General features: G+C 40.7%; 2 protein-coding genes across 2 annotated transcripts; both read left to right on the forward strand.

The window, feature by feature from the left end:
* Window positions 1–4,335: 4,335 nt before the first annotated feature.
* LOC129041572 (histone-lysine N-methyltransferase 2C-like) lies at window positions 4,336–59,301 on the forward strand. The gene is given in 29 exon segments (XM_063668431.1): window positions 4,336–5,259; window positions 5,844–6,133; window positions 7,922–9,736; window positions 11,689–11,800; window positions 15,173–15,236; window positions 17,062–17,148; window positions 17,151–17,293; window positions 20,329–22,047; window positions 25,926–26,141; window positions 27,072–27,233; window positions 28,668–28,809; window positions 28,957–28,986; window positions 28,989–29,103; window positions 30,568–30,746; window positions 30,867–31,003; window positions 32,065–32,314; window positions 33,856–33,995; window positions 34,430–34,537; window positions 36,274–36,873; window positions 36,875–37,394; window positions 38,691–38,827; window positions 40,117–40,259; window positions 40,532–40,700; window positions 45,742–45,858; window positions 46,629–48,814; window positions 49,124–49,456; window positions 49,848–49,959; window positions 50,359–50,422; window positions 58,595–59,301. Coding segments are annotated over 20 exon segments (5,082 nt in total). The 5' UTR covers window positions 4,336–5,259; window positions 5,844–6,133; window positions 7,922–9,736; window positions 11,689–11,800; window positions 15,173–15,236; window positions 17,062–17,120; the 3' UTR covers window positions 46,656–48,814; window positions 49,124–49,456; window positions 49,848–49,959; window positions 50,359–50,422; window positions 58,595–59,301.
* A 2,013-nt stretch (window positions 59,302–61,314) lies between these two features.
* LOC129040840 (small ubiquitin-related modifier 2-like) lies at window positions 61,315–61,972 on the forward strand. The gene has a single exon (XM_054495666.2). The coding sequence runs from the start codon at window positions 61,685–61,687 to the stop codon at window positions 61,970–61,972; it is 288 nt and encodes a 95-aa protein (XP_054351641.1). The 5' UTR covers window positions 61,315–61,684.
* Window positions 61,973–72,089: the final 10,117 nt, after the last annotated feature.

Raw genomic sequence — 72,089 nt, forward strand, 5'->3', positions numbered from 1 at the left:
TGTTTGGTTTTTTGTTCTTGCGATAGTTTACTGAGAATGATGATTTCCAATTTCATCCATGTCCCTACAAAGGACATGAACTCATCCTTTTTTATGGCTGCATAGTATTCCATGGTGTATATGTGCCACATTTTCTTAATCCAGTCTATCATTGTTGGACATTTGGGTTGGTTCCAAGTCTTTGCTATTGTGAATAATGCCGCAATAAACATACGTGTGCATGTGTCTTTATAGCAGCATGATTTATAGTCCTTTGGGTATATACCCAGTAATGGGATGGCTGGGTCGAAAAAATACATGAAAAAATGCTCACCATTACTGGCCATCACAGAAATGCAAATCAAAACCACAATGAGATACCATCTCACACCAGTTAGAATGGCAATCATTAAAAAGTCAGGAAACAACAGGTGCTGGAGAGGATGTGGAGAAATAGGAACACTTTTACACTGTTGGTGGGACTGTAAACTAGTTCAACCCTTGTGGAAGTCAGTGTGGCGATTCCTCAGGGATCTAGAACTAGAAATTCCATTCGACCCAGCAACTTTGTTTTTACAGTGATTTTCTAACTCCTTATGTCTTAATAGAGAGTGTGACATTTTTATAAGCAAGTTAACAGAACCAAAATGTTGAAGATTGAAAATCAGCTATTTTAGGGGGGAAGGAGTAATTCATTTCACTTTAAAATTGTTTTATCTCTTTCAGCAGAGGTACAGTTGGCAGTCTGTATCCATGAGTTCTGTATCTGTGGATTCAACCAACCATGGATCAAAAATATTTTGGAAAAACATCTATACTGAACTTGTACAGACTCTTTTCCTTGTCATTGTTTTTAAAACAATATAACAATGATTTACATAGCATTTATATTGTGTTAAGTATTACAAGTAATCTAAAGATGACTTAAAGTATACAGGAGGGGCCAGGCACAGTGGCCCACACCTGTAATCCCAGCAGTTTGAGAGGCCAAGGTGGGCAGATAGCTTGAGCCCAGGAGTTCAAGACCAGCCTGGGCAACAGAGCCAAAACCTCATCTCTATAAAAAATGAAAAAATTAGTTGGGTATGATGGCGCATGCCTGTAGTCTCAGCTACTTGAGAGACTTGAGGGGTTGAGGCTTCAGTGAGCCAAAATTGTACCACTGCATTCCAGCCTAGGTGACACAGCAAGGCCCTGCTGGGTCAAAAAATAAAAAGGGAGAAAGTATACAGGAGGATATGTGTAGGTTATATGCAAATACTGTGACATTTTCTATAAGGGACTTGAGCATCTGTGAATTTTGGTATCTGCAGGGGATCCTGGAACCAATACCCCATGGATACAGAGGGACAACTGTACTAAATTTGGAGACTGGATTGGCATGTCTCAGTGTCTTCTACAGTCACCTCTTTTCTTGTTAGGTTTCATAGAGAATCTTTGTGCATCTTGAAAGAGAAATATTTAGACATCTTTAAAGAGTTTTTGACACATGATCTTTGCCATGAACTATTAGGTAATTTTATAAGATTCGCAGTTCATATGGTAAATTATTTTCTCCCAAAGAGCCAAATTAAGATTGTCAGCTGGAACCAAATCCTTGCTTTCATTTTAAAGCATATTAAATCTGTATTATTGTTGGAAAATATATATATTTTCCAGCTTGTTCCCCAGTGCACATATTTTCAGTTACAGTGATTATTTTGGATAGAGCATATATGTGTGTATATGCTCTATCACATATATATAGATGTATTGATATGCTGTGTTTTATCTTGACTTGAATTAGGTAATGACAGAATTTTTAAAATTTTTAAGTGATTTCTTTAATGATACATTTCAAATATCCAGTTTTTTTTTTTAAAAAGACTGATTGGATATTTTTCCTTTTTTCTAAAATTTTTTTTTTTTTTTTTTTTTTGAGATGGAGCTTCACAGTTGTTGCCCAGGCTGGAGTGCAATGGTGCGATCTCGGCTCACTGCAACCTCTGCCTTCCAGATTCAAGCGATTCTCCTGCCTCAGCCTCCCAAGTAGCTGGGATTACCGGCATGTGCCACCATGCCTGGCTGATTTTTCTTTTTCTTTTTTTTTTTTGAGACAGAGTTTTGCCCTTGTTGCCCAGGCTGGAGTGCAACGGCGTGATCTTGGCTCACCACAACTTCCGCCTCCCAGGTTCAAGTGATTCTCCTGCCTCAGCCTCCAGAGTAGCTGGGATTACAGGCATGTGCTACCACACCTGGCTAATTTTGTATTTTTAGTAGAGATGGGGTGTCTCCATGTTGGTCAGGCTGGTGTCGAACTCCCGACCTCAGGTGATCCGTCTGCCTCAGCCTCCCAAAGTACTGGGATTACAGGTGTGAGCCACTGCGCCCGGCCTAATTTTGTATTTTTAGTAGAGGTGGGGTTTCACCATGTTGGTCAGGCTGATCTCGAACACCTGACCTCAGGTGATCCACCTGCCTTGGCCTCCCGAAGTGCTGGGATTACGAGCATAAGCCACCATGCCTGGCCCCAGCCCCTTCTTTCTAAATTGAAGGAGACATAATTTCTAAGGATGTGTTAAGAAAACTAGGAGCTAAAATATTAAATCACACCTAGGATCTTTAAGCTTAATTCAAATACATAGAAATATATCCTCAACTGATAGGTACTGTGCACTGTAAAGAGAGAAGATGAGTTAGTGTCCAGATCCTTTTCTGGGAGGTGCCGTAAGTATTTCAGCTATTTTACCTGACTTTTTTTTTCTTTTATTTGAGACAGTTCATGATAGTTTTATTTTATTCCATAAAACATTTAACATAATCTGGGAAATTTTTTTTCTTCTTTTGTCAAAGCAAAAAGCCAGAGATAACAGAGCTGCTTTACGCATTAATAAAGTACAGATGTCAAATGATTCCACGAAAAGGCAGCAACAGCAAGAAAGCATTGATCCCAGCTCTCGTGTTGATTTGGAGCTTTTTAAAGATCCTTTAAAGCAAAGAGAATCAGAACATGAACAGGAATGGAAATTTAGACAGGTATGGAATTTTTGGATAATCTACTTTTTGAAGTTGCATTTTTGTTTTGAGAAGGGAGGTCTTTGCATTATTATTTTAGAATATAGTTCTTAGACCATGAAAATTTGATTTAGGATAGACTTGTTTTTCTTTTCAGTAAAATATATTTAAATTGATTTGGGAAGTTTATCGAAATATTATAAACAATATACTGCCCTAGGCACAAATGGAACATACCATGATGAGTAATTTCTCTTCTTCAGGAATTCATAATCTAATATGGGAGCAATCTGGTAGCTGCTGACATCAAACAAATTAACTTTCTGTTGCTTTTTTCCCCCATGATGGTAGTTTTCTTCCTTAACCTAAATATGATTGCTTTTTCTTTTCTATTTTAATAGCAAATGCGTCAGAAAAGTAAACAGCAAGCTAAAATTGAAGCCACACAGAAACTTGAACAGGTGAAAAATGAGCAGCAGCAGCCGCAACAACAGCAGTTTGGTTCTCAGCATCTTCTGGCGCAGTCTGGTTCAGATACACCAAGTAGTGGGATACAGAGTCCTTTGACACCTCAGCCTGGCAATGGAAATATGTCTCCTGCACAGTCGTTCCATAAAGAACTGTTTACAAAACAGCCACCCAGTAACCCCACGTCTACATCTTCAGATGATGTGTTTGTAAAACCACAAGCTCCACCTCCTCCTCCAGCCCCATCCCGGATTCCCATCCAGGATAGTCTTTCTCAGGCTCAGACTTCTCAGCCACCTTCACCACCAGTGTTTTCACCTGGGTCCTCTAACTCACGACCACCATCTCCAATGGATCCATATGCAAAAATGGTTGGTACCCCTCGACCACCTCCTGTGGGCCATAGTTTTTCCAGAAGAAATTCTGCTGCACCAGTGGAAAACTGTACACCTTTATCATCGGTATCTAGGCCCCTTCAAATGAATGATACAACAGGAAATAGGCCATCCCCAGTCAGAGATTTATGTTCTTCCTCCACGACAAATAATGATCCCTATGCAAAACCTCCAGACACACCTAGGCCTGTGATGACAGATCAATTTCCCAAATCCTTGGGCCTATCCCAGTCTCCTGTAGTTTCAGAACAAACTGCAAAAGGCCCTGTAGCAGCTGGAACCAATGATCACTTTACTAAACCATCTCCTAGGGCAGATGTGTTTCAAAGACAAAGGATACCTGACTCATATGCACGACCCTTGTTGACACCTGCACCTCTTGATAGTGGTCTTGGACCTTTTAAGACTCCAATGCAACCTCCTCCATCCTCTCAGGATCCTTATGGATCAGTGTCACAGGCATCAAGGTGATTGTCTGTTGACCCTTATGAAAGGCCTGCTTTGACACCAAGACCTGTAGATAATTTTTCTCATAATCAGTCAAATGATCCATATAGTCAGCCTCCCCTAACCCCATATCCAGCAATGAATGAATCTTTTGCCCATCCTTCAAGGGCTTTTTCCCAGCCTGAAACCATATCAAGGCCAACATCCCAGGACCCATACTCCCAACCCCCAGGAACTCCACGACCTGTTGTAGATTCTTATTCCCAATCTTCAGGAACAGCTAGGTCCAATACAGACCCTTACTCTCAACCTCCTGGAACTCCCCGGCCTACTACTGTTGACCCATATAGTCAGCAGCCCCAAACCCCAAGACCATCTACACAAACTGACTTGTTTGTTACACCTGTAACTAATCAGAGGCATTCTGATCCATATGCTCATCCTCCTGGAACACCAAGACCTGGAATTTCTGTCCCTTACTCTCAGCCACCAGCAACACCAAGGCCAAGGATTTCAGAGGGTTTTACTAGGTCCTAAATGACAAGACCAGTCCTCATGCCAAATCAGGATCCTTTCCTGCAAGCAGCACAAAACCGAGGACCAGCTTTACCTGGCCCATTGGTAAGGCCACCTGATACATGTTCCCAGACACCTAGGCCCCCTGGACCTGGTCTTTCAGACACATTTAGCCGTGTTTCCCCAACTGCTGCCCGTGATCCCAATGATCAGCCTCCAATGACTCCAAGATCTCAGTCTGACTCTTTTGGAACAAGTCAAACTGCCCATGATGTTGCTGATCAGCCAAGGCCTGGATCAGAGGGGAGCTTCTGTGCATCTTCAAACTCTCCAATGCACTCCCAAGGCCAGCAGTTCTTTGGTGTCTCCCAACTTCCTGGACCTGTGCCAACTTCAGGAGTAACTGATACACAGAATAACTGTAAATATGGCCCAAGCAGATACAGAGAAATTGAGACAGGTAAACACATTGTATGTTCTCAGTTTTAAATGTATTATTTGAGGAAGCTGTTCATTTCATCAAACTGAGTAATTTCTACACAGGAGTTAATTTTTTATTTTTTTTATTCTGTAGAGTTTGTCATACTGCAAAAAAGAAAAATGAAATTGATGAAATTAACACCAGTTTAATTTATTCTGTATCTGATTTCAGTCTTCACGAATTCGCAGGGGAATCCTTAAATATTAAAGCTTTGTTTTGTGATAGTTGTCTGGCAAGGAAAAGGACCCAAATCATCAAATTATTTTTCCTAATATATTGAATAGTTAAATGTAACTGGTATTTCATCAAACTTTGAAACATTACCATAGCCACATAATGAAAGTATCAGGATTTAAAAAGCCACTAACCTGTCAGGCATGGTGGCGCATGCTTGTAATCCCAGCTACTTGAGAGGCTGAGACAGGAGGATCGCTTGAGTCCAGGGATTTGAGGCCAGCCTGGGCAACATAGCAAGATCCCACATCTAAAAATAAAAAGCCAGTAACCTTTAAAAAGCCATTAATTACCACAAATCCCAGTGATTTTTGTTTCTTCCCATTTAGCGGCAGAATTTATGTGAAATCATTCTCCAGCAGCAACAGCAGAAGATTGCAGGTCGACAGGAGAAGGGGTCACAGGACTCACCTGCAGTGCCTCATCCAGGGCCTTTTCAACACTGGCAACCAGAGAATGTTAACCAGGCTTTCACCAGACCCCCACCTCCCTATCCTGGGAACATTGGGTCTCCTGTTGCCCCTCCTTTAGGACCTAGATATGCTGTTTCCCCAAAAGATCAGCGTGGACCCTATCCTCCTGATGTTGCTAGCATGGGGATGAGACCTCATGGATTTAGGTAATGCTTTTAATTTCCTGCCGAATTTAAATTGCTATTAGAAGAGGGAAACAGAGCTGGGTGTGGTGGCTTGTGCCTGTAATCCTAGCTACTGGCTGAGGCAGGAGGATTGCTTGAGGCTAGGAGTTTGAGACCAGCCTGGGCAATATAGTGAGACTCCCCCACCCCACCTCTTAAACAAATTTAAAAATTTTTTAAAAGAAATAGACAAATGAAGTTAGTATTAATCAGGAAGCTGTTACTGCTTTCTACTTCTTTCTCCCCTTTGAAATATATATAATCAACTATTTAGTGCTAATGAGAGGTCATAGACATTTTTTTCCCCTCTAAGAACTCTACAGACTCTGAAAAGTATTAACTGTGTTAGCATTACCTTGCACCCTTAATGATGTAGTTTATCATATGACATCCTCAAAATGTAGCTATTCTGTGTAGGCAAAGCCTCCTGCAATGTGATGAGACTTGTCCTCTCTCCAAATTTCTACCTTTTAACTTTACATTCTAAATTAATTTTAGGCTGGGCGCAGTGGCTCAGGCCTGTAATCCCAATACTTTGGGAGGCCGAGGTGGGCGGATCACTTGAGGTCAGGAGTTCGAGACCAACCTGGCCAACATGGTAAAACCCTGCCTCTAGTAAAAATACAAAAATTGGCCGGCCATGGCGGCATGCACCGCACCTGTATTCGCAGCTACTCAGGAGGCTGAGACAAAAGGATCGCTTGAACCCAGGAAGCGGAGGTTGCAGTGAGCCGAGGTCATGCCACTGTACTCCAGCCTGGGAGACAGAACGAGACTCTGTCTCAATTTAAAAAATAATAATAATAAATTTTAGAGATTTCCAAACTGAAAGGACTTTCCCTTTAGGAACTTTCCATGGTGAGATAGGGTTGTAAGTTAGTGGTGATGAATCATAAGAATGTTTCCTTTTTCAAAGTGGCTAAAGTCAAAGCCAAACCTATGCCCTAATTATAATAAGGAAATAGTTCTTCAAGATATGCTTTTTAGTTTTATGTCTTTTAGTCTTATATCTACCTCCATGTTATATTCTTTGTTTCCTTTTCTCCTACCTTAGTTGTAATTTATGCCTCTTGCTACATTTTATATTCTGTGTAAGTTGCCTGTAATCTTACTCTTAATTTCCCTTTTTTCTTCCACCTTGTTATAATTTATGCCTCTTGCTATGCTTTGTATTCTGTGTAAGTTGCCTGTAATCCTGTCTAGAAGGAAGTACAATATAAAATAGTCCAACAATTTATTCATTTACTTAATCTTTATAGATGAGGCCTACTCGTCTTTTTCTCTAAGTTTAGTCTATCCCATCATCAAACCTGTGCCTTTGTAGTCTCATGTACTGAGGGCTTTAAGTCCCTCAACAGGTATGAAGACCTATCTTCATTCAAACATCCTCCCCAAATCAGCTTCCTCCATCGAACCTCCCTAAATATAGATAAGAGAAACTCTTCCTGAAAAAGTCCAATAGTATTGTTCTTATCTCTGAATAATTGATTTCATCTGCTTGGTTGTTGTTCCTTCGTCTTCATTTTTGTTATCTGTTAAATCTTAAGCCTTTAGAGCTCAGATATGGTGTTCATTATAGGATTCTTAGCAAAATCTTACTTGCATATGAATACCTGTAAATACTTTTGAATGGTGATAGCTTTGCTTTTGTAAGTCATTGTATTTGGCAACATTTTGTATGTACAGTTTAATTGAAGACTTTTCTTTTTTTCAACTTAACTCTAAATTTAACATAATACCTATTTGCTTTTTTTTTTTTTTAAAAAAAAGATTTGGATTTCCAGGAGGTAGTCATGGTACCATGTCGAGTCAAGAGCGCTTCCTTGTGCCTCCTCAACAAATACAGGGATCTGGAGTTTCTCCACAGCTAAGAAGATCAATATCTGTAGATATGCCTAGGCCATTAAATAACTCACAGATGAATAATCCAGTTGGACTTCCTCAGCATTTTTCACCACAGAGCTTGCCAGTTCAGCAGCACAACATACTGGGCCAAGCATATATTGAACTGAGACATAGGGCTCCTGACGGAAGGCAACGGCTGCCTTTCAGTGCTGCACCTGGCAGTGTTGTAGAGGCATCTTCTAATCTGAGACATGGAAACTTCATTCCCCGGCCAGACTTTCCGGGCCCTAGACACACAGAGCCCATGAGACGACCTCCCCAGGGTCTACCTAATCAGCTACCTGTGCACCCAGATTTGGAACAAGTGCCACCATCTCAACAAGAGCAAGGTCATTCTGTCCATTCATCTTCTATGGTCATGAGGACTCTGAACCATCCACTAGGTGGTGAATTTTCAGAAGCTCCTTTGTCAACATCTGTACCATCTGAAACAACGTCTGATAATTTACAGATAGCCACCCAACCTTCTGATGGTCTAGAAAAAAAACTCCATTCTGATGACCCTTCTGTGAAAGAACTGGATGTTAAAGACCTTGAGGGGGTTGAAGTCAAAGACTTAGATGATGAAGATCTTGAAAACTTAAATTTAGATACAGAGGATGGCAAGGTAGTTGAATTGGATACTTTAGATAATTTGGAAACTAATGATCCCAACCTGGATGACCTCTTAAGGTCAGGAGAGTTTGATATCATTGCATATACAGATCCAGAACTTGACATGGGAGATAAGAAAAGCATGTTTAATGAGGAACTAGACCTTCCAATTGATGATAAGTTAGATAATCAGTGTGTATCTGTTGAACCAAAAAAAAGGAACAGGAAGACAAAACTCTGGTTCTCTCTGATAAACATTCACCACAGAAAAAAATCCACTGTTACCAATGAGGTAAAAACGGAAGTACTGTCTCCAAATTCTAAGGTGGAATCCAAATGTGAAATTGAAAAAAGTGATGAGAATAAAGATAATGTTGACACTCCTTGCTCACAGGCTTCTGCTCACTCAGACCTAAATGATGGAGAAAAGACTTCTTTGCATCCTTGTGATCCAGATCTATTTGAGAAAAGAACCAATCGAAACTGCTGGCCCCGGTGCAAATGTCATTCAAGCATCCACTCAACTACCTGCTCAAGAGGTAATAAACTCTTGTGGCATAACTGGATCAACTCCAGTTCTCTCAAGTTTACTTGCTAATGAGAAATCTGATAATTCAGACATTAGGCCATTGGGGTCTCCACCACCAACTCTGCCGGCCTCACCATCCAATCATGTGTCAAGTTTGCCTCCTTTAATAGCACCGCCTGGCCATGTTTTGGATAATACCATGAATTCTAATGTAACAATAGTGTCTAGGGTAAACCATGTTTTTTCTCAGGGTGTGCAGGTAAATCCAGGATTCATTCCAGGTCAATCAACAGTTAACCAGAATCTGGGGACAGGAAAACCTACAACTCAAACTGGGCCTCTAACAAGTCAGTCTGGTACCAGTAGCATGTCTGGACCCCAACAGCTAATAATTCCTCAAACATTAGCACAGCAGAATAGAGAGAGGCCCCTTCTTCTAGAAGAACAGCCTCTACTTCTACAGGATCTTTTGGATCAAGAAAGGCAAGAACAGCAGCAGCAAAGACAGATGCAAGCCATGATTCGTCAGCGATCAGAACCATTCTTCCCTAATATTGGTGAGAGTTTTCTTGAGTCTCAACATATATTACTATGGGTATTAGAGTGGCATGCGATATGCATATAAGATTTTATTATTAGAATTACAGTTGGAATAGAGCACTGAGTTTTTCTATTCCTCCTTGAGGGTTTTTTTTTGTTTTGTTTGAGACGGAGTCTCACTGTGTCACCCAAGATGGAGTGCAGTGGCGCAATCTTGGCTCACTGCAACCTCCACCTCCTGGGTTCAAGTGATTGTCCTGCCTCAGCCTCCCGAGTAGCTGGGACTACAGACACGCGCCACCATGCCTAGCTAATTTTTGTATTTTTAGTAGAGGTGTGGGGTTTCACCATGTTGGCCAGGCTGGTCTCAAACTCCTGATCTCAGGTGATCCGCCTGCTTTGGCCTCCCAAAGTGCTGGGATTACAGGCGTGAGCCACCCTGCCTGGCCCTCCTTGAGCTTTAGAATGAAAGCAGTTGGCTGGGCACAGTGGCTCACGCCTGTAATCCTAGCGCTTTGGGAGGCCGAGGCAGACAGATTGCCTCAGCTCAGGAGTTCCAGACCAGCCTGGGCAACACAGGACATGGATGAAGCTGGAAACCATCATTCTCATCAAACTAATGCAGGAACAGAAAACCATACACTGCATGTTCTCACTCATAAGTGGGAGTTGAGCAATGAGAACACATGGACACAGGGAGGGGAACATCACACACCAGAACGTGTCGGGGGGTGGGGGGCTAGGGGACGGATAGCATTAGGAGAAATACCTAATGTAGATGACGGGTTGATGGGTGCAGCAAACCACCATGGCATGTGTATACCTATGTAACAAACCAGCACATTCTGCACAAGTATCCCAGAATTTAAAGCATAATAATTTAAAAAAAAAAAACAAAAAATTAGCTGGGCATAGCGGCGTGCGCCTGTAGTCCCAGTTATTCGGGAGACAGAGGCAGGAGAATGGTGTGAACCCAGGAGGCGGAAGTTGCAGTGAGGCGAGATCGCGCCATTGCACTCCAGCCTGGGGGACAGAGCGAGACTCTGTCTCAAAAAAAAAAATGAAAGCAATGAAGAGTTTTAGATTCTTTCCAGGTAAATTAAGAGATTCAAAACTGAGTTACAAACTTCCCTCAATTCTATTATTTATGGAATTGTTTAATAGAAACTAGTTGTCTTCTTAGTTCCTACATTCCAACCATTGTTGCCATATGTTGTCAGTCATGGAAGGATGAATTTAAGAAAATTATGATGGAAATAAAGCTTCTTACTGTCCTTTTGTGTATGACAAATGCTTGGTGATTTTTTGCTATATAAACCTCTTTAACTTGTTTCTAATGGTTTACTGATTCTAAAAACAGCAAAATCAATGCAGTCAAAATGCCTCAGTGCCTCTAAGAATAAGAATTAGCAATCAAAGGGCACATGTCTAAGCAGTGTGCCTTATTCTAAATAATAAAATTGACATTCCATTTTATATATCCCCAATTTCATCATTTTGCTCCCTTTTTTTCGTTTAGATGCAAATAGGTTTTTTCTTAGTAGCTTCTTATTGAGAGGGTATACCCTTAAGAAATTGGTGCATTTTTCTTTTAAGAGTGGTAACTAATTTAGCAGAATTCCTTAGTATTGCGAATTCTCATTTGTGATGTTATATTTACTAAAGAAGCCATTCTGATTAGCATTGCAAAAGTTTGGATGAAAGGGAATTAATTGCATTGCTTTAGATTATTGCTTATAATCTCCCTTAAACTTGACTTTTTGTTTTAATTCCTGCAGGACTAAGGTATTAAAGCATGATGCAATTAAGGACTACTGAGATGCGATTAAACCCAGGATAAGGTTGCCATCTCAGAAATCTGTAATGATTATTAAATAATAAAGTTTAAGAGCTTGTAATATTTGAATTACTTCTTAGTGTACCTTGAACTAATTACTATGAAATAAGTAACTTTATATTTCTTTTCTAGATTTTGATGCAAGTACAGATCCTATAATGAAAGCCAAAATGGTGGCCCTTAAAGGCATAAATAAAGTGATGGTACAAAACAATCTGGGCATGCCACCAATGGTGATGAGCAGGTAGGTGGAGTGGCTGCTTGTTTTTACTGGGCATCTAGACATTCATGAAATCATTACTAGTTTTTAGAAAAAACATACAGAAAATGGAAAGCCCTTGTTCTAGGAATGAACAATACTATTTAAGTTGTCATGGCATCAGCTCGATATAATCAGATATAAAATGCTATACCAATTTAAGAAATTAATGTAAGAACCAGTTTAAGAGCATTAGTCTCAAGGATGGTAAATGTAAAACATCTTAAAAAGATTTGGAAGATTGGATTTCCTGATTACTCAGGTCAAAGTATTTAAGTCTGTGCTCTTTTAAATACCTTTAGAATTGTTCATGTTATCTAAGATTTTTTTCAGTTAAGACACTGAGTGATTAAAGCAATTATAAATTCAGTTCTAAAATAAAATGTTCCCAAACCGGTTTTGAATCAGAAAAAGAAAGTTACAAGGAATAGATAAGAGGACAGTTGGAAGTTGGAGTTACAGAGTTTGTCTTTTCTCTCTTAGGAGAAAAACAGAAATTATGCATTAAAGAAGACAGTAGGGGTTATTTCAATATCTGAATTTTTGAAATTATGCCCTCTAAGGGTTATTAACCACAGGGCACTGTTTCTTAAATTTTGATCATGGACCACCATGAGAATTATGGGGTAATTTTTAAAAAAATGCGGATTATTTTGCTCTACTGCAGACCTACTAAATAAAAATATCTGGAGATGGTTGCCTGTGTGTCTGTATTTTTAGCAAGCATCATGAATGAGTCTTACGTGTATTACTATATGAGAACCTCTGTCAATAAAGTAAGCATAGAGCCTCAATTTAGTCTAATTATCTTGTTGAAAAACTTTTATATAAAAAATGTGATGATTATAGAATTGAATATAAAATTTGCACGAATTTAAGATGTATATATTTCAAAGAAATTTGAATTCTTAAGGGTATAGTTCTTTTCAACTGTTGAGATACTTTGGACATGGTTAAGAAGCATTTTTGAGATCAAAGTAGAGATAGTGGTTTCTAATGATTTTCATTATTGAGCAATATTTATTAACATTATTTCTCTATCATAGAGGTTCCTAACTGTTTTATGTCTTGAATCTTTTTGGATTCCAGTGAAGCCTTTGACATTCTCAGAATGTTTTATATGCAGAAAATTTAAAACATAGCATTACAAAGGAAATGATTATACTTGAAATATAGTTATTAAAATATAATTAAATTTATGGTATATATGCTCCTTAAAGTATTAACAAATTCAGCAATAAACCATAATTTGGAAGTAATGATGAACATAACTAATCTATTAGGTGTCTGCAACACTCGATAGGAAAATAATCTGTCTTCTATTGGTGATAGTCGTGGTACTTGCTAATAATATTGCAGTTTCTATGTATATTCAAAACAAGGGAATGCTGAGTTTTATTTACTACTTAGTTTTGTTTTTGTTTTTGTTTCTGAGATGGAGTTTCGCTCTTGTTGCCCAGGATAGAGTGCAATGGCTCACTGCAGCCTTCACCTCCGAGGTTCAAGCGATTCTCCTGCATCAGCCTCTGGAGTAGCTGGGATTACAGGCACATGCCACCATGCCGAGCTAATTTTTGTATTTTTAGTAGAGACAGGGTTCAACCATGTTGGTCAGGCTGGTCTTGAACTCCTGACCTCAAGTGATCCACCTGCGTCTGCCTCCCAAAGTGCTGGAATTACAGGCATGAGCCACTGCACCCGACCAGCACTTAGTTTTAAATATGGACCTCAGAATTTGAGGCCTTTCAGCATCTGATGCTCTTTTAGCATCATGCGTCTGCCATTAGATACATTAGCATGTATCAGGTATATGGCTTACTATTCTACTGACTGCTTTTTAGAAATGGAAGTGATAGTCCCTTCTTAGAGTAGTGTGATATGTTGAGTTAGGATGATAGACCATGTGTGATATTCAGATTAGAAGATCATTTAGACCAGACCTGTAGCAGTGGGTAGGGTGACAGGTGAATGAAAAATGTGAGTAAAAAATTTAAAAACATATTCTATATCCTAATGGTACTTAAATAGTAATATACAGCATTTGGAATACATTTTGAAAATTATATGTATATCTTGATATATTAAAGCATTTGATAATGCCAGAGGAAATATTTTCATGTAAGCAGTAATGCTTCTGTGAAGTTTTTATAGTTTTAATTAGAATGAGTAACATTTCTCTAAACACGTTTAACCATGCAGACTGATCTTGGTCAGTCGTCAATTTTTTATTTCCTTTAACATTAGATATAGAAATGTATGAAAATGTATGAAAATTCTTAAATTGGGAAATGTCTTTTGTTTTAGAATATAAAATAACTAAGCTCTCAATTAGTTTTTAACAAAGACTGGAATGAGAAAACATTTCCTTAGAGTTTATGTTATAAAACTAAATCAACTTATTTTTATTCTGAAGTCTTGAGTTCCTTTTATCGTAAGGTGGAGTGAGGCACATACTAGAGAGTAAAATCTCTAGAGTCAGCCTAGCTGGCTTCTTATTGCAGCCCTACTAGTCCTTGTGGGGAAGGTTACGGAATATCTCTGAATCTTACTGAATAAGTTTATAATTATTACCCTGTATACAGCTCATGTTAAGGAGAACTTGTGACAACTGGATAAACATTTTTCAACATTAATTTGTTAGGTGATTATCAGGGACTTGTGAGATTAATAACTGCTTGTTCAGTCACCTGGAAGAAATAAGACTTTTAACTTGAAAATAAAATGAATTAAATACTTATTATTTACTTATTTTTTTTATTTTTTTGGGAACAGGATCTTGCTGTGTTGCCCAGGCTGGCCTCAAACACCTGGGCTCAAGCGATCCTACCACCTCAGCCTCCCAAGTAGCCGGAACTACAGGCGTGTGTAGAAAATAAGACTAATATTTTTATTAACGTATTTTTCTTTTATATTTGTGCATGTTAGAGACATTAGTTTTTATTATAAATAACCACGCTGTGGAGTGGCATTTAGTCAATCTGGAACTTGTGTTTGATTGAAGAAGAAACCAGGTAAACTTCATCAAAAAGTGAGATTTTTTATATGGATCTCTCGCTTAGTATTAGCAGTAATTGATTTGCCCTGTATTATATTTCTGATGAATAATCCTTTACCTCAAGCATAATTGTTTTCAGCCAAAATCTAGGCAGTATAGTAGTTCAGAGATAGTAATAAGAATTCAGAATTAGGTTGCCATGACTAAATTCATTCTACTTTTTATAAAAAAAACCTTTAAAAGATATCTTAGGAAATTAAAGGATTTTTCTTCCATTTCTTTTTCTTTCTTTCTTTTAAAGTTTTTTCCCCCCTTTAACTGAAATGTGGAATAAACATATTTGTAAATTTTACTTATTTTAGGATGGCAGTATAACACATCAGATTTCTAGGCCTAATCCTCCAAATTTTGGTCCAGGCTTTGTCAGTAAGTATAAATCTAATAAGTTAATGTTTTCTGGGGATTGCTTGTCTGCACTCTATGTGTGCTGTTCTAAACCTGAAGTGAGTGTAGGTACACCAGTTCAAGCCCAGTCTTGAACTGGTCTTATTAAACATCACTCCTGTCTTATTAAACATCACTGCCCTATTAGGCAACTCTTCTTCAAGGCGTGTGTTTTCATTGCTTTTTTCACTGTGCATGAAGAATTATAGTTACAGAAAAGTATTTTAATACAGAAAAACCATCTTCCCCATTCTCTTCAGTATTGTTGCTGTTTTTGTATACAGATTGGGCACTTTACAGTCTATAGAATTAAACCACGTTTTGCTCTAAGAACTGTCTTACTAAGTGACAAGGACACTAAATGGGAAAAACAAAGGGATTATACTTAGCAATAAGTTGGGTTAGCAGCATGGTGTAAAGGTCAGGTATGCAAGGTGCCCCTGAATCCTTTCTAGTTATTTGCAGGGGTCCCAAGGTGGTTCAGGATAGTGTTTAAAGTTCTCCCCAAAATGAACCTTTCTGAAATCTTCAGACTGTTTAGCTAACTTTTTTTTCACCATTATTTTTCATTTTGGTCACCTCTGCTCTCCTGGTTCCAGAAACCAGAAAGGCTTTCCTTGTGGTAGGTCTCATTCTACCAGAAGCAGAACTTCTGAAATCTTGTGAAAAAGCCTGTTGTTAAAAAATGCCTTTCAAATTTAGTAGACTAGATTTCAAGTTCATACATGTACTGGAACTTCTGGGTTTAGGAACAAACCCAAAGTCTGACCTTTTGAAATTCCCCCTACATTAATTGTTACTATAATTTGAATACATATTTGCATTAAAAACAAAGAACTATACCAACTGGCTTTTTCTGGCTTTATTGTGCCCATTGGCTTTGGTTGGATTCTTAATGTATGACAATATTCTGTTATCATTGATGTTATTTTCAGCAAATATCCTTCTTAGAAATGTATTTATTCATTTCTTTGTCTTGTAGTGAGTCAAAAAGGTATATTCAGAATTTCACTACATATGATGACTTTTTTTCCCCCCTTGGACTGGGTATCAATGAAGTAAAGTGCCCTTAAAGAATAAAGAAGAGAATATTGGTACAAAATGAAGAGATATAGCCATTTGGGGAGAATTACTGGCAGTTGTAAAAGTAGAAAATGTTTTGCTTGGTTAACTATTCCCTCCCCTTATTTTAAAAAATATAAACTACAGAATAATAATTACCAATGTTTTCAACTTATGGATTTCCTTTATAAGTCATAGACTTTAAATTATTCCATTCTAAAACATTTTAGGTTCCCTTTCTCTCTGTTTAGGATATTTTTTCATTATTAAGAAATAGGAAAGAACTTATAAACTCAGGAAAATTAACATGGGAAGTGATTTCCTAGTCTATGCGCTAGACGTTAATGGGATATGTCTTTGTCTCTTCAAAATCTGTAAAGTCGTATTCATAAAATGCATGTATACCTTAGTATGTAGCTTGGCTTGTGGGTTAGAGTATTTGTTTAGTAAAAAAAAAAAGAATTTCATTATGTAAGTCTGCTTTTCCAAGATTGGATTTGTAATATTTATAAGTGCTAAGTTAACCACTATCTCAAGAGTGTGCATTCTCTGGCTTTCTCAATGAAATATTTTTCTAAAATCTGATATTTTATCATTACATAGTGGTCTAATATTTAGTATTGTGTTTTCAAATTTCCTATTATGTGGTCATGGTGAAACTACTTCCTTACAAAATAGATTTGTGTAACTTATAATGTTGGACTCTTTAGAAAATTAACACAACTGAATTTTAATTTTTCCTCAGATGATTCACAGCGTAAGCAGTATGAAGAGTGGCTCCAGGAGACCCAACAGCTGCTTCAAATGCAGCAGAAGTATCTTGAAGAATAAATTGTGCTCACAGAAAATCTAAGAAGGCCCTTTCAGCTAAACAACGTACTGCCAAGAAAGCTGGGCGTGAATTTCCAGAGGAAGATGCAGAACAACTCAAGCATGTTACTGAACAGCAAAGCATGGTTCAGAAACAGCTAGAACAGGTGATAAATAGGTTTGCAAAATAGAAACTACCAACAGTTAATGAGTAGAATGTTTTGGTGAGTCGTTCATTAGTGACTTTGACTAGTGATTTTTTTTGACTAGTATTAAATGGCATTAAAAGTACATTGCCAAAAAGTGGCAGCTCTGAGACCTCTTAGTAACTGCAGCCATAACAGCTCCAGTCTTTTACTTAGAGTGATGGTCACAGCACATAATAAATGACACAAAAGAGATTGAGTCTCATAATTTCGACTTCGAAGAACTATTTTCAACCTTGGTATAGTTGGAGACGTTATTTTTTTCTGCACTAAGAAATCACTGCAAAGACCATGTTTCTATTATACATCATTGAGAGTATTCAACTCAACTGAGGACCGAGCTCATGGGGAGATACTGGGTTTAGTTTGGAATAAGAATTGGGGGCCCAGGAAGTATTTTTGTTTACTTGGAGTTGATATTATTATTATTTCTTAATGTTTTGGTCTTAAAATACATTGGTATGTCTTATGTGAAGGACTGTTCCAGAAAAATGAAATCATTTTGCCATTATCTTCTATTATAAACCAGATGTTTATCAGAATATTTAAACTGAATAATATACTGGAAAAGAACATGTAAAAATTGTATTTAAAATAAAACAATAGTAGTGTACAAAATGGGTTCAGAGCCAACTCCTAGGTATATTTACCCAAGTAAATTAAAAACTTAAGGTTCAGGCCAGGCGTGGTGGTTCATACCTATAATTCCAGCACTTTGGGAGGCCGAGGTGGGTGGATCACTTGAGGTCAGGAGTTTGAGACCAGCCTGGCCAACATGGTGAAACCCCGTCTCTACTAAAAATACAAAAATTAGCTAAGTATGGTGGCGTGTGCCTGTAATCCCAGCTATTTGGGAGGCTGAGGCAGGAGAATCCCTTGAACCAAGGAGTCAGAGGTTGTGGTGAGCCAAGCTCGCGCCACTGTACTCCAGCCTGGTGACAAAGTGAGACTCCATTTCAAAAAAAAAAAAAAAAAAAAAAAAAGTGAGTGCTCTATAATGAACACTGTAGGAAGCACTTCCATTTACGTTGTCTTATCTACATCTTTCTGAAGGAGTTAGTATTATCCCCATTTTACAAACTGATTCATTGTAGAGGTTATAAACACTGTGTACATGTGGCCAGGTGCAGTGGCTCACGCCTGTAATCCCAGTACTTTGGGAAGCCAAGGCGGGCAGATCACCTGAGGCCAGGAGTTCGAGACCAGCCTGGCCAACATGGCAAAACCCATCTCTACTAAAAATACAAAAAGTTAGCCAGGCATGGTGGCAGGTGCCTGTAATCCCAGCTGCTTGGGAGGTTGAGGCAGGAGAATTGCTTGAACCCGGGAGGTGGAGGCTGCAGTGAGCTGAGATTGCACCATTGCACTCCAGCCTGGGCAACAAGAACAAAACTCTTGTCTCAAAAACAAAACGAAACAAAACAAAACCAAAAAATCCCAAAAAATACCCCCACTGTACATGTTTGCTTATAACTATTAGATTAGGGATTTGGACTCACGTGTCTTATCTTCAAACCACAGCTACCATGATAACGTACCAACAATAAGGTGACTATAATTCCAGTTGTTTAAAACTAGGATTATTCCAGAATGAAAGGTTTCTTTTCTCTTTAAATCTACTCTCTGGGTTCATGTTTACTGTAGGTTAATATTCTTGTAAAGATACGTTTAATAAAGTATATATATATTTTTAGCACTTTCATTGACGTCTGGCATATTTGTACAAGGTCTTTTGATGAGGGCCTAATTTTTGCATATCCATGGATCAAATCCTATTTAGAAGCTAATACTTGAAAAATGGGATACATCATCTATTACATAGTTGCCAAAGATCCAGTATAATCATATTAAGATAAGCAGTTGATAGTAATGTTTTAAAAAGTATTATAAAATATCATGGGAAAGACATGGATGACCACCTTATATATCCCAGATACTGTTGTAGGTGCTTTCTGTACTTTCTTACTACTTCACCAACCAATGGTAATTTCTCAGTTCTAACCAGTAAACTGGCCAGGAAAAATAAGAAAATAGGAGTTACACAACTGTTGAAGAAGAGATCAAACATGATTATTTGCAGAAAATATTAGTCTACCTGGGGAACCCAAGAAAATACTTTGAAAAACTATTAGAACTCCTGGGTTTAGTATATTAGCATAATATTTATCTAAAAATTGAATGATGTTCAAAAATATACACATCCTTTTGCATTCCTTCTTTCCCTAGCTTGCTGAATGAGATGGTGAGGTTCTCCAGAACATAGATTGCATCTTGATTGATATCTGGTCTGTAGTACTGAGCACATTGGGACACAAAGGTTTTTGGAATGAATTAATTAATTGATATTAGCCATTATATTAAGAGACTATTTACAGACTATTCAAAATACTGCCTTGGAGCTTGTATAGATTTCAGAAATTATAATTTGAGTGTTAGCCATTAAATTGAAAGTGTTCAACAAATTTAGTCTTTTTAATCTGGGCAGGGGGTGTGATATTCGTGCTGGTAATTAATCTTGTCTTAAAATGTTGTACAATTTATATATTTAAGAAATGAAATCTTAACATTTAAATGGTTCAAGTTTGAGTTAAGTCTGTTATTCTAACATTGTATATTAATGTAATTTCTAGGACATCAAAATTAGCTGCTTATGTAACCTTTTTTATTGTATATTTTTTATATATAGTATAAATAGTATATATGAGTTTCACCATAAGATTTTAATACTTATTTTACAAAACCGTTTTTGATATTTCATATGTGAAGCACTTTTACAGATAACTTTATAAAAATCCTGTTGTTAAAGAGACTGACAGTCGTTAGTTAAGGCTTATCAATTCAATTTTTTTGTGACTTTTGCAGTTACCCAAGCAAAATATGTTTGCTTCTACATGGCCAAACTGCCCTCTGTAACCTCAACCACAGTCATCAGCCAGTGTTTTACTTCAGTACCTATGCTGTATAGAAATGAGTGATGATGCATTTTGTTATTCCAGATTCATAAACAACAGAAAGAACATGCTGAATTGATTGAAGATTATCGAATCAAACAGCAGCAACAGCAGCAGCAATGTGTGATGGCCCCACCTACCGTGATGCCCAGTGTCCAGCCCCAGCCACCCCTAATTCCAGGTGCCACTCCACCCACCATGAGCCAACCTGCCTTTCCCATGGTGCCACAGCAGCTTCAGCACCAGCAGCACACAACAGTTATTTCTGGCCATACTAGCCCTGTTAGAATGCCCAGTTTACCTGGATGGCAACCCAACAGTGCTCCTGCCCACCTGCCCCTCAATCCTCCTAGAATTCAGTCCCCAATTGCCCAATTACCAATAAAAACTTGTACACCAGCCCCAGGGACAGTCTCAAATGCAAATCCACAGAGTGGACCACCACCTCAGGTAGAATTTGATGACAACAATCCCTTTAGTGAAAGTTTTCAAGGACGGGAATGTAAGGAACGTTTACGAGAACAGCAAGAGAGACAACGGATCCAACTCATGCAGGAGGTAGATAGACAAAGAGCTTTGCAGCAGAGGATGGAAATGGAGCAGCATGGCATGGTGGGCTCTGAGATAAGTAGTAGTAGGACATCTGTGTCCCAGATTCCCTTCTACAGTTCTGACTTACCTTGTGATTTTATGCAACCTCCAAGACCACTTTAGCAGTCTCCACAACACCAACAGCAAATGGGGCAGGTTTTACAGCAGCAGAATATACAACAAGGATCAATTAATTCACCCTCCACCCAAACTTTCATGCAGACTAATGAGCGAAAGCAGGTGGGCCCTCCTACATTTGTTCCTGATTCACCATCAATCCCTGTTTGAAGCCCAAATTTTTCTTCTGTTAAGCAGGGACATGGAAATCTTTCTGGGACCAGCTTCCAGCAGTCCCCAGTGAGGCCTTCTTTTACACCTGCTTTACCAGCAGCACCTCCAGTAGCTAATAGCAGTCTCCCATGTGGCCAAGATTCTACTATAACCCATGGACACAGTTATCCGGGATCAACCCAATCGCTCATTCAGTTGTATTCTGATATAATCCCAGAGGAAAAAGGGAAAAAGAAAAGAACAAGAAAGAAGAAAAGAGATGATGATGTACAATCCGCCAAGGCTCCATCAACTCCCCATTCAGATATAACTGCCCCACCAACTCCAGGCATCTCAGAAACTACCTCTACTTCTGCAGTGAGCACACCCAGTGAGCTTCCTCAACAAGCCGACCAAGAGTCAGTGGAACCAGTTGGCCCATCCACTCCCAATATGGCAGCAGGCCAGCTATGTACAGAATTAGAGAACAAACTGCCCAATAGTGATTTCTCACAAGCAACTCCAAATCAACAGACTTACGCAAATTCAGAAGTAGATAAGCTCTCCATGGAAACCCCTGCCAAAACAGAAGAGATAAAACTGGAAAAGGCTGAGACAGAGTCCTGCCCAGGCCAAGAGGAGCCTAAATTGGAGGAACAGAATGGTAGTAAGGTAGAAGGAAACGCCGTAGCCTGTCCTGTCTCCTCAGCACAGAGTCCTCCCCATTCTGCTGGGGCCACTGCTGCCAAAGGAGACTCAGGGAATGAACTTCTGAAACACTTGTTGAAAAATAAAAAGTCATCTTCTCTTTTGAATCAAAAACCTGAGGGCAGTATTTGTTCAGAAGATGACTGTACAAAGGATAATAAACTAGTTGAGAAGCAGAACCCAGCTGAAGGACTGGTAAGTGTAAATCATAAAAACGACAACTTTTTTCTTTTGTTTTAAATTATACTTACAGCAGATTAGTACCAGCAACTATATTTCCACATTATTCTACAATCTTTTTATTCTAAAGGACAATTTTTTATTTTGTCATTTCTACCTCTCTGGAACCCATGTTTTTACTTATATCTAAACTATATTAGATAATAGTTTGTTTACTATTTTAAAAAAAGCAAAGGCATGTATTGCATTTCATATATAACGTGATGTGTAGGAACTGGTTATTACCACATTGAGTTGATATGACTAAAGCAAAGTAAGTAAATGTCTATGCACTTTATTGTAAATAAGTGATTAATTTCCATTAACCTCTTTAAAATGTAGAGGACAGCCCATGCACCCCTATTAATACCCTTGGCACTCTTAGGGATACCACACTGGGAAGCTATTGTGTGGTTACAGTGTTGTATTGATACTTACTGTAATGTTACATGTAGATACTATTTTGTAGTTTTCCATGTATCAATTTTCTATCAGTTGTAAGTTATTAACATTTAATTTGCTTTTTTTTTTCATTTATATGAAGAGCTAACTTGTAAATATACCTTTACAAGAATCTGTCCCCTTTATTTCAGTTAACTTCATTAAGATAGTTCCAAAACTGGAGTTTCTGAGTCATGGGAATTGGTCTGCTTAATAGCTCTTGCCTGTTTATCTTTCAGAAGGTGCAGTGCCATTACCAGTGCATTCATAAAGCTGTCCCTAGAGAGCTTCTCAAATTGGATTTCATTTTCATATTTTAATTAAGGGTTGAGTGGTATATTTAGTTGTCCAGTTTTTTCATTTTAAGATTGTTAATGAAGCTCATCTTTTTGCAAGTGTTGCTTGTTTTCTTGTCTTTGACCATTCAGTAGAGATTGAGTGTTGACTTGATAGATTTGTGTAATTTTTGTAAATTTTACTGGTTATGCTTTTACAGTTGTCACCAGTAAATATAGGCAACTCTCCAGCACAATCTCCATCCACTTTCTCCAAGACATCTTATACGCTGAGGAGTACTGAATAACTTGCAGCCTTCTGTCTTTTTACCCTTCTACGTATACCACATGCTGCTGCTTCTGCCTGTTCTGTTCTCCCTTCTTAATATACGTCTGGACAATATATTTTTATCTTTTGAAATGCAGTTCTTGAGTCATCTTTTTCCAGATACCTTTCTCACCTCTCCCAATCTCAAATATGTGTTGATGCTCGTGTTATCACATAGCAATTTCTGTTGTACCACTTAACATTATTTAAATAGATCCTTGAAGGATGTAGACTACATTTTGAGCATGTTTATATTAAAATTTATGCTGTATAAGAATGTTTAATGGCATGGGGAACAACCACGTCAAGTTTAAAAAGTAGCCCCTCCCCCCAAATTAAAGTGTGATTTAAATAAATATATATAGTGATATAAATATGCATAAATATATATAAATATATAAATAAATATATAAATATAAATAAATATAAATATATAAATATAAATAAATATAAATATATAAATATAAATAAATATAAATATATAAATATAAATAAATATATAACTATATATAAATATATAAATATATATAACTATATAAATATATAAATATATATAACTATATATAAATATATAAATATATATAACTATATAAATATATAACTATATATAAATATATAACTATATATAAATATATATAACTATATATAAATATATAACTATATATAAATATATATAACTATATATAACTATATATAAATACATAAATATATAACTATATATAAATATATATAAATATATAACTATATATAAATATATAAATATATAACTATATATAAATATATATAACTATAAATATATAAATATATATCTATATATAAATATATATAAATATATAACTATATATAAATATATATAACTATATATAAATATATAACTATATATAACTATATATTTATATATAACTATATATTAATATATAAATAGATATAACTATAAATATATATAAATATATATTAAAATATATAAATATATAAATATATATTAAAATATATAAATATATAAATATATATATAAATATATAAATATATAAATATGTATTAAAATATAAATATATAAATATATAAATATATATTAAAATATATAAATATATAAATATATAATAAAATATATAAAAATATAAATATATAAATATATAAAAATATAAAAATATATAAATATATATTAAAATATATATAAATATATAAATATATAAATATATAAATATATAAATATATAAATATATATTAAAATATATAAATATATATAAATATATATAAAATTAAGAAATTTTTAGGTTCTTGACATTCAGAGTGCAGTCCTTGGGGATCCGCAGCATCCACATCAGGTGGGAGCTTTGTAACACATGCAGAATCTCCTGCCACACACCTGCTTCTCAGAATGTGAGACTTAACAAGATCCCCAGGTGATTCCTGTGCATCTGAAGGGGGAGAAGTACTACTCTAGGCAGGTGATTCTCAAAACTAAAGTGTGAGGAGCACCAGGAGGGCTTGTTAAACCAAGATTGCTGGGCACCAGCCCCAGTGTTTCTGATTCTGTAGGTCTGGGTGGGACCAGATAATCTGAATTTCTAAACCAATTCTAGATGCTGCTGCCGCCCTGGAGACTCCCCTTGAGAGCCACAGAACTAGCCTGGAGATGAGCAGTCTGAGCCTGCTTTCGCCTACCTCCATGAGCTAAGAATGGCTTTTACATTTTTAAATGGTTGAAAAAAAAATCTAAGGAAGAGTAGTATTTTGTGACACATAAAAATTATACAAAATTCAAATTTGTCCGTGAATTTTAAAAGTTTTATTTGAACGCAGCCAAGCTCATTGATTTATGAATTGTTTATGGCTGCTTTTGAAGTACAAGGGCAGAGTTGAGTAATTATGCCAGGGGCTGTATGGCCTACAAAGGCTTACAATATTTACCATCTGGCTCTTTACATAAAAATGTTGCCATCCATGCGCTAAACTATTTAGAATATAACTGGAAACTAATTTTCAGAACCCTCAAAGATTCAATGCAGAATTCATTACAGTAAGTTCAGCTACTATAATCGTCTATAGCAAAGTACTGCTGTTAAATTTAGAAATAATGGAGCCTGAAAATATTCCTGTATTTTTAAGGTATTGATAGGACTACCCTTAAAGGCCTTTTCAGGGCTTGGCTTATTCTCACTTTGTAATGATAAAAATAAAGGAAAGGTTTATTTGTTATCATCTAGGTTCTCTCCCATTGACTTTAAGTATGTGGCCATTATTTTTCAGTCAAATACAGTTGTGAACTAATTTGAAGAACCGGTGTTTTTTCTTTTTATTGTTGTCTGGTGCTATCTGTTCTCTCACCTAAGATGCATAGGCTATAAAGCTTTTCTGGAGCCTGTGAATTGTTTTAGCACACCTCATATTTCACTAGTTCCTAAGGGGAACCAAAAATAACTCACCAAGACCACTATGCAGAGGCTCCTATAGCCATCTACAAGCATCTCCTTCCCTTCTGCAGTCAGTAAGCAGGAATAAGGGGTTCCCCAGCCCCAGGGAGGTCAGCATGAGGGGTAATGCTTTGCCAGAAAGGGCTATGGCCTTACTAATGAGTTCTGCTCTTTCCTCAAGCTTCGAAGCTTACTGATTTCCCTACTTGAGAATAACATTTGAAGAAAAGGATGATGTGTTCGGAAAACCAGCATTTGACACCACTCTATCTTCCCTACTTATTTAATAACTTTTAGTGCCATGTTAGGATGATGTGTCATAGCTTGGCACTGCATGAACTAAAAACCAAATATGCAAATTGTTCACTTATTTTTTACCCTTTCCAATTACATTAGCAAACTTTGGGGGCTCAAATGCAAGGTGGTTTTGGATGTGGCAACCAGTTGCCAAAAACAGATGGAGGAAGTGAAACCAAGAAACAGCGAGGCAAATGGACTCAGAGGACGGGTGAGAAAGCAGCACCTTGCTCAAAGGAAAGGAAAAAGGATGAAGAGGAGAAACAAGCTATGTATTCTAGCACTGACACATTTACCCACTTGAAACAGATGAGGGTGAGTCATTTAGAGCAGCCCCTTTTAAAAGTCAAGGATATATAGGCTGGGGGCAGTGCCTCATGCCTGTAATCCCAGCACTTTGGGAGGCTGAGGCAGGTGGATCACTTGAGGCATGAGTTCGAGACGAGCTTAGCCAACGTGGCAAAACCCCATCTCTACTAAAAATACAAACATTTACTGGGCGTGGTGGTACACGCCTGTAATCTCAGCTACTTGGGAGGCTGGGGCACGAGAATTGCTTGAGCCTGGATGGCGGAGGTTGCAGTGAGCCGAGATTGTGCCACTGCACTCCAGCCTGGGTGACAGAATGAGACTCTGTCTCAAAAAAAAAAAAAAAAAAAAAAATTCAAGGACACAAGAGATCAAACGCTAAAAGACATCTGGACAAGGAACCTAGTAGACTTTTTCCAAGCAGAATTGCACCGTATCCTATTGGCATCCGAAATTTATGGTAATACAAATGGATTGATAGGTGATAGTCAAGATTTTCTTATGTTCATAAGGAGTAGCCTCAGTACCAAAAAAAAAATCTATCCTCAGTACTTTGTTGTGACTCTGAATCCAAAGAAATGCATTGTAAATTCTGTTCTACACCTTCGCAGTTGTTACAGAAGGTGGGAGACCGTTGCTAATAGTGCTGTTGGTGGTACCCAGCCTCAGTTTATGCCCCGGTTTTTGCTGAGCATAGATAAGAAATACGTTTTTCTTGTTAGATGCCTGGCAGCATTCATTTAGTACAGAGCTTATTTTTAAGTCTCAAAGGTCTGTAGTCTCTCTCACTTATTCCAGCATTTTGATACTTGAAAATTTTAAGTCTCATTTTTCTGAAGCCTTATTCAACAAAGTTGCTTCGGGTCTTAGAAAGTTGAGCTACACTGAGTTCCTTTTATCATGTACATTACTCTTAAATGTGTTTTTTAATAGCAGCTCTCTCTGCTCCCTCTAATGGAACCAATCATTGGAGTGAACTTTGCGCACTTTCTTCCTTATGGCAGTGGCCAATTTAATAGTGGGAATCGACTTCTAGGAACTTTTGGCAGTGCTACCCTGGAAGGGGTTTCAGACTACTATTCTCAGTTGATCTACAAGGTATGTTTCTCTGCCAAGGTGTTGTCTTGCTTCATCTTTGGGTAACATGTCAGAATTGATAGAGCTTGTCTTGTTTTTGTATTTAGTTTACATCTACTCTTCCAAGTTTTATTAAAACTTAAGTTCAGCTACAGGGTTAAAATTTTACCTGGTGAAGTATTTCTAGCATAAACATTTGAAGTTGTTTTTATAGGTAAGAGTACAAATTGCAAGAAATATCTATTATGTACTTCCATGGTAGTGGAAACCCTTATTTCCTTATAACCTTTATTAACGCTTAAAATGAATTCAAAAATCATTGTAAATGGTGGGGATTTAAAAAAAGTAGTAGTTTACCTTGAAAAATGAAATTAAACAATTTTAAGTGTATCTTATCTAATAATTTAGGTATTAATTACAACTAATTCCTAGACTATTGTAGGTTTTTTTTTGTTTGTTTTTTGTTTTGAGACAGGGTCTTGCTCTGTCACCCAAGCCAGATTTCAGTGGTGCAATCTCAGCTCACCGCAATCTCTGCCTCCCAAATTCAAGCAATTCTAGTGCCTCAACCTACCAAGTAGCTGGGACTACAGGCATGCACCACCACGCCCTGAGGTCAAGGCTGCAGTGAGCATGATTGTGCCATTGCCCTCTACCCCTAGCTTGGGTGACAGAGCAAGTCTCTGTCTCCAAAAAGAGAGAGAAAAAAAAAAACCTATCTTAAATCATAAGCTGTTCTCCAACCTTATTTTATCATCCTCATGAAATTCTTTATCTTTGCAAAATTTGTAATTTGACTTTGCACTTGATTTGCATGGTGTTATTGGTAGATTCCAAGTCTCTCCTTGAGAGACTAATCAGTAAATGACAAATTGGTGATAACTGTTAAGCTGGGAGAGGTGTCTGAAGAGGAACTACATTAATGATTTAGTTACTTTAGTAGTAGTGTTACTACTGTTGCTTCTTTTAAAGGTCTTAGTCAATCCAGATTCTCATATCTCGGATGTGAGTTGTATTACAAGTTTAAGACCAGAAATTCTTAAGTTTTTCATAGAACTAGGGCATATCTTAATGAGAACTTAAAGGATATTTTGATAATATTTTGCAATTTATTGATTGCATTTTAAAGTTATCCTTCACTAGCTATAACCACAAAACTTGAAGAATTGCATAAATAAAATCAGGTATAAAGGAAATTAGCTTCTTAATTTCAGAGCTTAAGTAGTCAAGCTGGGTAAAGTAAGCAAGTTGATATGTCCATAAAATCACGAGTATCTGTTCCACTAAGAAGCCTCCTGGCCTTGTATGTATTGTTTTCTTGGTGTGCAAGATACATCTTGATTACATTTCTGTAGCTTTGCTTCTATGTGCAAAAAATTCACAGAACTACGTTTTAGCAAGGTCATTGCATATTTGCTCAGTAGCATATAATTTAAATTTTTTGGTCTCCTGCAGCAGAATAATTTAAGTAATCCTCCAACACCCCCTGCCTCTCTTCCTCCTACACCACCTCCTATGGCTTGTCAGAAGATGGCCAATGGTTTTGCAACAACTGAAGAACTTGCTGGAAAAGCTGGAGTGTTAGTGAGCCATGAAGGTATGATTATAGCCTCCAAATTTCACACCTCGGAGAAATGTGCCTCTGCCAGTTGTATATTGTGAAATGGCAATAGAATTGTAAAGTTCTACCCACTTATCAATATTGACTAAATGTATTTATGGTTTTGTGTTTTTGCTTTTCCAGTTACCAAAACTCTAGGACCTAAACCATTTCAGCGCCCTTCAGACCCCAGAACGACTTGTTGGCCCGAGCTCTTGCTCAGGGCCCCAAGACAGTTGATGTACCAGCCTCCCTCCCAACACCACCTCATAACAATCAGGAAGAATTAAGGTACAGGTTATTTTTTTCTCAAATAATTCTTAGTTATTTCTTTTTTTAAAAAAAATAAATGTATGTATGTGGCATAATGTCTTTAGGAATAGCATGTAAAAACATTTGAAGAGTAAAATTTGGTGAATAATCTTCAGGATTTAAAGTTTATAAGACATTGTTACCATTAAACATAATTAGTTTGCATTTTTTAAAGCCTACATCATATAGAGAGTTAAATAATCTAATAGACATTTAATTATTGGATTATTTAATCTAATTAAATAATCTAATAGACATTAAGGCAGTGGAAAATCTCCATGCAACATATTTCAGAAATCATTGTCCTTTAAAGGCTATTAATGTGATTTATTGGGTTTATTGTTGTTTGTAGATGTCTAAAATGAAAGAGCAGAAGTTGCTATATCAGAGAACGCTGTCATGGAAGAGATTTTAAGAACTATCTGGGGTTTGACCTCTTTGTGTCAGTTCTTTAACTGTAAGATTCTAATTGGGGAGAATCAAATTCCCTTAGTAGATAATCGCTAGCCAACTCTTTAGATCCAGACGGTTCTTACAACTTCATCAAATAATTATCTATTCCTTGGAAAATCTGCCCACTACCCTCTATTTGATGAGACATTTATTTAACCTAAGTCCCTTACTTTATTAATGGGTAAACTTTGGACCAAAGTGGAGAATAATCTGTCCCGATTGAGGATCCAGGTCCTCTTTCTACTGTACCTCAGTAGGCCAGTCTTTCTTGGGTCTCCTGCATGACAGCTACTTCTCTGCGTGAGGAGTGGGAGACAGCAGTTCCACAGGGTTGTGGAACTTAGTCTGAGACCTCACAATTGGCCTGGTAGACTCGAACTTGAACTCAACAGGAGGGACCAGCCTTTTGTTTTTCTCACCTCACTTTATCAGTTAAGAAAAATAAGGGCCGATGAAGTCAATGGCCAAGTTTTCTCCCATCTTGCCAGTGTAAAGAGCAGCAGTAGGACAGCTGTTTTCCCAGTCAGGTGAACGCAGGTGTGACCATTGCATATGTGCTTGGACTTCTCTTTCCTTTTTTTTTGTCTTTTTAAAGTTTTCCTTTTTTATTGTTAAATCCAACCAGCAGCTCTTTCCTTTTCAAGCTACAGAAGTGCTGCCCTAGGCTCAACGATCTGGGATTTTGAAAAGGTGCTTTCATGCTTTCTATGTTACATGCTAATCAGAACATCTTCCTCTCTGGCAGGTCTTCAAACTTTGGTGCTGAAGCTTTGGTTAAAAGGAAACATACCATTTAAATTATTTTGTAACTAAATATTGTTCTTGTATTTTTTTCCCAGTGTGGCTCTGAGCTGATTCATTTGCTGCTCATCGTATAGGTGCTGCCCGGAGTATCCTTACAGCTGTATTCACAGATGTCAGCAGGGTTGGTACAGGAAGCCCCCAGTGGTGGATTTGCAGACTTTGATGTGTGTGTTTATGTTTTTTCAGGATACAGGATCACTGTGGTGATCGAGATACTCCTGACAGTTTTGTTCCCTCAACCTCTCCTGAGAGTGTGGTTGGGGTAGAAGTGAGCAGGTATCCAGATCTGTCATTGGTCAAGGAGGAGCCTCCAGAACCGGTGCCATCCCCCATCATTCCAATTCTTCCTAGCACTGCTGGGAAAAGTAAGAACAACACTTAACCTTATTATTTCCCTTTACACTATACCAATTTACTAATGTAAATATTTTGATTTTGAAAATCCATTAACACTTTTTTCCTCTTTTTTTTCTCTCTTTTTAAAGGTTCAGAATCAAGAAGGAATGACATCAAAACTGAGCCAGGCACTTTATATTTTGCGTCACCTTTTGGTCCTTCCCCAAATGGTCCCAGATCAGGTCTTATATCTGTAGCAATTACTCTGCATCCTACAGCTGCTGAGGTAAAAGATTAAATGACTTCTTAATGTTAAACAGTATGTCCCCAATTTTAAAAGATGGGTCAGGTGTCTACCATGAAACACACACAACAGGATCACTGAGGATAAAGGGTCAGAGAGCAGGGCTGATGCTCACTGCAGACCTCTCAGCTGCCTTTGAGTGCCATCGTTTGTCATTGAATTGGTCTCAGCCTACGTCAAGTAAAAAGGGAAATTAGAGCTCACATTTTCTTATTAAAGGATGTATACTTAGAGAACTCTTTTTTTTTTTTTTTTTTTTTTTTTAAAATAGAGACACAGTCTCCTTCTGTTGCCCAGGCTGGAGTGCAGTGGCACAGTCATAGCTCACTGCAGCCTCAAACTTACTGGGCTCAAGTAATCCTTCTGCTTTAGCCTCCTCAGTAGCTGGGACTACATGTGTGAGCCATCATGTCCATCTCAGAAAAAACTTCTTTGTAACTGTTAACAGAGAAGAAAATTAAGCAATGAAGAAGAACTTTATCAACAGTAATAGTTTTGCAGAAGCAATAGAAATGTTCGTCAAGTAGCACCTGCTTATATCAAACATAAGTAATTTCCTGAGGATTTTTTATTTTTTTAACTCTGAATTCTGTGAAGACATTTCAGTAGAGACCAAACTAAAAGTCCAATGATGTGATATTTTGGTTATCAAGAAAATACAGCAGTAGCAAGACCTTTGTCTGTTCTTATGGGATGTGTCAGAGCTGGAGGGAAGCCCCTGGAAGTAAGCTTTCTGACCACCTGTAGGAACTGACGGGATCTGTCAGATGTTACAATATCTAAAATAGTTTAATGTGTTACTAGATATTTAATGTTAACTGGAATCCCTTTATGAGGATTTCTGTTTATAAATTTCTTTTATTGGATATTGGTTCATTAGAGCTAATTTTTTTCCTGAGATTCTTTAAGTCTAAATAAAATTTGTTGGATTTTCTTAGAATCTATGTATCATGCAAAGAGGATTTATCCTAAGTGTGTATTTTTCTTCAGTGGTTCACTGTTGCCTTCTGGGTGAATAATACAGCGTTTGCATTTGGTTTTAGAACATTAGCAGTGTTGTGGCTGCATTTTCCGACCTTCTTCACATCCGAATCCCTAACAGCTATGACGTTAGCAATGCTCCAGATGTCCCATCCATGGGTTTGGTCAGTAGCCACAGAATCAACCTGGGTTTGGAGTATCGACAGCATTTACTTCTCCGTGAGCCTCCGCCAGGATCTGCAAACCCTCCCAGATTAGTGAGCTCTTACCGGCTGAAGCAGCCTAATGTACCATTTCCTCCAACAAGCAATGGTGAGCTGGTCAGCTTTTTGTTAACCCCAAATCCATTCCTGATTCAAAAGTTAAGCTTACTCTTTGAGATACTGATTATCTTTTAACAACGGACAGGTAACATGCTGGTGTATAGTCCTTGGTGAACTCACCATGTGTGGGTGTTCTGTTTTCTGTGCTGTGATTTGACCTCTAGTGCTTTGGCCTGTGTATTCTGTCATGCTGTCACCAGGGGCTATGTGAGTGCTAGCCATCTGCACAGGCTGCCAGAAGAAGCCTGTGACGGGCTTGCCCTTGAGCAGCTTTTGTTCTTCCTGTCTCCCAACCCCCATCCCACTGCGCCTGGGCCACCTGGTACAGATGGGGCTGGTGACCTGACGTGGGTTCTGTTTCCTGTTCTCTGCTTTCCATCCTCACCTACCTCTCGTTTTACCTCTGCACCAGCTCTGTAGGGCCCTTCTCTTCCCACGGAGGTGTTCATGCCCCCCATCTCTGAGAATGGAACAACTTCCTTAGACCAACCATGATGTCGCTTTCCTTCCTGCCTCACTGGCAATCTTACGAGCGTGCTCAGTCCAGGCCGTAGCTTCCTCCTCTTGGCTTCTAGCTGTTCTGTCACTTTTTCCCTGCTCCTTTTTGCCTTCACACTGCACGTGAATGATGCTTTCTAATTCCTGAGTCCTTATTTACCTTCTTATCCTTGGCCTTGGCTCTTTCCTCATTTCTGACTCTGCAAGTCACACTTATTTAAGACTCTTATACATATGTCATTGTATCTTTCATAAAATGTTTTTTTACCATCTTAACCTGCAAGCAAAGGTAATATCTGTTTCCCTCTCTGTCTTACTTTGTGCTTAGACCGAGTAGTAATATCTGTTTCCCTCTGTCTTACTTTGTGCTTAGACCGAGTAGTAATATCTGTTTCCCTCTGTCTTACTTTGTGCTTAGACCGAGTAGTAATATCTGTTTCCCTCTCTGTCTTACTTTGTGCTTAGACGGAGTAGTAATATCTGTTTCCCTCTCTGTCTTACTTTGTGCTTAGACCGAGTAGTAACATCTGTTTCCCTCTGTCTTACTTTGTGCTTAGACCGAGTAGTAACATCTGTTTCCCTCTCTGTCTTACTTTGTGCTTAGACCGAGTAGTAACATCTGTTTCCCTCTCTGTCTTACTTTGTGCTTAGACCGAGTAGTAACATCTGTTTCCCTCTCTGTCTTACTTTGTGCTTAGACCGAGTAGTAATATCTGTTTCCCTCTCTGTCTTACTTTGTACTTAGACTGAGTAGTAATCTCTCTTGGTGACTTAGTTTTATTAGATTCTTCTTTTATACTGCCATTGCTTTCCTGGCTATTTGAGAATAGGCATGTTTCTTTATTTCTGCCCTAGTGTCAGATAATCGACTCTGTAACCATTGCTTAGAAGATAAATTTTTTTTATTAATTGAAGAATAATGTAAAGTTAATTAACCATGTTGTAATGAGTTGATACTGCATGATTTTTCACCATGTGCCACCTTGTGTCATCAGTCAGTTTTAATCACTAACAAAAGTTGATTGCCTTTAGGTCTTTCTGGATATAAGGATTCTAGTTATGGTATTGCAGAAAGCACAGCACTCAGACCACAGTGGTGTTGTCATTGTAAAGTTGTTATTCTTGGAAGTGGTGTGCAGAAATCTTTCAAAGATCTGATCCTTTTGAACAAGGTACTTTGCTATTCCTTTTATGACCCCACCTCCTACCTCCAGCGAAAATGTCCTTGGCAGTGTCTCTTCCAACATCAGAGAGAGACATCACTTATGGTGGTGTGATGGACACACGTTCCTGGTGATGGCACCAGCGTATATCAGATGTGCTTGGGTTGAACACCAAAGAGCTACAACAGGCTGTTAAAGGGAATATTATGAGGACTACCTATTTTTAAACAGAGTGAACCGTGGACCACATAGTTTGGTTTTGTACATGTATTTTTTCCCTAGCTAAATTATCACATGCTAAATATTGGAACATAGTTTCCTTTCTACTATTAAGATAAAGAACCACTGTCACTTTTGAATATAACATAAAAACAATGTATAGATCCTGTTTTTATTAAATTTTGACTTGTTGAGATTCCCACACATTTCTCTTTGCTTTTCAGGATTCCCGAGAAAGCACCAAGAGGGTAGAGAAGGACACTATCTTCTGTAGTAATAACTGCTTTATTCTTTATTCATCAACTGCACAAGTGAAAAACTCAGAAAACAAGGTGAGATTAGGATAATCTCAGCTGATAACAATGTATAACGAGTGACTTCTGTGTTCTGGGCATATGGGAGTGAATAAAGATGTGTCCCTGCCTTCATGGAGCTCTGTGTGGGGAATCCAAAGCAGGTGCTGACCCGGCAGAGGAGGAGAGGGTGTAGGGAGCCTTGAGTCGTGCTACCCTTTCAACTTAGTTATTTGACAAAAGTGGGCAGAGTTATGTTTTAAAACAGAACACTAATATTAAAATCTTTAATTTTACCAGTTTAATATTTTTTTTGAGACGGAGTCTCATTCTGGTCCCACAGGCTGAAGGGCATTGGCACATCTTGGCTCACTGCAGACTCCGCCTCCCAATTCAAGCAATTCTCCTGCCTCAGCCTCCTGAGTAGCTAGGATTAGAGGTGCGCGCCACCACACCCAGCTAATTTTTGTAGTTTAGTAGAGATGGGGTTTCACCATGTTGGCCAGACTGGTCTCAAACTCCTGACCTCATGATCCGCCCACCTCAGCCTCCCAAAGTGCTGGGATTACAGGTGTGAACCACTGCACCCGGCCGTAAATATCTTAATATTTTAAAATTATTTTTATTGATGTTACCCCAATAGGAAAACCTGTTTAAAGATAAAATTTAAGACTATTTGTGCATTTTAAGAGAAAACACTTTGCTCACAGTATGGTGAAAGAGGTCTGCTTTACTTGATTTTATGTAATTTGAGTGTGTCCGACTAATAGTTGATACAAATGATATGTTTGTAATCATGTTTTGAAGGAAGCTTTTCCTGTACAGTAATACTGCCAGTCATTCCTCCATCCAGGTTATTGCTCTGGTATGTCTTTCACAGAAGAACATTCTGAAGACTTATTTTTAACAGGTAGTTGTCTGTAGTATGCCTGTAATAAAATCCAAGCTAGATGACAAATAAATTTAGACCTTAAAATACATCAGCCTAAATGGAAGAAGGATTTTTTTTTCACCAGATAGTTTAAGTTGGTGTGCAGTCCCTGCCTGATTTGGTATAAGGCATGTCTTTTTTCAGATACCTTGTCAGGGTTGGGGCATGTGAAAAGAGGGCAGCCTGTAGGTTGGTGTTTATTAGTTTATGATACTCTGTACCATAAAGTAAATAAGCTATTGGAGGTTTCCCCTCAGCCTAACTGTTTCAGCAGCCGGATCAGAGCTGAGAAGCCTCAGAGAAAAGTTAGTATGATTCATTTGTTGACAGGGGCTCCTTCCCTTTCTCTAACATTTACACCAATTGATTAAGCCTGAGATTAACAGATGTGAATTTTAGAGTGGAGGTAAGCTCTCAAGAAATGATGCTGCAACATTCTTATTTGGTTAAACAAAAAACACTGTTCCATTGTACAAATTATATTAGCTCTTCTGACAGCATTGTGTGTGTGTGTTTTTTTTTCTTTTTCTGGTTTTAATATAGTTAGAAAGGGGATTGTCCCAGAAAGTGTAAGAGCAGAATATTCTCCAGAATTATGGCTTTGTGGAAAAGGCCTTGAAAGGATGCGGCACAGCTGCCATCACCCGCTCTCTATCCCTGTGCACCTTAGAGCATGGTCAGCTTCTGTGGTGCGTGAGCCCCCAGCACTTACTGCTGACTCTCCCTCTGCCCCTCAGGTCACCCATCCTCTTCAGTCATACTGCTCAGCTTCTTGTCTTAACAAGAATTGCTTTTTGGGCTTGTGAATTATTTTTCTTTGTCATGGTTTCTTTATGTTGCCCAGGAATCCATTCCTTCATTGCCACAATCACCTATGAGAGAAACACCTTCCAAAGCATTTCATCAGTACAGCAACAACATCTCCACTTTGGATGTGCACTGTCTCCCCCAGCTCCCGGAGAAAGCTTCTCCCCCTGCCTCACCACCCATCGCCTTCCCTCCTGCTTTTGAAGCAGCCCAAGTCGAGGCCAAGCCAGATGAGCTGAAGGTGACAGTCAAGCTGAAGCCTCGGCTAAGAGCTGTCCATGGTGGGTTTGAAGATTGCAGGCCGCTCAATAAAAAATGGACAGGAATGAAATGGAAGAAGTGGAGCATTTATATTGTAATCCCTAAGGGGACATTTAAACCACCTTGTGAGGATGAAATAGATGAATTTCTAAAGAAATTGGGCACTTCCCTTAAACCTGATCCTGTGCCCAAAGACTATCGGAAGTGTTGCTTTTGTCATGAAGAAGGTGATGGATTGACAGATGGACCAGCAAGGCTACTCAACCTTGACTTGGATCTGTGGGTCCACTTGAACTGCGCTCTGTGGTCCATGGAGGTCTATGAGACTCAGGCTGGTGCCTTAATAAATGTGGAGCTAGCTCTGAGGAGAGGCCTCACAGATGAAATGTGTCTTCTGTCACAAGACAGGTGCCACTAGTGGATGCCACAGATTTCGATGCACCAACATTTATCACTTTACTTGCGCCATTAAAGCACAATGCATGTTTTTTAAGGACAAAACTATGCTTTGCCCCATGCACAAACCAAAGGGAATTCATGAGCAAGAATTAAGTTACTTTGCAGTCTTCAGGAGGGTCTATGTTCAGCGCGATGAGGTGCGACAGATTGCTAGCATCATGCAACGAGGAGAACAGGACCATACCTTTCGCGTGGGTAGCCTCATCTTCCACACAATCAGTCAGCTGCTTCCACAGCAGATGCAAGCATTCCATTCTCCTAAAGCACTCTTCCCTGTGGGCTATGAAGCCAGCCGGCTGTACTGGAGCACGTGCTATGCCAACAGGCGCTGCCGCTACCTGTGCTCCATTGAGGAGAAGGATGGGCACCCAGTGTTTGTCATCAGGATTGTGGAACAAGGCCATGAAGACCTGGTTCTAAGTGACATCTCACCTAAAGGTAACATCTGCCATTGACATGCTGTGCAGAGCTACTTACTCTGATATCAGGCTAATGAATGTATTTTGTCAATTTTCCATGTTTGTCTCATGTTCATTTTGTATTTTATAATGTGTATTTTTCATTTACAAATGCCAGTCTTTGTGTTCTCACACCTTGCTCTCTTTGCTATACAGTTGTCTAAACACTTTCATAGTCAATATATCTTTGAACATAAGAGTTGGTGAAGTAAATCCGAGAATGATTTGTAGATAAAGGTTGCCTGTCATTTGCATTGGGGACCTCCTTTTTCTTTTTCTTCTTCTTCTTCTTCTTCTTTTTTTTTTTTTTTGAGACGGAGTTTCTCTTTTGTTGCACAGGCTGGACTGCAATGGCACGATCTCAGTTCCCTGCAACCTCCGCCTCCTGGGTTCAAGTGATTCTCCTGCCTCAGCCTCCCGAGTAGCTGGGATTACAGGCTTGCGCTACCATGCCCGGCTAATTTTTATATTTTTAGTAGTTTTTAATTCTGTATTTTTAGTATTTTAGGGGTTTCGGCATGTTGGCCAGGCTGGTCTCAAACTCCTGACCTCAGGTGATCCACCTGCCTCAGCCACCCAAAGTGCTGGGATTACAGGTGTGAGCCACCATACCCGACAGGAACCCCCTTTTTCTTAAAGTCAGTTTCTAGAAGGCAGGAATGACATCTAAACCATACTGTATACATTGTCTTATCTTAGGAACATCAGATATTACTTAAGTTTAGAGATGGAAATTAAACACTTAGTTTGGACCTCCATGGTTAAGTCTAGATTGTCACTTTTGCTTATGTAGAAAGTACACAAACAAAAGTATGTGGAGCTGCTTTCTTAAGTTTAGCATTAAAAAAAAAAAGTCTGAAAATACTCTAAAGATAATTCCAAAGAAAATATCAATTTAACATTTTAATTTAAATCTGAGGGGAAAGGAACATAGCTATAGACATTACCAATTAGACTAATCATTTTAAAATCTGGTATGTTATATGGCCACTATGAAAGTAAATGGACTGTTTGCATAATTTCAGTTACATTAAATTTTTTCACTTTAATGTCCTTAATCTATTATTTTCCCCAAAATTTAGGTCTTTAAAAAAAATTGCTGCCATTTAATAAACAGGTTCATTAGATTATTGCCAAACAGATTTATTAGATTATTGCCCAACAGGATTTATTTGGAAATTAGTAAATCCTTGTGAGTGGTTATTCTTCATTTTGCTCTTGTTTTTTATACTGTATCCTATTTCCCATAAAAATTATGTTTTTTGTCCCTATGTAGGTGTCTTGGATAAGATTTTGGAGCCTGTGGCATGTGTGAGAAAAAAGTCTGAAATGCTCCAGCTTTTCCCAGCGTATTTAAAAGAAGAGGATCTGTTTGGCCTGACCGTCTCTGCAGTGGCACGCATAGCGGAATCAGTGAGTGTCTTGGTCAGGCTTTGAGATTGGAATTGCTTTCCTAATTCAGTGTGACCACTTGAACACATGCTGTAACATTTGTGGCACTCTTCAGAAAGTGGCTGAGCCTGTGGATTAACCCGTTTCTCTTAGAGGAATAAGGCATTGGTGATTAATCAGTACGTGTTGGTATTCACCCAGTTGAGGTAGTTAACAAACTTCAAGTTCTCTTCCAGGCTGGAGGCAAGCAGGGGTGAAGGACACCAGGCTTGTCACATCTTCTGGGTGTGCTGGATGGGTGAGGACACTCTCTTCTTCCCTTGGCTTTCTAAAGTTTCTCCCACCTCAGAATGTCAGTGTGCCCATTTCGCGACACTTGGGTATTTATGGCCACTCTCTGCCCTCTTCCTAGGATGAAGTCACTAGAGGGCAGTAGATCACAGCAGCAGTGATTTATGTCCTCTCTTGACATTTCTTTGCTTAAAAGATTACAAGCCTGTCAGTGAGTCTAACTGAACCATATCTACACAATAGTTTTAGAAAATTGTATGATTCTAAGGCATTGTTTTCAAGAATAAAAATATCATTGGTGTGTTTTCTTTGGACAGGCAGAGGAAACCCCAAAAGCCACTGAGTAATGTGCCTAATTGTTTTCTTTGGAATCGCCCTGCCTAAATGATACTTATCTTTTATGACTATAGAGAAATAAATTTCACAAGCAATGTATTCCAGAAAAGACCTTTAACATGTAAATGACTTTGAGTAAAGCTTGAGTTAACACCTATGCTTTATGCTCCCAGGACATGGAGAGCGATGACCTCATCATATCAGAGTCAAATTGAAAGAAGTGAGAAACGATCAAGAAAGAAACCATATAGATGATTTTTTAACTGTTTTTAATTGTAAAATTCCAGACAGTGATATAAAAGTTGGCATTAATACAGGTGAAAGAACTAAATGCGAATCACTACATGCCCTGTGTTTGTGGGTATTGTGTGTTTCAGTCAGACCCTGAAATCACACAAGCGTGTATATTGGTCAGCCAGTGTTTGTTGCATGGGCTAATCTTTTTCTTCAAGGAGCATTTGGCAGGGTTTACCTAAGTTTGGCTTTGAAACTGAATTTGCATACTCATATTTAAGTAGATCTACCTGCAGGCCAAGAGTGTTAACATAAGCTAGAAGACCATTTTATTATCGGGGAAAACGCTGATGAGTTATTTCTGTCGTGGGCCATCCTTTGACCAGCTTGAGATTGTCTGTTGTCTCCATCAGATGGGGTGACTTTGTGTCTACTTTGCTTCTTTTCAGCTACCTGGGGTTGAGGCATGTGAAAACTATACCTTCCGACACGGCCGAAATCCTCTCATGGAACTTCCTCTTGCCGTTAACCCCACAGGTTGTGCCCATTCTGAACCTAAAATGAGTGCCCATGTCAAGAGGTTTGTGTTAAGGTATTTTGTTTTAACTTCACATAGTACAGCCCAGGGTTTCTACGCGTATTAGTGGTTTCCTGTGCTTGATTTGTCTGCTGCTTACAAACCCTGCTGTCTGCCTGTGTATGTGTCCAACTACATAAGAGAACTCACCATGTGTCTCTGCTAGGCAGCTTTCCATGTATGTTTCTGTCAGTAAGAATTTGAATTAACCTGGTTTTGGGCATTACTCAGAGGTATCTTCAGTTTTCCTTTTATTTTTTTTCCTGTTGATATGCCATTGTCTGCAGGCCTCACACCTTAAACAGCACCAGCACCTCAAAGTCATTTCAGAGCACAGTCACTGGAGAACTGAACGCACCTTATAGTAAACAGTTTGTTCACTCCAAGTCATCGCAGTACCGAAAGATGAAGACTGAATGGAAATCCAATGTGTATCTGGCACAGTCTCGGATTCAGGTGAAGAAATACTTTGTGTACAGGAAGTAGAGAGACAGGGTGGAGTCTAGCAATCTGAAGCTATTGATGTCCAGTGTGTGAAAATGATTTCACATAGCTGCAGGGACAGAAACATGTTTTCAAAATGGTATCAAATCCCGTCCCTTCGTAACACTAGGGATTTAATATGTAGTCTTGGAACTTGGTGATTGGCTTCCCCAAATGGAAAGCAGACCAGTGGAATCCACATCTTTGCATCTTGTTGAGAGCTCCTGGGAGGCAGGTAGCATTGTAATTTGCACACACTGGATTTGTGGAGTGCTCAGTAGAGCTGTTTCAAGCACTTTAGAGAAATACAAATGAAAATATTTTCCAAAGGTACACCAATTTTGGAAGTTACCTTATCTTTTGGAAGCTACCGTTTCATGAAATCAGTGCACGTTTTTTGGTAGACTGTGGACTATCTTACAAGTAAGGCCGTGTATAGGCTAAGCATTTAAGTTTACACCTATAGTCCGTACTTCCTGAGCTGCAGACCCAAATATCCAAATGCGTGTTCAGCGTTATTCTCCTTGGATGTCTCAGAATGGAATTACAAAGCTCTTACTTTGTCAAACTTGTCCAGCTCCTAAACCCCGCCATCCTACAGGCTCCTTGCTGAGTGATGTTACCGTTTGTGTACATTGGCTTCAGTACTGCCAGATTAAACCTAAAGCATCATCAAGTTCTGTTTTCTCCTAAAAATTCTCTCAGATCCACTCTTAGGTTTCCCAGCCTTATCTTGAGCCACATGTCACTTGCCTGTACCACTGCAGGCCTGGCTGTCTCCTCCCATCCAGTTCCTTCTCAGCAGCCAGCAAAGTATCTTTACCATATAAATTGGATCAGCATTCCTTTGTCTATACTCATTCAGATTCTTGTTCCTTTGTTGGAACCCTTTTACTCCTCACTAGAAGTTTGTAGGATCTTCTCTTTATTGATATTTGGACATTTCACAGAACTACACGTCACTGAAGGTCTTTTTGTTGATTGCTTTCCTCCCTTGTTGAGCTCTTTCAACCTGGAGCATTGTGACCTTCTGTCTGAGAAATGTGTTTTGTATTCATTCTTCTGCAAGTTCTGCCCCTCTGTTTCCTCTGTGTTTGCACTAAAACTCCTGAGATTCAGGATCTCAAAGTGTGGACCTGAGACTAGAAGCAGCAGTGTCACCTGGGAGCTTGTTAGGATGTGCAGGTTTGGGGGCCCCAGCCCAGCCTCACTGAATCCAGCTCTGGAGGTGGGGCCCCCTGGATGATTCTCATGCATGCCAGAGAATAATTTCTGTCTTACATCCTTTCTCCCCTTCTGTTTTTTTGTTTCCTTGCCTCTCTGTTCTTTCTGAGACTTCCTCTACTGTATCTGCTAATCTTTCTTGTCTATTTTTAGAGATTAGCTACGAGCCCTTTCTGCTCTTGATCTTGTTGTTTGATATTTTGTTTTTACATTATGAGTGGAGTATCTGTGTTTTCTCTGCTGTTGTCCGTCTCTGTTGAGCCTCTCGGATTTTGTGGGTGAATTAGTGCTTTGTCTTTACTCCTTCCAGTTCTAGCTTTCCCCTGCTAAGTCAGTTACTTTTCATTTTAAATAGTCCATTCACTCTTATACCCATTCGTGTTCTTGAGGAGTGTGCTTTTACTGTGATTTTAGTGAGTATCTTAACTGTGTTCAACCTGTCATCTTTAACCTGAAGCATTTTTGAGAGCTCTGGTTTCTGTCTCTTTACTCATTTCATCCTGCCACCCTCCCATCTGTCCACTTCCCTGGGGATCCCGTGGATGATCTAATATGTATCCTGTTTTTCTGTGCTAATATCTTAGAAATATATACACTTTTATGTACATATAAAATTGAATCATGTTATATTTATTTTTCTCCATCTTCCTTTTCTCTGTAATAATCAGAGGTTCCTCTCAATCAACTGAGGTAGCTTCATTTCATTCTTTTTAATGGTTACGTGATGTTCCATAGTGTTGATGAACTGCAGTTAAACCATTGCATTACTGATGAGTGTTTATTTTATTTATAATTTTTCTCATAACAAACAGTGTTGCTATATCTTGTACAAATATCACAATGGAATTAACAGTTTCACTCCTATGGGGTATATTCCCAAACGTGAGGTTTCTGTGTAAAAGCGTGTGTACTTTTCATTTAAATAGATATTGCCAGTTTTCTAAAAAGGCTCTTACTGCACACTTCTTCCTGCAGCATGTGAGACTGTTTTCTTGTTTCCCATTTGTAGTTGGTGTTACTATTTTTTTGTTTAGTTGGTCTGATAAATATAGACTGATGTTGTTACCTTAATAGGCAGCTTTTCATGTCGGCCATTTGGATTTGCTTTCATAGGAATTGTGTATTCATAGCCTTTGTCCATTTTTCAATTTTTAGCAGTTTACACTATTCAGAATTTTCCCCTACAAAATATCCTTTGCCTACCAGCAAGGGTGACATCTTTTTTCTTGTGAAAGTTAATGTTTATATAAACAAACATACATAATTTTCTATTGCATCCAGTCTTGGTCAAGACCCTAGATTATATATGTATTCTAGAGTTTTTCTTGCATAACATTTTAAAAATATAATTTCGTTTTCTTCCATTGGATAACCAGTTGTTGAAGGGCCATTTAGAAGTAACCCACTCATATTTAACTGATTTTCTTTCTTCTTTTTTGAGACAGGGTCTCACTCTGTCACCCAGGCTGGAGTGCGGTGGCACAATCTCAGCTCACTGCAGCTTCGATCTCCTGGGCTCAAGCGTTCCTCTTACCTCAGCCTCCTGAGTAGCCAGGGCTACAGGCGCATGCCACAATACTTGGCTAATTTTTAAAAACATTTTTTTAGAGATGAGGTTTTGCCATGTTGTCCAGGCTGGTCTTTAACTCCTGAACTCAAGCAATTCACCTGCCTCAGCCTCCCAAAGTGCTGGGATTACAGGCATGAGCCCCCGTGGCTGGCATGAATTTTTTTTTTTGTTTTTGAGACGGAGTCTTCCTCTGTCACCCAGGCTGGAGTGCAGTGGCATGATCTCGGCTCACTGCAACCTCTGCCTCCCAGGTTCAAGTGATTCTTCTGCCTCAGCCTCCCAAGTAACTGGGACTACAGGTGTGCACTACCATGCCCGGCTAATTTTTTTTTTTTTTAAGTAGAGATGGGGTTTCACCATATTGGCCAGGCTGGTCCTCAAACTCCTGACCATGTGACCCGCCCACCTCTGCCTCCCAAAGTGCTTGTATTACAGGTGTGAGCCACTGCACCTGGCCTTTTTCTTCTTTTAACCCCACGAAATCTTGACTATAAACTGAATTTTAATACCAGTTACTACTATACATTAGATTTTCATACATGCAGGGATCTACTTCTCTTTTCTGAGATGGAGTCTCACTCTGTCAGCCAGACTGGAGTGCAGTGGTGCCATCTCGGCTCACTGCAACCTCTGCCTCCCAGATTAAAGCGATTCTCATGCCTCAGCCTCTAGAGTCTCGCCCTGTTGCCCAGGCTGGAGTGCAGTGGCATGATCTCAGCTCACTGCAACCTCTGCCTCTGGGGCTCAAGCAATTCTCTTGGCTCAGCCTCCCTAGTAGCTGGGATTACAGGCACACGCCACCATGCCCAGCTAATTTTTGTATTTTTAGTAGAGACGGGGTTTCACCATGTTGGCCAGGCTGGTCTTGAACTCCTGACCTCAAGGGATCCGCCTGCCTTGGCTTCCCAAAGTGCTGGGATTATAGACATGAGCCACCATGCCTGGCCCATTTGGAATCTCTTCATTTCTACTGATCTTGTTTATTCTTAAACCACACTATATTGATCTCCATACATACTTTTTGTGTGTTCTGGTTCATTCACTTGTGAGTTGTGTCTGGAGTAGAACAGATAATCAAAGATGCTTGTTCAGAGGATAAATCAGTTCACATACTAAAGTCTCTCACATGGCCCTTCCCACCGTGTGCTCCCGGATGTGCTTCATGAGGACGCAGCTGGGGCAGCACATGGTGCTCCCGGATGTGCTTCATGAGGACGCAGCTGGGGCAGCACATGGTGCTCCCGGATGTGCTTCATGAGGACGCAGCTGGGGCAGCACATGGTGGTCCTAGTAATTCCAACTAGAATGCAGTTGATTTCTGCATTCTAGAATTCAGTTCAATTCTCGAATTGCATTCTAGTCTAGTACTTCTGATTCAGTTGCATCTAGTCTAGTACATCTAGTCTAGTACTTTTGCATTCAGTTGCCTTCTAGTCGGAATTAAGGGCAAAAACCCAAAATTGGGACAAGAAAATACAACTATTTATGGGAAAGACCCATATTTTTTGGGTATGTTTCTCTACAAGTTGTGCTACCAACCTAAAATAGCGCACCTAGCAGGCCACCAGCACGGGAGTACAAGCTGTGCAGTGAGAGGTGCTTCCATTTCAGCCAGTTCAAACTTCTTTCCCAGCCTCAGAATTTTGTATTAGTGAAAAATTTACCTTCCCCAGGAGCTTCATTTGTTTCCAACATTCCTGATATTTACAGCAGAGTGACGTTTCCTGTGTCTGCTCTTTGCCCTGGCTCCTGGGAAACTCAGAGCCAAGTCTGAACCCTGTTTACAGTATCAGTGATTGGTTATAGTTAGCCCGATTTCTATGTTATTAAATTTATTATGGCTTTTTTGAAATAGTATTGGGGTAAAATAAACACCACAAGTCAATAAGCTTATTTAGTTGGTGGGAACTCAGCTACCTCATCTGGAAGGTTAGATAGCCTAATACATAAGACAGCCAAGCCACAGTACTACTTTATACGTAGACCCTAAGAATTTAGTGCTAAAAAAGACATAGGAATAAGCTAGTGATGGCATAGTTTTAAGTAGTAAAAATGTCCAATTTTTTAAATTTCAGAAAACAGCATATTCAGAAATGATTTGAGTTCAAGTGAAACTTAAGTATGGCTTCTAATAAGACCCAAGGGTGAAACCTTTGTATGAAAAACAGAAAAAAGACTTGTTGTCACATAAATTGGAAGTATGTAAACTTTTTTTTTTAGGGGCTGGGCCTGTATGCTGCTAGAGACATTGAGAAGCACACCATAGTCATTGAGTATATCGGGACTATCATTCGAAATGAAGTAGCAAACAGAAAAGAGAAACTTTACGAGTCTCAGGTAGGTGTCTGGTCCCCACGATTGTATAAACAGCACCATCCTCTCCCTTTCTCCATGCCAACCAGACACCCTGAAAGGCAGAATGAAATCTGTCATGCTGCCTTCAGCTTTAAACAAAAGCCGTATCTGTATATTATTGTATTTTTTATCAGTTTTATCTCTTTCAATTGGTGTTATGGTTTACTTTGATAGACAACTGTAAATTAATGAGCCTGGCTTCACACACAACCTACTGATTCCATGCTTTCCATTTGTGCCACGTAAATGTCATCTGTGCCTAACAGAATATCCACAGTAAGGGTGATCAGGGTGCCGTTCCGTTCAGTTTCGACTGAGTCCTCCTGGTGTGGATAGGAACACAGAGGGGAGTTTCAGGTCGACATTGATGACTTACTGACTGACTTTTCCCTCAGAACCGTGGTGTGTACATGTTCCGCGTGGATAACGACCACGTGATTGACGCCACGCTCACAGGAGGGCCTGCAAAGTGAGACAGAGAGGAACCTGACGGGGAGTGCTTTTGCTCATGGGGCCAGTGCTGGTGGAGAGAACACTGAAGCCAAGGGAAAGGCTCTCACTGCAGCCTGGCAGTGACTAAACATTCAGAGCAAATAAGTTTTGAGAATTTTTATTTAAATTTTATATTTGTGCTTCTAACAATGGGCAAATAGAAATTTAATTAGCAAAAACTGCTTTCTCAATAAATGGGAAGTTTTTAAAGTTGCTTCTAGCTGTTTTACAATATAGTTTTCTGACATGGTGGCTTGCAGGTATATCAACCATTCGTGTGCACTTAATTGTGTGGCTGAAGTGGTGACTTTTGAGAGAGGACACAAAATTATCATCAGCTCCAATCGGAGAATCCAGAAAGGAGAAGAGGTAAGAGTGTGAGAGATTGCGTCTGCCATGTTGTTCAGATCCTGGGTGAATAGTTCCCTCCTCATACAGGTCACTTACTCACTTGTTTCCCAATTCTTTGTTGTGATAAAAACTCTGTCTATAGTAGGCCAGATGTTCCCACCCTGCAATATCTCACCCTTCAGGCATTCTAGTTCACCTTCCTCCACATGGCAGCTCTGTGAACATTTGCTGTCACCTCTCCCTTCCCTTCTGTGCCACGGGTTCAGCATCCCCATGGCACCCAGGTGGTATCATTTCTATGTGCCATAGGATCCTTCTTTATCCCCTTAACCTGAACACAGTTTGGCAGCATCCCCTCTGAAGAGCATCCCTGTCCGTCTCCAAGGGGGCCGTGGCTCCTGGGATGGCACTGTTGGGCTATGGGCAGCAAATCTGGGCCGCCGTGCTGCTGAGGATTGTGTGCTCACACTGATGATCAGTGCATGCTTAACCAAGTGCCCACATCATCACATTCTCCAGCAGTTCAGGTGTGGGTTGTTGTCTTCAAAATGCCGAGTGCCAAGCTTGCTATTTGTCTCCGTGCTCTCAGAGGTGACTCTGGTCTGGCGTCTCACCCGTTGGGATTATTTTTGGCCTTAATTGCTGCATTTGCTTCCCAACTTGGTCTTTCCCACTGTGATTCAGGTACCTTGGTTCTGGAATTGGCATTTCCTGGAAAACTGTCACTGAGCAGCAGGCTTGGTTTCTTTAGGAAACGTCCCACATTTGGGGAGTGAGGCACCTGAGTGGCTTGACTTTGTTGGTGCTCCTCTCCTTTCATGAACATAGCCGTGGGATTCATGGGATTCTATCTGTATTTTGGGTCTTTGTGGAATCTCCTTTCTTAGTCAAGAATAAGGATCCGACTAGACCCAAGGCCCGTTATACATCTCAAAGTAACGTGTAAATAAGACAGTGTGTGGGAGGCCTGGCACGGTGCCAGTAACCAGTGGATACCATGGTGGTCAGAAGAGACTCAGCCCAGGGCCACCTGCCTCCTTCCTACTTGAGTATTCTTGAGTAAGTAGTTTAATCTGAGCCCCTATTTTATCTTCTACAAAATGGAGAAAATGACTTCCTTACAAAGCTCTTGTAAAGACTCAGCAGATACCTGAAAGAAAGCAGTGGAATCATTGCCAAGAACAGCTGCTCAATAAACACTGGTTTCCTTCCTTTCTGTGTAGAAGGTCTTTCCAGCTAGTGTCTAGAATCATTTCAATCAGAAGAGGTTTCCAGCTATGCCTGGGAGGACTCCCGCTCCCATCACCTTCTGGCAGAGTTGAAGAATCCCTTCCCAAATATCTAAAGAAATTGGGTAAATATCAGCAAAGCAAGGTTCTTCTCATGGGGAGGTGAGTAGACCGACGGTGCCCGTTTGCACAATGTACTCCGTGCTCCAGCTCAGTGCCCAGCGCCACTCTGAAGTCTCGTTTTCTTCCTGCCATGCTGTTGACAGCACAGCTTTATGTGTAGTTCCTGGAGGCTCCTTCAAGTGTTCAGGATCTTCTAAAATGGAAGCCATGTTCTACTTGCTAGGAGGGTCAGCTGTCTGCTCATCCCCGGTCAGCCACAGCCTTACTCCAGGTCTCTGGGAATCTTGCACCCCGGCCCTGCTTGCTCCTGTGTCCTCAGAACCCATGGTGGGTCCATCGAGCCCTTCAGGGGCCGAGATCTCACTGGAACCCTGTCTCTGGTGCCAGGGTTTTGCCTGTGACATGTCCCAGCTGGTACTACAGACTCTCCATCCACTTTGTCTGTCCTGAGGATGCTCCAGCATCCGTCCCGGGGCCAGTGCCCTCGTTGCCTAGAGCAAGCCTGCTCGAGGCTCCCTGTGCAGTTTCTGATGCTGTGTTCCTGCAAGGGTTCTCGTTTTTGAAGACACTACTTCTGGGTCCCAGAAATTCTTTTAACCTAGCTTTTATCCTAACCGCAGAAATGTTAAAAGTATTCCTTCTTCCTTGATGGCAACCTTACGAAACTTTGCTTCCTGAAGAACAAGTTGATGCAGGTGGAGCACACGAGGTGTATGACTTCTCAGCGGACGCCCCACTCATAGGTGACCCCTCCTCCTTCCACCACCCCTCCCTCACTCCAGCCCTGCTATTCCCACTGCTGCCAACTCCACAGCCTCAACTTTGTGTGTACCTTTTAAATACTAGCACCCCTCACACTTTTCTCAACTCTTCTCATCCTCTGCTGTCGCCACGCTGACTTCATCCAAACCTACAACTTAACCCAACATGGTGGGAACAGCGTTCCAGACGCCTCCCTTCTGAGCTGTAGACCCCTGGCATGACCCTGCAGCCTGCCCACTCGGCCTGCAGAAGCTCCACTGCAGAGACTTCATCCTTTTTCTCTTTCCCAGAACCATTCCACCAATATCTCCTCGCTCGGAATGGCAGCTACCCGCTTCCAGGCCCCCACACCAGAGCCCCATGCCATCCTCACGCTCTGCAGCCTGCCCGGCTCAGGGCTTCATCCCAGCAGCCCCAGCCAGGAAGACGCTTCGCTTTCAGAACAGAAGGACCTGCTATTCCCTGACCTTGAAATGCACGCGCGCGCCTTGATGCTTCCTAACTGCTGTGCGTTCCGCCGGGACCTTGTCCATCCCAAGGCCGCCTGGCCTGCTCCAGGAAGTTCTCCTGCCCTCTTGCCCGCTGTGGGAGTGTGCAGCCCCCGTTCTGTGTTTTCTTGGCGCGTGAGTCTATCAGAGCATTTCTCACTTTCATTTCTAAGCTTTCCTTTCACCTGAATATGGGAACTTTAGCTTGCAACTATTTCTCCAGCACAAAAGGGAGGGAGGGCGGGCAGAACGCAGAGTGCCAGGTGGTCACCTCCTTCCCCGCAATCCCCCCTGCTCTGCCGGGTCCAGAGGGCTGACCCTTCTGGTCTCCTGGCTCCTGCTTCATTTCAGCCAGTGGGAGCTGTGGGGGGAGGCCCGGAGGCAGGACAAGGGACCTGGGTGTTTCTGCTCCCGCTGTCTGGTGGTGGAGCGGCTGCCTGTGTCTAGGCCTACGGGTCCGGACGCTGCTTCTCACCCTTCGGGCTCAGAGGTGGCCGCGCCCCTGAGGCTGCTAACACCTTCACAGTCCCTTCCCTCACAGCTCTGCAAGATGCCAGAGATGCGCGCCTTCTCATTTCCCAGCGGACCCTGACTCAGACAGGAAGGAAGGATTTTTGGAAACACATACTCTTGACAGTGTAAGTTAATATAATATGTAAAAAATAATTTTTTTTGATTAAAACATCGATATTTATAAAGAAAAAATGGGGAAGGAGGACAAAAAGGAAACTGAAAGATGTTTAGGGAGTTTACAATTTTTTCTTGTCAATTTTATGGAGAACATTTTCAGATCTCTAAAGTGAATTACTTTATATTCATATTAATAATATAGTATTTGGGAGCACTTTGGGATTACTTTTAGGAAAGTGGCAGAAATAATACAGACAGTTCCCATACACTCCTCATCCCGTTCCCCTGATGTTAACTGTGGCGCATTTGTCAAAACCAAGAAATGAACATTGGTCCGTTGCTGTTAATTAACCTGCAGGCTACTTAGGTTTCACCGGGTTTTCCAATGATGTCCTTTTTTGTTCCAGGATGCGGCTCAGGCACCACGTGACGCTTGGTCCTCACGTCCTCTTAGCCTCTTCTGGGACACTGGTAATCTGGTAGTTTCTCAGATTTGCCTTATTTTTCGTGACCTTGACCAATTCTGATTTGACAGTTTCAATCCTCATTATCTTCAAGTTTTCCTATAATTTTTTTTTTTTTTTTAGCACATTGAGCATATTTGTCAAAGCCGTTTTCAACACCAGTGTGTGCTAATTCCATCCTTTCATTGCTAGGCCTGTTTGTTTTTATTTAAGACTTTTATTAACAGGTGCTTGCAGTTTGTTACTTTTTTGAAAAAACCAAGTTGTAAACTTTTACAACAAATTAAAAATGAAGTTCTTAAAAATGTCGACATGAGCAGATACGAAATAATTTTAAAACCTTTAAAGGCGTATTGAGAAAAACCAGGATTTTTTAAAAAACACTTTGTTATTACCAAAAAGAGATGTCTTTAGGTAAAAATAATTAGAAACCCCATGCCCCACAGATAATGCAGATAGTTCTAGTTACCTGGTCAGCGGACAAAAAGCAGGCACTTTCGGTCTTCAGCTCCAATTTTCGTTCATTTCTTATCGCTGGAATTTCCTAGTTCTTGTTTGATGACTAAACCGGGTGATGGTAGAGGTAGCAGCCGGCCTTTGCTCAGCCTGGAGCGAGGAATTCTCAGCTGGTGGATCAGCTGCTTCTGTGTCTTTGCCATCTTGTGGTTTAGGGTTTTCTGGGCGATCACGTTGGTAATTGAAGTTGCGGCGGCCCGGTGCTGAGGTGGCTGGTGACCTTGGGTCTCATCTCCTGGATTGTCTTTATCCTCTTCATCGCTGTCCTCTCCAGGCTGTCTTGGGTGAGGTGGGCCCTGCGGAATCGTGGTCTGCGTCCCCGTTACACTCGCTGCCTCGCTGGTCTCCCCGCTCCCTGCGCTGTCACCCCTGCATCTGTCACCTCTGCATCGCTGCTCCCGGCCGCCCAGGAGGCTGGAGAACTGCGGCCTCCGTGGAGGAAAGTGGGACTCTGCAGTGGGGCTGGCGTGGTGGGGCCTGCCCTGCGGCAGCGCTGTCTCATCCCTCCTTCTGTTCCCCACTGAGGATTCTGGTGATTCTGCTGGTGATTGCGGGGAGGACCCATGTCTGTAGTGGTTACGGTGGCCGCAGGTTTACTGCCTTGACCTGGGCCCCACCAGGCCCTGGAACATTTGCTGGCGCCTCACCCTTTTCTCCTTCAACATCAGACTCCGCGGCCTTCCCAGCTCCTCCGCCGCCAGGGTCCTCCCCGAGGTTCTCCTTCACGGCAGTCTGGTGAACAAACATCTTCCTTGGTGACATTCCTGTTGATGAAACGGTATCTGTTCCTTACCCTGAACCGTTTGTTCCCCAAACCTTCACTGTGACGACCTTCTTGTCCCCGCCGGCGGGGATGACGGTGCCTGGGCTCCTCCCGGGGTGTGATGGCAACTAGACCACAGCGGCGGTGGGGCTGCCCAGGGCTCTCTGGGATCCGCTCCCCGCTCCTGATAGAACTCTCTAGGCCTGTTTAAATCACCTTTTTCTCCTGGTGATGGTTATAAATATTTTTCAGACGGAGTCTCGCTCTGTCGCCCAGGCTGGAGTGCAGTGGCATGATCTCGGCTCACTGCAACCTCCTCCTCCTCCTGGATTCAAGTGATTCTCCCACCTCAGCCTCCCAGGTAGCTGGGATTACAGGCGTGTGCTACCACGCCCGGCTAATTTTTTTTTATTTTTAGTAGAGACGGGTTTTCCCCATGTTGGCCAGGCTGCTCTCGAGGTGATCTGCCTGCCTCCGCCTCCCAAAGTGCTGGGATTCCAGGCGTGAGACACGGCACCCAGCTGGTTTCTACCTTTTGAAGCTTGTTCTTGAAGCACTTTTCCGATGAGTCTGACAGCGTCTTTACCCTTGGCCGAGTCCAGCCCCACTCCTAAGGCATGGGCCCTTCGGGGAATTCCCTGGGCGCCCCGAATACTCAGTGGGGCCTGTTACTTGGCTGGTGGCAGCTTCAATGATTTCTAGCCCCACCTGATCTTTGGGAGCTGTTCAGTTTAGAGCCTCCCAGCCTCAGGAGTAAGTTTCTACTGGCGGACTGCAACACAGCCAGACTCCAGGCGCCCCTGTGCAGGTTCTGGCCCTTCTCTCTGTTTAGCTCCTTCCTCTCCTTCATCCGCCGATGCAAATTCCAGCCACCTTAGCCTCCCTGGACTCTGGCGTCCATCTTACCTGCAGGATGATGGGCCTCTTTTTTAAGTTCCCCTCCCTATGACAAAGTCAGGAAACTGTCCTAGGTGGGGAGAATCTCAGGCTCACCGTTTCTGGGGCATTACTGTCCCGCCAGTCCCTGGGAACCACTGGCTGAAGAGGTTCTGCATGTTTTTCTTTCTAGTCTCTAGTTTTTTACTCCAGGAAGACAAGCCCAGATCCTGTTACTCCCTCTTGGCCAGAAGCAGAACTTGTGTTTTTTGTTTAAAATGTTTCCTTCTTGTCAAATTCTACTTCTTTAAAGGCCTTATTATGTCTTTGCCCCCGTGTTCCTCCTTATCTATTCTTAATTTCTCACACTTCTTGAGTTCTGCCATCACATTCTGAGTTTTCAGATTTGCTGTATTTAGTCCTCTCATGTCACTCTTCTCATACCTTAAGCTCATTTTTGAATCAGTATATTACATTTTGGGTTGGTTCTGTGAGCACATCCTTCTGGAGTGCTTTCATTATACAAATGCCATTTAGCTCTCTTTTTCTTCTTATACTTTGTATGGGACTTGGCCTTGATCGTCTTCTGTTGCTCATCTGGTGGGAACTGAGTTTCTGAACATGGAGGAGCGTGGCCCAGATGGCTTTCCCACATGGGGGAGCATGGCCCAGACGGCTTTCCCACATGGGGGAGCGTGGCCCAGATGGCTTTCCCACGCGGGGGAGCGTGGCCCAGACGGCTTTCCCACGGGGCAGCCTGGCTCAGGCGCTTTCCCACACGGGGGAGCGTGGCTCAGACGGCTTTCCCAGGTGGGGGAGCCTGGCTCAGACCGCTTTCCCAGCCTCGCAGAGCTCCCTCTTCTGTTTTCCTGCACTGCTAAAGTTATGGTCACTCCTGCCAATGCCTGGCTTCACTTCCCTCTACTTCTCCAAGTTGTGTCCTTTTTCTTTATTATTATTCACTTACTACTGTTTCTCTATTATCCCTGTCTTGCTCAATTTTTGACTCCATGCCCTGGCAGTTTCATCAGTTCAAAGGAACTAGAAGGCTTCATCCCCTAAGCCCTCCCTCCCCCAGGGACCCCTGCTGCTGCCGAATGCTGGAGAGGCAGACGACCCCATGGTGTTTGCTGCTCTGACAACCCAGTTTCCTGCGGCCACCATTGCCTTTCCATGTCCTCCGCTCCTCAACACACTGTCTGCCTGGAGCTTGCCTGGCTTTCCGCCACACAGGTCTCGGGCATCCAGCTCCTCCTACCTGCTTTAGAGAATTTGCAGCTACCTTGCCACCTACCTACTTTGAAAATACCGTCCATGGGTTTTGGGTTTGCCTCTCCAGTTGCTCTAATTTTATGTGGATGTTGACTAGGCAAAATCTGAAAGCTGTGCTGCAACCTTTCCTGCAATGTCCTGAGAAGCCCCCATGTCGGTCTGTTTTATTTCAGCCATTTTAATGGATGTAAAGTGGAATCTGAATGTCGTTTTAATTTGCGTTTCTTTGATGACCATGATACTGAACACCTTTTCATATACTAAGCTATTTAAACTTTGGTGACATATCCAAATATTTTGTCCATTTTGAAAATTGGGTTGTCTTTTTAGTATTGAATTTTAAACACAAACCCTTGAATACAGTTGTGGCTTTTTTCATTTTCTCAATGGTGTCTTGATAAGCAGAAGTTTAATTCTGAAGTTCAATTTGTTAATATTTTATGGCTAGTTCCTTTTTAAAAAAAAAGTTATTAAAGACAGGATCTCACTATGTTGCCCAGGCTGGTCTCTAACTCCTGAGCTCAAGCAATCCTCCCACACTGGCCTCCCAAAGTGTTGGGATTACAGGCATGAGCCACCTGTGCCTGGCCTTTATCTTTTTCAAATAGAGACGGGTTCTCACTATGTTGACCAGGCTGGTCTGGAAACTTCTGGCTTCAAGCGATCCTCATGCCTTGGCCTCCCAAAGTGCTGGGATTGCAGGCATGAGCCACCAGGCCTGGCCAATGGCTGGCTCTTTAATGAGTGCTTAAGGAATCTTTGCCTACCCTAAAGTCATGAAGATATTCTCCTACATTTTCTTCTAAAAGCTTTATAATTTTAGTTTTTATGTTTAGATTTTAAAATAATGTTTATTTGTGGCATAAGGTGGTGGCAGGGGTGTCACAGGTAATTTCTGTCCACAGGGATATCAGATTCTTGCAGCACCATGTGTTATAATAATTTTCCCCTCCCCACTGCATTGTATTGGCTCCTTTGCTGCAAATCAATTGGCCATATATGTGTGGGTCTGTTTCTCTTCCACCAATCAATTCATTATCCGTAAGTCCACAGCATAGTAAGTCTTGAATTAGTGTAAATCCTCCAACTTTATTTCTTTCAAATTATTTTGGCCACTCTTAGTCCTATGCATTTCCATATCAATTTTAAAATTAAATTATCAGTTTCCACAAAAAGCATACTGGGATTTTGATTAAAAGTAGCATTAAGTCCATAGATCAAATTGTGGAGAATTAATATCTTATTAACACTGAGCCTTCCAATCAGGAATGTAGTGTAATTATCTATTTAATCTTAATTTTTCTCAGCAATGTTTTCTACTTTTCATCATACGACTCTTACACATATTTTGTCATATGTACCCTAAATTCTTATATTTTGGATGCTATTGTAAACTGCAATCACAATACCATCAACTTCAGTTTTGAGCTGTTTGTTGCCAATATGAAGAAGAATTCATTTTTATATTGATTTTTTTGTGGTCCTGATAAATTCCTTACTATGTCTAGTAGTAGTTTTGAAGATGCCCTATGATTTTCTGCATTACTTGATCATAGTCTGCAAATAAATACACTTTTACTTCTTCCTTCCTAATGTACATGCCTTTCTTTTTCTTGCTGTATTGCGCTGGCTAGGAGAGGTAAGAACAGGTATCTTTGCCTTGTTGCCAATCATCTTTCACAATGTATGAGGCTAGCTATAGTATCTCCATAGATGCACTTTATGAAGTTGAGGAATTTTCTTTCCATTCCTAGTTTGCTGAGTTTTTATCATAAGTGGGTGTTGAATTCTGTCAATTTTTTTTCTACATTTTTTTCCTGCAAGGTGGCATATGCCTTTCCCCCTGTATTACTAACACTGTAAATTATCTTAATCAAATCTCTTATGTTAAACCATCTTTGCATTCCTGGGCCAAAACCAAATTGTTCATAACATATCATCCTTTTTATATGTTGCTGGATTTGATTGGCTAATTTTTGTAAGGAAATTTTTCTATATTCATGTAGGATATAAAAATCCTCTGTGCTCTACCTGCTCATCCCTCCCTCCCTGTGTTAGCTGGGTTCTCCAGAAAAACAGAACAAATAGGATGTATAGAAATACAGAAAGAGATTATGAGGGACTGAGATGCTCTATGATTTACTGCCTGCAAGCTGGAAGCCCAGGAAAGGCAGTGGTGTTGTTCCAGCCCAAGGCTGAAGGCCTGAGGCCCAGGGGAGCCAATGATGCAGGTCCTGGTCTGAGTCCAAAGGCCTGAGAGCCAGAACGCTGACATCTAGCTCCAAGGAGAGAGCAAGTCACCCTTCCTTCACCTTTTTGTTCTATTTGGGCTCCCAATTGATTGAGTGGTGCCCACCCACATTCGTGAGAGAGGATCTTCTTTACTGAGTCTGCTGATTCAAACACTAATCTCTTCTGGAACCACCCTCACAGACACTCGTAGAAATCATGTCTTACAGCTACCTGGGCGTTCTTTAGCTCAGTCAAGTTGACATAAAATCAGCCATCACACTCTCCCATAACCCCTAGCAAGCAGTGATCTTTTTGTCTTTGCCTTTTCCAGAATGCCATATAACTGGAATCGTACAATATGTAGCTTTTTCAGATTGGCTTCTTTCACTGAGTAATATATTTTTAACATCCCTCCATGACTTTTCAAGGCTTATGGCTTAATTCTTCTCAGCACTGAATGTTCCATCGTCTGAATGTACTATAGTTCATCCTATAGTTCATCCATTCATGCACTAAAGGACGTCTTGCTTCCGGGTTTCGGCAGTCCTGAATAAAGATGCTATAAAACATTCCTGTACTAAAGGACATCTTGCTTGCTTCCAGGTTTCAGCAATCATGAATAAAGCTGCTATAAAACATTCCCGTACTGAAGGATACCTTGCTTCCAGTTTTCGACAGTCATGAATAAAGCTGCTGTAAAATCCATGTGCAGGCTTCGTGTGGTTTTCAGCTCCTTTGGGTAAACACCAAGGAGCACAACTGCTGGATCATAGGTTAAGAGTATGTTTAGGAAGAAACTTGCCAGAGTGGCTGTACCACTTTGCACTCCCACCAGCAGTGAATCAGAGCTCCTGCTGTTCAGCATGCTTTTTAGTATCTGTAGACTCTAGTGCGCTTGCAACTCATTCCTGATGTTGGTAATTTCAGGGTGTTTTTTTTTTTTTTTTTTGGCTAGAGGTTTATCAGTTTTATTGATCTCTCAAATCAGCTTTTAGCTTTATTTTCTCTGTTTTGTTTCATTCATTTCTGTTCTGGTATTTAATATTTCATTTCTGCCTCTTTGTCTAACTTGCTCTTTTTCTGTTAAGATGGAAGCTAAAGTCATTGAGACTTGTATCCTTTTCTAATATAGGTGCTTAATGCTATAAAACTTCCAAGTACTGCTTTAGCTGCATGCCACACACTGTTGTATTTTCATTTTTGGTCAGTTCAAAATAGCCTTTTGATTTTTTTCTCTGACCCATAAGGTATTGGGAAGTGTGCTAGTTTTTTATAATATTTGGAGATTTTTCCAAGTGTCTGTTATTGATTTCTATTCTACTTTGCATGACTTGAATTTCTATATGTATATCACACCTTGCTCAATATCCCAGAATATGGTCTATCTTGGTAAATGTTCCAAGTATTGTGTTGCTGGGTAGTGTCAATTAGGCCAAGATGGTTGTTTTTCTGTCTAATTGTTCTATCAATTATTGAGAGGTGTGTTGAAATCTCTTACTACAATTGTGGATGGGTGTACTTCTTGCAGTTGTAACAGAACTTCAAAATAAAGGCCACAAAAACGATAAACTGGGATTATTTCTTCTTGATAAGTTGAACCTTTTATTCATGAAATGATCCTCTATATCATCTGTAATAATATTCTCTGTGCTGAAATCTACTTTGTCTATCTATTCAGATGTCTTTCATATATCTTCCCATCCTTCTATTTTTAATGTATTCATAAAGTGAGTTTCTTATAGGCAGCATATAGTTGGATCTTGCATTTTTATCTAATCTGCCTTTTAACTGTGGCATTTACATTCATTACACTTAATGTGATTATTGACACTGTTGGATTTCAATCTACCATCTTGCTGCTCTTGTTTTCCATATGTACCATCCTGGCCTTTGAAGTCAAATGACAGATAAAATATTTAGGATGTGGCGCTTAAACTGTTTTGTGGTTCAGATAAAATATCTGAGTGCATCCCCTGCAATATGAGACCATCTCTCCTCTTAAGATGTGGTTTGGGAGGAAAATTCACTTTATATTTCAGAATTTTTAGTATATGCAGGTGATTCCCAAATGTATTCTCTCTAATTGAGCTACGTCTTCCTAGAGTCTGACCTCTATATCCAACTGCTGGTTGAGCAGCTCTCCCTGGGTGCTGCACAGGCAACTTCGATGTCTAGTATCTAAGGTCACACAGCTCAAGCTAAGAAACTGGGACACGTCTTGAGAGGCAGAGGACTCTACCGAACCTACTGGGTCATCACCTGAATCCAAGAGCATGCAACACACCTCAGACCAGAGGCCCCAATACAAGACAAAGTATCCTAAATAATCAAAAGGATTCTTTATTATGTAGCTTGTATCATAATTCATCAAAATAATTTTATAATAGTTAACTGCCATACTGTCTTATAAAGGATGCCTTCTGAAGTTAAACATAATATAGATTCAGTTTTTTAAAATGATCTACTTACAACATACTAAACAAATAATAGAAGTTTCTTTTTTTTTTTTTTTTTTTAAAGCACTATCTCCTATGAAGTCTAAGAAAGGAAATCATGACAAGTTCCTGATCAGATAAAAACCACTGCATCATTAAAGGGGATTAAAAAGAGGCATAAATAAATCTGAATAGAAATATCAATTTTCCTGGGTTTTACCCTTCTGTACAAGCCCATTTCTAGGGTTAAAATGATACTCTGGTTTGCCTCTATAAGCAAGAAATTCCTTAACAGCAGCTCAAAAATGAACTTAATGTCTGGGTGAAACATACTTCTTCACCTGTGGACACTCAGAGCTCCCATCTCTGTCAGACACGTGTCACCTCTGCTAACACACCCAGGCATCTCCAGGAGGACAGGGAACTGTCATCCTCTCCAAGATGGCTCTGCTCCACCCAACCCAGGCTCTCCTAAAGCCCTAAACTCCACATGGGAGGCAACGCCTGACGAAGCAACGTTCCTGCCACAGCATCCACCTTAACCTTCCAAATGCCACTGCTGTGAAGAGGAGCCATCGCAGATTGCCATGGCGACAGAGCCCTTCTGACCCAGGGGATCCACTGATCTCAGGCACTGTCTAACCGACACCTGGTATAGCCGATTGTTTTTCTGAAAAAAAGGTAGCAAGAAAAAAATATTGCCAATTACTGGCAAAACATGGAAATCCAGAGGAGATATGGAGCATTTAAGAATTCAGATTAAGGGATACAATAGTCCCCTCTTATCCAAAGGTTAGTTTTCTGCTGTTTGTTATCTGCAGCACGGTACAATAAGATATTTTCTGACCGCAATCACAATTTGTATTATAGTATATTGATTTGTTTTTATAGAGAAAACAAACAGGCTGTTGGGCTACGGCGATCCGCCCACCTCAGCCTTCTCAGTGCTGGGATTACAGGCGGGAGCCGCTGCGCAACCACGGTATGCTGTTCTAACTGTTCCGTTTCATTTGAGTTATTGTTGTGAACCTCTTACTGTGCCTAATTGATAAATTTTATCACAGGTATATCTCTAGAAAAAAATACAGTATATACAGGGTTTGTACTACCTGTGGTTTCCGGGGGGACCACTGTACTGCAGACTGAGAAGACCACCCCCAAGTCAGAAAATGAGTTCATCTGCCACATCCCCTCACTCAACCTTGTGGGCCTCTGCGCATTCTCCCAACATCACCGAGCACTCCTCACCCCAAAGGTCCACTGCTGGGATCCTCCTGACCCGTGGCATTTCATGAGCCGTGGCAGGTCTGATGAGCGAGTCTCTGACATATCTAGACAAAGGAGACTATTTAAAACCAATTCATGCTCTTCACTATAGATCCAGATCTAGAGAAGAAAAATAAAATAAAATTTAGATAACGAATTTTAAGACTGAACAACACTTTGCATATTCTTCCACATATTGATTCTGTAAGGTCTCAAAGCAGAAACAGACCAATGCACTAGACTTACAGGGAAGCAGATTTCAACTTGGTTCATTCCACTTCAGATAGCTAAGGCAGGAGAAAGTGAGGTGCTATTCTGGGAAGAAACCTAAGCAGTGGCTGAATTTTGTTCATTGAATTTGACTGAATTAACTCTTTTCCAATTTTAGGGTTTAACAATTACATAACTCTCTTAATTCCTGGACTGTGTAGGTGACAGAGGAGCCCGACAGCCTCTGGCTGACCCTCTGGAGACAGAAGGGCACACGGCTGCCATTTTCACCGATTCCTCATTGGTGGGGCAGTCAGGAAATGCACAGGCTGAATCATAGATTATCTTCAGGAACACAACTGGGTGACATGGCAAGTGCAGTGAACAACTCACTCTCCAACATGTGCCATGACTACGCTCAAAAGGAATCTATTCTCTTCTGTTCTCCTATTTACTCATTGCTTCAACTTATAGAACCCAAATGGATGTGTGCAGTGTTCACTAATATGAAGACCCTCGATCAGAGTCATAGGGAGCTGTGAGAGAATTTTCTGCAACACTGCTATTGTCTCATAGCCTGTGTGTCCAATAAGGGAGCTACTGGCCACATGCAGCTATTGTACACTTGAAATGTGACTAGTGGCTACAGAATTAGCACAACTATGCATATAAGCATAACTAAGCAATAAGCATAACTAAGTTATCCTTAGAATAGGATAACTCCATCACCCCAACTTATATTTTCTGGAACAAATTTCAGCTCTCATCTCACTGTGACCTACAGCACTGAAATTGCATCACCGCAATTTTAATACTTCCACAACATTGCCACCTCTTCTACCCAGAAGATGCACAGAAATCCCTTTTTTTTTTTTTTTGAGACAGAGTCTCACTCTGTCACCAGGCTGGAGTGCAGTGGTACAATCTTTGCTTACTGCAACCTCTGCCTCCCAGGTTGAACAAATTCCCCTGCCTCAGCTTCCTGAGTAGCTGGGATTACAGGCACGCACCACCACACCCAGCTAATTTTTTTTTGTATTTTTAGTAGAGATGGGGTTTCACCATGTTGGTCAGGCTGGTCTTGAACTCCTGACCTTGTGATCTGCCCACCTCATCCTCCCAAAGTGCTGGGATTACAGGCATGAGCCTCTGTGCTGGGCCCCAGAAATCCCTTTTAAACTACATTTTCAACACATGTATCACCTGAGATAGTGGGCTCATGCCCAAAGAGTTCACCACTCTTCTGGTGGAATGTTTGATGAAATTTCACAGTATACATTATTTACCAAAAAGTCCAAGTGGCTTTTTTTTTTTTTTCATTTCTGAGTGACACCAACCCACCACTAAAATAGAAATGAGACACTACAATTTATGAGATTAGACTGCTGTTATATTATGCTATTTTATCAGACATAAACGAGTTTGAAATTACTGTTCTAAACTGAAGTAAGTTATTTGCTGATTTTTAGGCCCGTTTTAATATTATTTAGGAGACATACATAAGCTGAAATTAAATTATGTGAATGGAATGAACTGAAATTCTGTAGTGCTTCCCTTGGCCATTTCTAACAAATTCCTGTGGCTCGTAAGTCACAATTTATTCCGTATAATATTAGAAAGTACAAATAATGGTGTAAACAACTAAAATGCTCTATGACAATGAGCAGAGGTAGGAAAAACATAAACTTCGGCGCTTGCCATGGCCGACGAAAAGCCCAAGGAAGGAGTCAAGTCGGAGAACAATGATCATATTAATTTGAAGGTGGCGGGGCAGGATGGTTCTGTGGTGCAGTTTAAGATTAAGAGGCATACACCACTTAGTAAACTAATGAAAGCCTATTGTGAACAACAGGGATTGTCAATGAGGCAGATCAGATTCCGATTCGACGGGCAACCAATCAATGAAACAGACATACCTGCACAGTTGGAAATGGATGATGAAGATACAATTGATGTGTTCCAACAGCAGACGGGAGGTGTCTACTGAAAAGGGAACCTGCTTCTTTACTCCAGAACTCTGTTCTTTAAAGACCAAGATGACATTCTCAATTAGAAAACTGCAATTTGGTTCCACCACATCCTGACTACTACCGTATAGTTTTCGCTATTCTTTCATTTCCCCCTTCCCCATTCCTTTATTGTACATAAAGTAGCTGGTATATGTGCACAAGCATATTGCATTTTTTTTTTAACTAAACAGCCAATGGTATGTTTTGATTGACATCAAGTGGAGACATGATGGGGAAAAATACTGATTCTGTGAAAATACCCCCTTTCTCCATTAGTGGCATGCTCATTCAGCTCTTATCTCTATATTCCAGTAAGTTATTTTGCTCTCACTGTTTTAACAAAAAAAACAACAACACAAAAATTCTTGCATACCTTGTTCAATTGCAGAATTTTAATGTTTTTCATTTATCATTGTAAAACCAAGGACAATTTTATAACTTTTTTTGTACGTAGCTGTTACATGTAGGGCAATCTGTCTTTAAGTAGGAATAAATTACTCTAAAACAAAAAAAAAGAATCCTAGATAGTTTTCCCTTCAAGTCAAGCATCTTGTTGTTTAAATAAACTTCTTGTTTAAAAAAAAAAAAAGAAAGAAAGAAAAGAAATTCCACTGGTAACTTTCTGAGGAACTGCAAAAACTTCACTTTATAGTTTTGTAGGTTGCAAAAAAATAATCTGATGTCCAAGATCACCACAGGAACAACACCTGTTCCCCACTCCTATCCAACGGTCTCTCTCCTGAGTGCAGTGACTTACTTGCAGAGGAGGAATAAACACAAAAGAAGAAAAAAGCAAGTCAAAGGACATAAATATGGGTGGGTAGATGTGGCTCCCTGTGACTTCTCTTATGGAGGTGTGCCCTACTTCACAGTCTTATACACAGACAGAAGATAGTCACCATTTTGGACTTTCTCTTTCTTCTGCTTTTTTGGTTTTGATTTTTACTTTTTCTTACTTTCTTACTTCTTTGTACTGACTCATATTTCTCCACATTACAGATGTAATAAATTAACTAGATGCAACAAGAAACAGACTAAACAGGGCTGAAAGCAAATTAATGGCATGGAAGAAAGTATGATCTGAAGCCAGGTGTGGTGGCTTAGGCCTGTAATCCCTGAGTAATCTCAAAAAAAAAAAAAAAAAAAAAAAAAAGAAAAAAAGAAAAGAAAGTTTGTGATCTGAGAGACCAAAATAGACACCACTTTATCGACTAAGCTGCACTCAAAGCTTCAGGAAATGAAGTTATCTACGGGCAGGGGGTTCAGGGCCTGGCTGGCATGGCAAATGTCTAAATTCCTTTGGCTAAACTTCCTAACAATAGGACCTATTAATTCTGATTTACAACCCAGACCACTACAACTCTGATTGGACAGAGGATGGGCCTCACAAACATTCTTTTCTGATAAGCTACTGCAGGCCTTTGGCCAGTTTCAGCAGCTTATAGAGGATTTGCACAAACTGTCTGTGTATCCTGTAGTTCACTTTTTGTTGTAAAGAGCCAAATTCCATCTCGTTTTAATGCTAAAACTCAGTCTCAAAGTAAATGTGGCATGTATGTGACATATGTGTTTACCCAATTCCCTTATAAATATGTATAGCATTTCCCTCAAACCTGCTGAATATGATATGGTTTGGTGATATGCTTTGGCTGTGTCCCCACCCAAATCTCATCTTGAATTGTAGTTCCCATAATCCCGACGTGTGGTGGGAGGGACCTGGTGGGAGGTAATTGAATCATGAGGGTTGTTATCTCCATGCTGTTCTGGTGATAGTGAGTTCTCACCAGATCTGATGGTTTTATAAGGGGCTTTCCCCTCATTGCTCAGCACTTCTCCTTGCTGCCGCCATGTAAAGAAGGACGTGTTTGCTTCCCCTTCTCCCATGATTGTAAGTTTCCTGAGGCCTTCCTAGCCCTGTGGAACTGTGAGGCAATTAAACTTCTTTCCTTTATAAATTGCCCAGTCTCGGGTATGTCTTCATAGCAGCATGAGAATAGACTAATACAATATGTATGATACTGGCCTTATGAGACTTAACTCTCAAGCTATCCTTCTCCTCTTCTAAGACAGTGCACCTTCCAGCCACATCAGAGCCATAAGCCAAAAAAGAAAAAGAATTCTAAGCAATAATAATAAAGAGGTCAGCAAAAGGGAGTAGTGGGAGAGAGTGTAACAGTGATGAAGTCCTCACAGACATTCTTGGAATTGGATATCTGCAGCAGTCTATCAAAGAGAAAGTTTTGCCATGTACCAGGATATCAATGGATGCTTTAAAAGTGGAAATATGTGGTTAAAACTGAAAGAAACCAAAATATTTTTCTGTAATATACTAGGGATTGTAGAGCTGAATAAGATTAAAGGGCAGGGGACACTCTACCCTTCCCTCCGCTTGCCTGATGGCAGGATGGCAATTTACAAAGACAAAAGGTCTTCCTGCCTCCTCTCTGCCTTTCCCACCTAAAGATAGGATTTGCAGGGTTTGCTTACAAGCTCATAGACAAAAGCACCAGAGACTTTTCTCTTCCCATAGATTTACCTTCTGACATTTTCCCACCTTTTGGAAACCTGAAGATGCTCTCTTGTCACTATAGGATTTATGAGTCTTTGTTAAAATACTATTTAAGCAAGACCCCTAAGCCACTGCCTTGACAAATAAATCCACTTGAACTGAGAAGCCTTTCCTGTATGATGGGTACAGCAATGACTCAATAAACTTTTTTTTTTTTTTGACTTGGAGTCTTGCTCTGTTGCCCAGTCTGGAGTGCAGAGGCACGATCTTGGCTCACTGCAACCTCTGCCTCCCAGGTCCAAGCGATTCTCCTGCCTCAGCCTCTTGAGTAGCTGGGATTACAGGCGCCTGCCACCACACCTGGCTACTTTCTGTATTTTTAGTAGAGATGGGGTTTCACTATGTTGTCCAGTCTGGTCTCAAACTCCTGACCTCAGGTGATTCACCCGTCTCAGCCTCCCAAATTGCTAGGATTACAGGCATGAGCCACAGTGCCCAGCCAAACTTCTGCTGACTTTTATTTTTAGGAGGCTATTTCACCTAAGAACCTATGAGGGAAAGAAAATATATTTTCTCCCCTAGAAAACACAGAATCACTCTTAGAGTTGTGTGTGTGTGGCTGTGTGTGTATGTCTGTGTGTGTGCTGTGAAATATGTCCATTTAGTAGCTTTTATAACCATAATTATTTTTCTTAATGTTAAATGACTCTTTTGGGAATTAATATCTCTAGTAGTAAAAAAAAATTCTTTAATTTCACAAATATGTCATTTTCTGTTAACTTTTTAAGTAAAATAAAATTTAGTAATTTCTATTTTAAGAAGCGTGTGTGAATACTCTCCCTTTCATCTCTGTATTACTCTAGCTACCTATCTATGTCTTTAAAAAATAAATAAATAAAAATAAAAAATAAAAAACAGGGTCTCACACTGTTGCTCAGGCTGGAGTGCAGTGGTGCAATCACGGCTCACTGCAGCTGTGACTTCTCGGGCTCAAGTGATCCTCCCACCTCAGCATCCCAGGTAGCTGGGACTACAGGTGCGTGCCACCATGCTCAGTTAACTTTTGCATTTTTTGTAGAGATGGTGTCTCATTATGTTACCCCAGCTGGTCTTGAACCCCTGGGCTCAAGCGATCCTGAAACCTTGGCCTCCCAGAGTGCTGGGATTATAGGCATGAGCCACCACTAGGTCTACTTTAAAAGAAATGCTTAACGGAGTTTTTCAAGTAAAAATGAAAGAAAGCAGCTGGGTGTGGTGGCTCATGCCTGTAATCCCAGCATTTTGGGAGGCCGAGGATGGTGGATCATTTGAGGTCAGGAGGTCAAGACCAGCCAGGCCAACAGGGCAAAAACCCACGCCTTCTAAAAATACAAAAAATTAGACAGGTGTGGTGGCGGGTGCCTGTAATCCCAACTACTCAGGGGGCTGAGGCAGGAGAATCAATTAAACCATGAGGCGGAGGTTGCAGTGAGCCGAGATCACACCACTGCCCTCCAGCCTGGGCGACACAGCAACACTCTGTCTCAAAAAGAAAAAAAAAAAAGAATGCTAATTAATCACATGAAAGCATAAGAAAATATATAATATTCAGCAGTAAAGGTGCATATGCTTGGGAGGCTGAGGCTGGAGAATTGCTTGAACCCAGGAAGTGGAGGTTTCAGTGAGCTGAGATCGCACCACTGCACTCCAGCCTGGGTGACAAGAGAAAGACTCTATCTTAAAAAAAAAAAAAAGAAAAAAAAGAAATGGCATCTTCTTCAAGAATTACATCGTGTTTCATGATAAAGAAGCTCTAATTTTGCATTTGTTCAAGTATTGATGAGATTTAGCCAATATGACACCCAACTTGGATAAAATGCAAACAACACAATTTCATTTTCTCATTAACAAAACTGATTAGGTAGTCTAATATCAACTCTGATCTTATTAAAAACTGATCAGATTTTAAAAATTATGGAATTATGGAGCCAATAAGATGTTACAACCTGTTCCAAGGGGAATTCCAAAATCCACACATATCTGAGACCATCAAGTATGATGAAATATATTTGATTACTATATTGAAAAATAAACTGATTACAAAGCCAACAATTGGACAGGGGTCTCCTCATCCACAGCCACACAAACCCGATCATACAGCTATGTGGTTACAAGGCCTACATAGCCTAGAAGGGACTGGTCTGACTTGAGATTTCGTGTGTATTTGTATTTTGAGACAGGGTCCCACTCTGTCACCCAGGATGGAGTGCAGTTGTATAATCATAGCTCACTGCAACCTTAACCAACTGGGCTCAAGAGATGCTCCTGCCTCAGCTGCCCCCATACCTGGGAATACAGGCAAGTACCACCATGTCAGGCATTTTTTTTCATTTTTGTAGAGAGAGAAGTCTTGCTATGTTGCCCAAGCTGGCCTCAAACTCCTAGAATCAAGAGATCTGCCCATCTCAGCCACATGAGTAACTGGGGCCATAGGTACATACCATCATGTCTGGCTATATGTATTTTATTTTATTAAATTTATTTTTTTTGTTTTTTTAGAGAGGAGGTCTTGCTATGTTGCCCAGGCTGCTCTCAAACTCATGGCCTTAAAACATACTCCCATCTCTGCCTCTCAAACTGTTGGAACTATAGGTGTGAGCCACTGCACCTGGCCTGACTTGAGATTTCTTTTATCTAGCATCCTTTACTTGGTAGGATTGGGAAAGGCAGTAGTGTTTTTTAAAATTAATTAATAATTCAATTAGAATCAAACTCAACCTTGACCACTGCCTTCTCTCACAGCTCACATCCAGTCTGTCAGGAAATCCTACTGACTGACTTCAACATGTATCCAGGCTCTGACCATCTCTCACCACCACCGTGAACCTGGTCAGAATCACTATCATCTCCCACCGGGATGTTGCCACAGCTTGGCCCCCACGCTTCTACCCAAATCTTCCCATAGTCTTTCTCAACTTGGCAGCCAGGTTGTGCTTTTAAATTAGGAGACAGATCATGTCACCTCTCTGCTCAGAAGCCCTTGGTGGTTCCCATTTTAGAGTAAAAGCCATAGCCCCAGCAATAGCATCCCAGGGCTTACACGATCTGTACCAATCCCAGCCCAGCAACTCCCTGGCCTCCTCGCTGACTTCGCTCCCTCTATCTCTTTGCTCCACTGGCCTCCTTCCAGAGCCTCAGACACACCAGAGGGTTTCCTCCTTTATCCAACAGGATAAAGATCCTGTTGACTCAGCCTACAATGCTCTTCCCTCAGCACCTTGGCCAGCTCCATCACCTGCTTCAAATTTTTGCTCAATATTCACTTATGAGGCCAACCCTGACCACTCTACTTAACATTGCCATCTGTCCCCATTCCCACCATGCTCATTTCTTTCTTTCTTTTTGAAACAAGGTCTTGCTTTATTGCCCAGGCTGGAGTACACTGGTGCAATCACAGCTCACAGCAACTTCAACCTCCCAGGCTTAAACAATCCTCCTGCCTCAGCCTCCCTAGGAACTGAGACTACAGCTGCATGCCACAACACCTGGCTTTTTTTTTTTTTTTTGAGACAGAGTCTCGGTCGCCCAGGCTGAAGTGTAAGGGTGCGATCTCAGCTCACTGCAATGTCTGCCTTTTGGGTTCAAGTGATTCTCTGCCTCAGCCTCCTGAGTAGCTGGGATTACAGGCACCCACCACCACACCTGGCTAATGTTTGTATTTTTAGTAGAGATGGGGTTTCACCATCTTGGCTAGGCTGGTCTTGAACTTCTGACCTCATGATCCACCCTCCTCGGCCTCCCAAAGTGCTGGGATTGCAAATGTGAGCCACTGCGCCTGGCCTTTAAAAAAATTTTTTTTTATACATGAGGTCTCATTATGTTGCCCAGGCTGGTCTTAAGCTCCTGGACTTAAACGATCCTCCTACCTCAGCCTCCTAAAGTTCTGGGATTACAGGCGTCAGCAACTGTACATGAGGTCCCAGCTTCACGTTCATTTTTTGTTGTTGCTACAACAAAGTACCCTACATTTAGTGGCTTCAAACACCACAAATATACCATCTTACAGTTCTGGGGGCCAGAAGCCCAACTAGGTCTATTAAGGCTAAAGTCAAGGTGTCAGAGGGGCTGCATTCCTTCTGGGGGAGGCTCTAGACAGAATATGCTCCTTTGCCTTTTCCAGCTTCTAGAAGCCACCCCTATTCCTTGACTTACCTCGTGACTCCATATTCAAGGAAGTGCAGCATCTTCAAATCTCCCTCTCTGACCTCTTCTTCCATTACCACATCACTTTCTCTAATTCTGACTCTCCTACCTCCTTCTCTTATAAAGATCCTTGTGATTGGTGGGTATGGGGGCTCCCATCTGTAATCCCAACATTTTGGGAGGCCAAAGAGGAAGGATTGCTTGAGGCCAAGAGTTAGAGATCAGCCTGGGGAAAATAGGAAGACCCTGCCTTTACAAAATTAAAGTTAAAATCAGCTGGACATGGTGATGCACGCCTGTAGTTCCAGCTACTGGAGAGGCTAAGGTGGGAGGATCGCTTTAGCCTAGGAGGTCAAGGCTGCAGTGAGCTATGATCACATCACTGCACTCCAGCCTCAGTGGCAGAGTGAGACTCTGTCTCAAATATAAGAAAAGAAATATATATTTGGTCTCTGCCCCTGGTCCCTGGCATAGAGCTTCCAAAGCTCTTATAAAGCCCTTCATGACAGAGGTAATACGAGCATTTTCTGTTCTGATATTTAGTCTTAGTCCCAGGTTCCTGACAAAAGGGCCTCTAAGGTCTTTCAGATCTGCAGCATGGTAAGAATGCATGTGGGATGCTGTTGAGCTAACAGGGTGGCTGCAAGCTCCTAGACCACTTCAGAAGGAGGGCTAGCTGCCAGAGAAAGCAACAACTTTTTTTTTTTTTTAAACAGAGTTTGGCTCTTGTAGCCCAGGCTGGAGTGCAATGGCACAATCTCAGCTCACTGCAACCTCCACCTCCCGGGTTCAAGCAATTCTCCTGCCTCAGCCTCCCGAGTAGCTGGAATTATAGGGATGTGCCACAACGCCTAGCTAATTGTTGTTATTTTTAGTAGAAACAGGGTTTCACCATGTTGGTCAGGCTGGTCTCAAACTCCTGACCTCAAGTAGTCCATGTGCCTCAGCCTTCCAAACTGCTAGGATTACAGGAGTGAGCCACCGCACCTGGCCCCAACCACATTTTTTGAGGCTTGAAACTTTCAGCCTCACCTGCTGAACTTCAGGAGGCAAAAGGAACTGGAGATTGACTTAACTACCAATGGCCAATGATTTTATCAATCATGCCTCCATAAAAACCCAAACAGCAGGGTTTGGAGAGCTTCTGTGTTGCTAAACACAAGGAGGTCCTGGGAGGGTAGTGTGCCCAACAGAGGGCATGGAAGCTCTGTGCCCCTCCCCACTTACCTTGTCCTGTGCATCTTTTTCATTGGCTGTTCCTGAGATGGAGCCATTACATTGAGCCAGTAATAGAAAATAAGGTGGCCAGATGCGCTGGCTCATGCCTGTAATCCCAGCACTTTGGGAGGCAGAGGTGGGCGGAATCACTTGAGCCTAGGAATTTGAGACCAGCCTGGGCAACATAAGAGGACCCCATCTATACAAAAAATAAAAGAAATTAGCCTGATGTGGTGGTGGGAACCCTGTAATTCCAGCTACTTGAGAGGCTGAAGCAGGAGAATCACTTGAGCCCTGGAGGTTGAGGCTTCAATGAGCTATGACTGCACCACTGCACACCAGCCTGGACAACAGAGCGAGGCCCTGTCTCTTAAAAATAAAAGAAAAAAACCTGTTTTTCTAAGTTCTGTGAGTTGTTCTAGTAAATAATTAAACTCAAGAAGAGGGTCATGGGAAACCCTGATTTCTAACTGGTTGGTCAAAATACAGGTGACAGCCTAGGACTTACAATTGGCATCTGAAGTAAGGGTGGTCTTGTGGGACTGAGCCCCTAACCTGTGGGTTCTGCGCTAACTCTAGGTAGTGTCAGAATGGAATTGTGGGATACACGGTTGGTATCCAGAGAGTTGGAGAATTGGTGTAGAAACTCCACACACACACATTTGGTCAGAAGTTTGTGAGTAGAGAGAAACGTGTTGTGGGAAGTCAGGGACCCCAAACAGAGGGACCAGCTGAAGCCACGGCAGAAGAACATAAATTGTGAAGATTTCATGGACATTTATTAGTTCCCCAAATTAATACTTCTATAATTTCTTACACCTGTCTTTACTGCAATCTCTGAACATAAACTGTGAAGATTTAATGGACCCTTATCACTTCCCCAATCAATACCCTTGTGCTTTCCCTATGCCTGTCTTTACTTTAATCTCTTAATCCGGTCATCTTCGTAAGCTGAGGATGAATGTCCCCGCAGGACCCTGTGATAATTGCATTAACTGCACAAGTTGTTTAAATGATATGAAACCTGGGCACCTTGAAAAAAGAACAGGATAACAGCAATTTCAGGGAACAAGGGAGATAACCTTAAACTCTGGCTGCCTGTGGGCAGGGTGGAACAGAGCCATATTTCTCTTCTTTCAAAAGCAAATGGGAGAAATACTGCTGAATTCTTTTTCTCAGCAAAGAACATTCCTGAGAAAGAGAATGCATCCTTAAGGGGAGGCCTCTGAAATGGCCACTTTGGGGACGGCTGTCTTTTACAGTTGTAGATAAGGGATGAAATAAGCCCCGGGCTCGCGTGGCGCTCCCAGGCTTATCAGGATGAGGAAATTCCCGCCTAATAAATTTTGGTCAGATGGGTTGTCTGCTCTCAAACCCTTTCTCCTGGTAAGATGTTATCAATGACAATGTGTGCCCGAAACTTCATTAGCAATTTTAATTTCACCCCAGTCCTGTGGTCCTGTGATCTTGCCCTGCCTCCATTTGCCTTGTGATATTTTATTACCTTGTGAAGCATGTGATCTCTGTGACCCACACCCTATTCTTACACTCCCTCCCCTTTTGAAAATCACTAATAAAAACTTGTTGGTTTTGTGGCTTGGGGGGCATCACAGAACCTGCCAACATGTGATGTCTCCCCTGGACACCCAGCTTTAAAATTTCTCTCTTTTGTACTCTTTCCCTTTATTTCTCAGACTGGCTGACACTGAGGGAAAATAGAAAAGAACCTACATGAAATATCAGGGGTGAATTTCCCCCAATATCACATGGGCTCTTCTCTCACCTGTCTACCTGCTTAACTGCATAGGAGAGGCAATGCATGGTGCTCATGAACAAGACAAGCATTAAAGTCAGACCAGACTAACATTTGACTCAGTCTTAATATTCAGGTGAGCTTGGGCAAATCGCTCATTAACCCCAAGTCTTCATCATTTTGTGCATATAATGGGGATAACTGTGGCACCCACCTGTTTTTGTAAGAATCAATGAAATATTATGCTTGATGTTATTGTGATCATGATACTATCTGACAAGGGCAGTGATGCATGATAACATCAAAAAATTAGAAACTGTAATGAGGTCTCTTGGGCAAAATTCCATACAAGCAAATGACCGTCTCTCCAAAGCATTCCTGCCACACTTAATTCACCATTCCCTGAACAAAATGTGCCATCTTCATTGTTCAG

Source organism: Pongo pygmaeus, chromosome 6 (genome assembly GCF_028885625.2).
Source record: "Pongo pygmaeus isolate AG05252 chromosome 6, NHGRI_mPonPyg2-v2.0_pri, whole genome shotgun sequence".
Lineage (NCBI taxonomy): Eukaryota > Metazoa > Chordata > Mammalia > Primates > Hominidae > Pongo > Pongo pygmaeus.

Coding starts and splice junctions, on each gene's coding strand:
- LOC129040840 (XM_054495666.2), top strand. CDS start 61,685: ATGGCCGACGAAAAGCCCAAGGAAGGAGTCAAGTCGGAGAACAATGAT.